Source organism: Halichoerus grypus, chromosome 13 (assembly GCF_964656455.1).
Source record: "Halichoerus grypus chromosome 13, mHalGry1.hap1.1, whole genome shotgun sequence".
Lineage (NCBI taxonomy): Eukaryota > Metazoa > Chordata > Mammalia > Carnivora > Phocidae > Halichoerus > Halichoerus grypus.
This window is the reverse complement of record NC_135724.1, coordinates 82104467-82158874: the sequence shown is the minus strand read 5'-3', so window position 1 is coordinate 82158874 and position 54408 is coordinate 82104467. Positions and strand designations below refer to the sequence as shown.

At 46.5% G+C, this 54408-nt stretch overlaps 1 protein-coding gene across 5 annotated transcripts; it reads right to left on the bottom strand.

The window, feature by feature from the left end:
• Window positions 1-4486: 4486 nt before the first annotated feature.
• On the bottom strand, window positions 4487-51272 carry FBXO21 (F-box protein 21). Of its 5 annotated transcripts, none has more exons than XM_036115847.2 (12): window positions 50991-51272; window positions 49979-50114; window positions 47062-47156; window positions 40428-40549; window positions 37820-37966; window positions 37400-37536; window positions 36318-36454; window positions 27149-27328; window positions 25909-26041; window positions 19107-19318; window positions 17438-17595; window positions 4487-8596 (listed from the first exon to the last, which is right to left on the bottom strand). In XM_036115847.2, the coding sequence occupies exons 1-12, from the start codon at window positions 51227-51229 to the stop codon at window positions 8409-8411; spliced, it is 1884 nt and encodes a 627-aa protein (XP_035971740.1). In that variant the 5' UTR covers window positions 51230-51272; the 3' UTR covers window positions 4487-8408. The 5 variants fall into 5 exon arrangements, with proteins under 5 accessions (XP_035971740.1, XP_035971741.1, XP_077917049.1 ...); XM_036115848.2 differs by having other exon boundaries at window positions 19107-19297; XM_078060923.1 differs by lacking the exon at window positions 50991-51272 and adding an exon at window positions 50423-50441.
• Window positions 51273-54408: the final 3136 nt, after the last annotated feature.

The following is a 54408-nucleotide window of genomic DNA, read 5'->3' as shown; positions in this document are numbered from 1 at the left end:
TCTCTATGCCCAACGTGGGGCTCGAACTCACCACCCCGAGATCAAGAGTCGCACGCTTTTCCGACTGAGCCAGCCAGGCCCCTACCCTCTTTCAACTTTGATGTTGCTTCTGCTTAGACTTCTGTTTAAACAAAACCGGTCAAATGGATTATTAAATTACAGTTACACAAGACGAGTAAGTTCCAGAGATCAACTACACCTCCATAAAGCTGGAGGGGGAAAAAAAAAGCAACCTCCTTTAAAAACTTCGAGAGGACAAATTGCCGAGATGGTGAGGGATAAAGAACACTTGCTCATTCTCCGTCAAAGTAAATGTATGAGATCAGAGAACGTTTGCAATTGGCCGGGGGGTTACCACAGCACAGTTGGCCGTGGAGAAATAACAAGGTTTTGAATGCCGAGTAATGAGGGCTGGTGTTATTAGCAAGACTCTCTGTAGGGCAGGAAAAACCCTCAGAGGAAGCAATTTGGGGGCGAGAGAAACACCAGTGCAGTCAAGTCCAAAGGCCCAGGCTTGAGTACCTGCTCTGAGCCACCTGCCAGATTGAGGTACCTAACCTCCATGGGCCTCATTATTTCTCTCTGTAAAATGTCGGGAACAAAGGTCTAGCACTAGCTGACTGTTCAGGAGGCCTTTAGCTTTCAAATGCTCTAATCCCACGGGAATAGTTTCATACAAAGGTAGCCATTACCCAGAAAATCTCGCAACTGCACTTTCTTCTATCCCATATTTGTAAGAGGCAAACCAGGGCAAAGACTGTGTAATATGGGGGTGCCTGGGTGGCTCAGTCGTTAAGCGTCTGCCTTCGGCTCAGGTCATGATTCCAGGTCCTGGGATCAGGCCCCGCATCGGGCTCCCTGCTCCACGGGAAGCCTGCTTCTCCCTCTCCCACTCCCCCTGCTTGTGTTCCCTCTCTCGCTGTGTCTCTGTCAAATAAATAAATAAAATCTTTAAAAAAAAAAAAAAAGACTGTGTAATATGTACCCAGAAAGGCCTTGAGAATATGCAGTTCAGCACTTACAGGGGACAGAAATGGACGTCCCCTGGCACAGCTCCTGGCACTAAGGGGGGAGCATTAAAAGACACTCAAGGGGGCCCCGGGGTGGCTCGGTGGGTTAAGCATCTGCCTTCGGCTCAGGTCATGATGCCGGGGTCCTGGGATCGAGCCCCGCATTGCATCGGGCTCCCTGCTCCATGGGGAGTCTGCTTCTGCCTCTGCCCCTGCCTCCTGCTCATGCTCTTTTTCTTAAATAAATAAAATCTTAAAAAACAAACACTCACGACACCAGCAGTCATCCAGTGAAATGAGACTGCATCTCTTCCCAGCGCCACCTCCCAGGTGGGGCTCACATTCTCCCCAGAGGAAAACCCCGGTTGCCTGGGAGAATGACAAATCACGACTCTCGTGATGCAGAGCACAGGTGTGCATACCACGCAGAAGCAGAGCTACCTGTGGTATTGAAAATCCCAGGCGGGGTTCAGAGCAGCTCTATTCACAACACCCAGAAGGTGGAAACAACCCGAAGGCCCATCAATAGCTGAGTGGATAAACAAAATGTGGCGTGTCCATGCGATGGAATAGTATTCCGCTGATTCGTGCTACAGAGCGGATGGGCCGGGCGGGGGGAGGGGGGAGGGATGCAGGAGAGCCTGGGGGCAAAGCCCTCTGCACAGGAACAGCAGGGGGAGGGTTCAAGGCAGGCCGCCCCCAAATCCGCCTCTGTGGTGTAGGTAGTGATTATTTTGAAACAAAGTGACTTAAGATGCATCCAGTGCATCCAAGGAGGACACTCTGACCCTGAGGGCGGGAAATAAATCTCCCTTGTGCAAGGTAACCCTCCCTGAAGCAGAAGAGAGGCGTCCTTATCACCAGAGGGAATTCAGGCCCCTGAAGGCTGTGGGAACAGCCCTTCTTGCTTCTTCACTAATTTGCTACCCCAAGCCCAAACCCCTTGCTCTTGTCAATTCTTCACAAATGTATCGTTTGTCTGGAAGGTATAAAAGCTGCCTGCTTCGGGCACTTCTCTGAGTCTATTTCTATGGGCTCCTGTAAGTAAGATACTAAATTTTTTTTTTTCACCTGTTAATCTGTCTTGTGTCAATTTAATTATCAGACCAGCCAAAGGACTCAGAAGGGAAGGAAGTCAGTCAATGTTTTCCTGTCCTGGGGCCAGGACTGAGGACATCACCATATAGGAAGTGGCAGGTTATTAGTGAGTTCTAAAACCTGGGTATGACAATGTTTTAGAGACAGGGAAAAGCAATTAACCTTCATTCAAAGTGTTCTCTGGGTTCCCCCGATTTCTGCGGCTTGAATATGAAAATTTCTATTAAGATTCCTGGCGTTCTTTTTTTTTTAAAGATTTTATTTATTTATGTGACAGAGAGAGACACAGCGAAGAGAAGGAACACAAGCATGGGGAATGGGAGAAGGAGAAGCAGGCTTCCCGCGGAGCTGGGAGCCCGATGCGGGGCTCGATCCCAGGACCCTGGGATCATGACCTGAGCCGAAGGCAGACGCTTAACGACTGAGCCACCCAGGCACCCCACGTTCTTTTTTTTTTAAGATTTCATTTTTTAAATAATCTCTACACCCAATGTGGGGCTCAAACTCAAAACCCCGAGATCGAGTTGCACACTCTATGGATCGAGCCAGCCGGGCGCCCCAAGATTTCTGTAATTCTAAGGGAAGTAGTTGGAAAATCTGACCATGCCAGGATTCTATAACGCATGCTGTTCCCACTGGTTCTCCCCCAAATTTCTTTCCTTTATTCTGTCAACTCCTTAAGTTCACTAAACAACTTGCTTTTAGCTGTCCTGTCCCCAGAAAACTTGCCATCATTGTCCTTAGTTTTTTTTTTTTTTTTTGCACAGCCGAACAAGGAAGAACTTCCTATGGAAACATTAGCCCACTTTAAACTTAACCACCGCCGCGCCCCCCCTCCCCACCTGACCAAAACAAAAACCCTTTAAAGGGGGACTGCCGTAACAAAAACCTATATTGTACGGTGTCCACTTGGCAGTCAGGTGGCAAGGCACACAGACAGCAGGCTGGGAGGTGGGAGGGCTGTGTTTGGGGTCGGAATCAGTAAAATCTGGGCTTATGGTTTGCAAGGTGGAGCCGCTGGTTCAGGAGCTGGTCTAGGGGAAGCAGGCGAAGAGAGAGAATATAGTGTGCTGGTTGCCCTTTGCAGCTTACAGCAAGGTATGACGACAAAGACGCTCAGGGGACAAGGCGCTGGTTTGAGAACCGTTAAGTCCAAAATCCTGGGCTCCCTATGTTAAAAAACCGTGGAGCCCCAGCAAGAGACGAGGACGAGAATCACTTTGAGCAACGCGGGCCCGTTAAACAGCCGGACTCAGCTTTGGCGAATATCAGACTAGAGTGGCCATCGTTAAGTCAGAGGGGGGCGGGGGGGCGGTGGTGGAGACAGGCACGGGGCAGAGCCGCAAGGAAATAAAGCAGACCCGTGAAGTTCTGGAAAAGAACTTTGGCTACGATCCTAGGCACAGATAGGTTAGTAGCCTGCTAAGTGTCTGAGGGAATTGTTGCCAGAGGATTCACAAGCTTGGGGCTGGCCCCCAAACCCTGCACCAGGCAGGAAGCACCCTCTGCAAGTTGCCCAGCTCCCAGGGACGATGCACCCCCAGCCCGTACTAGTGGGGTGACCAGGGAGGGCTGGGTCCAGAGGGGGGTGGGGAAGGGGAATGTCTTCCGGGTGCCTGCCCAGCAGGATCTCGTCCCTGGGAGCACAGCGGCTTGTGCGTGTGTCTCCTTCGTTTTGTTTCTTCCCAGTGGGAGTGCCTACTGCTGCTGCCTGGCCTCTGCATCCCCACTGAACGGGTACTGGGGGGAGGGGGTCAAAACTTCTAGTTCATGGGGCTGGTCCCCAAGGAGCCACGCTGGACTGACCCTGGGCAGGATGCAGGAAGTGGGTAGGGGAGGCTCGGGGTGAGAGGCACAGACCAGGCAGAGTCCCCAGACCTTCCCTTTCCCTCCTGGGCACACGGGAGGCCATTTCCCAACCTCCTCTGGAGTCAGGCTGTGGGTCTGTGCCTTGTCTGGTGACCGAGGCAGTGGGGACAGATGTGGCTTGGCCTGAGGCGTCCTCCCCTTCCCTCCCGTGGTCATCTGCTGCGGGGACTGCAAACAGTGTCGGCCATCAGACAGCCTGACCTCATCGAGGCTGTCTCCCTGGGGAGGGGGCACGTCCCGCTGCGGGGAGCACACACCCAGAGTGGACTGGCCACGTGTTTCCGTGTCTTCATTCCCAGCCTCCTTTGTGAAATGCGAGTGGCAGTGCCAAGGGCCGCCCCCTCAGCCTCTGCGCATCGAACCCTCCCAGACGTGCCCCTCCCTGCTCACTCCCCTTCAGGGCCACAAAGCTTCTAGCAGACAGACGGAACACCCCCCTCCCCCCCGCCAACCCATTCCCCTGCCCCGTGGTAGTGAGCAAGAAAGTTCTTTTGTGTTCGAGCCACAGGACATTTTTGGGTCTATTTATTACAGAACTAGCATTACCCTAATACAATCATCGCTAAATGGCCATAATACATTTATTCTATAATTGCACAGAATTTTATTCACCGAAGGAATGTCCTTTCCTCTCAAGATTCTAAGTTGTCAGAACTGAAACGTTTAGAAGTTAAAGTGGCTGCAAGGCAAGAGATCAAACCAGTGCGAGGTAGTTGCTAAAGTCGGCGGTAGTGTGGTTGTCCAGAGCTGGAGCTCGGAGGTCAGATACCTGGGCGTCCCGCCAGCTGTGCACTCCCGACTGCCCGGCTGGACGGGGGGATGCTGGCGGGCCTACACCTCGGCAGGGGTCGGCAAACTGTGGCCCACGGGCCAGACCCGGCCCACGGCCTGTTTCTTTACAGCCCTCGAGCTGAGAAGGTCTTCTACGTTCTTGAAAACAAAGAACATGTGACCTTACGAGGCCCACAAAAGTGTTGACTACCTGGCCCTGCTTTAGAGGGTTGCTGTGAAGATTCTAGTTTAGGCCAGGGCTGGCTCAAAGGAAGCTTGCAAGACAAAAGAACACATGCAGGACAACTGTTGACATCTCCAGAAATAAACCGTCACATAGCCAAATTCTGCATTTCGTCTAGGTGAACATTCTCTCCTTTCCTCCAAAAAAAAACAGAAAAACGGAAGAGCTACATCTTGATTATTATGGCCACAGGATACTTCTAAATTAAAAAGCTGCTGGTAATCCAATTTTATTTACTTGGAATATGGAGTAAGGGAAACAGCATCTCCCCTTCTGATGGTAGAAGAAAGCCTAGAACATGAACGCTTGACTCAATATGTTAAGAAAGACTGAGACATTTAAAAATTAGAACAAGACTTTAAGTAGATATTAGAAAATGTAAAACTGATTTAGCAACGGTATTAATGCTGGTTTTCACGATGAAACAATTTTGCTGTGTAAATGCACTTATAATGAGATCTGTCATGAGGTTCCGGCAGAGACAACATGAAGCCAGCCTTTCAAAATCCGATTAGATGAAGGTTTTCAAACAAGACGCTTGGCCAAACTAGTCTGAGGCGAACGGAGACTAGTTTTGGACATAACTGAGGACACAGTGTTTCCCAAATTCGTCTGCAAACACTGCACCTCAAGGCTGCTGTGTGTGTGTGTGTTGGGGAGGAAAGTCCTAGGGTCTGAGAAGTAGGGAAGACACGGCACGCTACATTCTCCCTCATAAAGTCACAATGCACAACAGTACGTTCGAGGTCTGAGACCCACCGCAGCACAGGACGCTGGGGACTGGCCCATGCCCGGTCCTCTGTGCACAGCACGCAGGGGCATCCCCCAGAGAACGGGCGCCCCGGGGGGCGCTGTGGACGTGCGGCACATCATGCAGCTATCACATCAATGTTAACGACGCACCGAGAACCTGCATTTCCCAAAGTGCCTGCCCTTCCCATTTCACAACACAGACCGTAACATCGGTGACAAGCCGCAACGTTCGCGTGACAACCAGGTGCCCTCGACCTTCCTAGCTGGCTTACAGAACTGATGTTTGGCAAGGAGCCCACGGAATAAAGGTACCCTGTGCACTCGCCAACGTTAGGAAAAATTCAGTAGAGCAAATGTTTGCATGTTTGGATCAGAAGAGAAGCCAGGGACATTCTGCCGTTGTCAAGGCCGGGTTTTCTGTTCCGAAACGAAACCGGGCAGGCCACTTGTGTGGTTTCTCTGGGTAAGTTCCATTTATTAATCATTATACAAAAAAATCTTGGCATTCATTTGAAGAGAAAAGAAGTTACTATATCCAAATATTTAATATTTTAACATCGTGAAAGTCCTACTTTGTCATAACAGGGCTTTTTAAAATGGAGAAACTTTTGGAAAAAATTTTAAAAAGAAACTTATGATTTATTAGAGTACAGGAGATCCAAAACACGTTTTTAGAAAAATATAAAGTGCCCAAATACCAACTTACACAGGTGACACAGGCTTCCTGGAGCCAAATGAAGCATTCATGAAGAAACACATTTAAAAACAGTCTAGATACATATTTACACTGGGTCAGTAAAGGTAAAACCATCCTTCTTGGCTTTGATGTTACTCTAAGAAAAAAAGGAAATCAATTATAACTCAGCATGCTCCACAGTTTCTTAGTAATGCGTCTGGTTAGTATTACCTCCGGATTAAACTAGTTCTCACCTTTAAACGAGAGTAGTGTAAGACCCCCAGCCTCAGCAGGCTGGGTGCTGTGAGTGGTCACATTTCCCAGGCAAATCTAACCCATCAGGCTCTGGATCAGACTGACGAGGGACGTGGACACTGGCGAGGCTAACTCAGGCTGGCAGGAGCCGGCCCGCCAGACCCTCATCTCTACAACTGCTTACCAGCCGCCAGGTACTACTAAGTGGTCTCAGCTGGCTTCCCCAAACCTCAGCCATCCCAGGGCTTCCACGGGCTAGACGAGAGGCAGTCCTCAAACACGGCGTGGGAAACAGCATGCAAATGCACAGGAGGGCGGCAAGGCAGGGCCGGATCCCAGCCCCTGAAGCCTCACTCACCAGAGCAACTGGGTTCTTTTCAACTCCGAGTAAAGTAACTAGGTCCTAACTCCAGGAGTTAGCTTCTACTGGTTAACTACGAATTAGCTAGCTCGCTTGAGAACAGGCAGGTGGAAAGCGGCAGGCGCCTGGAGCTGCGCAAGGACCCGGTGCCCTCACGCTCCGGGACTAAGGGCACAGGGCAGAAGCCAGGGGGTATCTGCAAGACAGCAGCGCTTCGAGAAAGCAGGACCCCCCGCCTCCTTCCCCACTGATCGAACACTCTTCAAATTAAAGACGTTCTCCTTGTTTCCCCCCACCACACTCAAAAGGGCCTTAGAGTGATTCTAAGGGATGACAGGGGCACAGAACCTCCTCTTTCCTCTTTAAAAAACGTATAAGGTTCATTATTTCTTTTTTCCAATTACAAAAGTGAAACCTTCTTTTCAGGTCTTTGGAGACCACTGTGTACGGTTTCTAAAAGCAAACATTTTAACACCAGATTATACTTCCTACTATAAAGAGACCCCATCACTGACTTAAGATCTATTCATGATACTGGAACAATTTTTAAAATTAAAAGAAAAAGAAAGTAGTTATGTTAAAGGGAGCAATAGTAGATGAATGTGGGAAAATCCATCCATAAAGGCCATTATGATGCACTTTCTCAAAAGATTTTATGTAATGAAACAGAAAACTAAGGATTCGCAGAGAGATGAGCATAAATCTCAGAGGAACACGAAGGAAAAGCTATGTTACTCTCCCAATTCAAATAGAGAAGATAAAACGCCTGAAATCTGTTTCAAATATTAGAAAAAATAAATGCGCAGGATTCTGATTACTGTTAGTCTGTTAATGTCCCCAGCTCTCAGATGCTGCCACGATCACTCACAGCCTCCCGCTCTGAATAAGCAACTCAATTGAGGGTAAACAAGCAGCCCCGACTCAGGACTGCACGTGTTCCGCAGAGAAATCAGAAAGAAGTTATTGCCAACATGGGACCCCCCCCCCCCCGTCTGGCAAATGAAATGTTCTGAGACAGGTGGAGACAGACGTACGGGAAGTGAGCAGGAAGAATGACTCTAAGAGTGTCGACTGTGAGACCTCATGAAGACAGAATGTCACGAACTGTCACCACGGGACAAGCACACAAGCCATGCCACTGAACACAGGGCCGTCAAATGAATCACTAGTGTAGGCGGAGAGCAACACTGTCTTTGCAGCCGGAGGAGAGCACACGTTATTTAAACTGGGTAGGAGGCAACCAGCACTACTGGTTAAGTGGCTTTCCTGGTGGTGTGAATCCAGAGGGATCCGTGGAGACGTCTTCTTCCGGAATCCTGTTCTCCTGGAGGACAGCGGCAGCGGCAAAGGTGCAGTGTCCTCTACCAGACGTTACTCTACGTCCTCCTTCTTTGCACTGTAAATATTCTGCACCGTTTCATACACAGACTCCAGATCCTCTGGATACCGGATCTCTAGCTCTGCGTTCGGGATGTAGTGTGTGCCGGTAAACTCTGAGAAATAGCGTCCGACATCAGGGTGCGAGATTTCCTGCGGCTCCACATTATATTCCAAGTTTTCTGTTGGTAAAGAGGCACATGGACAACTGCCGTTAAAACGGACATTTCTGCAGCATCTTCCTATCTCTCAGCCCTTTCGTGTGGCATTTTTGACATGGAGGGAAAGGAGAAACATGTTTATGGAATCTGGAGGAGGTAACAGGACAGTGACAGTGGGGGACGCTGGGGGACGGACAGATGGGCCCCCCCCCAGCTCCACACTGAACAGAATGTTCTCCTATTCTCTGAGCAAGAGGTCCTGGGAGGGGAGCGGGGCTGGCAAACTACAGACTCATCACGTTCCTCTGACTTGATCGCACCGACAGCCAAGCCTATGGGACCAGGGCGCCTGCGCATCATCTGCCAGAGGTTGGACCTGGGAAGCCTCCACACCGTGTGGCTCCAAGTCTCGCACCTGCCATCCTTCTTGTCTACTGATGGGAGTGCTCCCACACAGACCGCACTCCTCCCCCAGCTCCCTTCAATACTGGCCGCGTGCTTCCTCGGGAGCCCGTGGGAGGAGCCGACGAGCGGCTCGCACCTCCAACCTGTGCGGATGTGGGTTATCACTAGTTGTCCGGTCTCCTAGGAAACCATGCCACCTCCTCCCCCTGCTAGCCATTCTGCCACCAGAGAAACAGAAAGACTCCTTTAAAACAGAATGATTAAAACAAACAGATGACAATACAGGCAAGGTATTTAAAAGGCTGAAATCCTTGACATCACTTCCCCCCCTCCAAACACTTTGAAAAACGGCTCCCCTCAAGCCCAATGGAAGGATGGTGTCTTTCGCCCCCCACGCCCAGGAGACGCCGAGCCGTGCCCCCCACGACCTGGCACCAAGAGGCGCGGGGCCGGGCGGACCCTCCCGCTCTGACCGGGGACCACGGCAGTGTCACTTGTGACGTACACAGAACCACACCCTGCACAGCCCTGCACTCGGATTAATGCAAGCGAGTCTAACGCACGCAGTGCAGCCCTCGACACTTGGCTGAACATCCTGACATGCCCATTCAGGGCGCTCAGCCCCCTCCACCCAGAGGCCGTGCGTCCCCAGCCTCCCCAGGAGCATCTTTCGGAAGCAGTGACTTGACCTGGCGTTGGGAGAGGGGGAAGGAGTTGCAGGATTCAATCTGTTAACTTTCTTTTTTTACCGCAAGACGGGAAGGGATTTGAAGACATTCTGTGCTAACAGACTGCAGTTCGTAGAACACGCTCAGGTACACCGGGGGCTCCTGAGAAGACGCGTACAAACCAGGCGCAGAGATGAACGCTGCGCGGCCACCGAACCCTCACTTAGGAGCGCGCGCGTTAAGAGCGGCCGGACTGCGCAATGCAGTTCACTGCGCTCACAACGGCACATCCGCTCCTCAGAAGACGAGGCCGCCAGCAAGAGGAGAGCCCCGTTTCCCACGCGCTGCGAGGGAAGGGGCAGGAACACGCCGCCCTGCTGGACAGCGAGCCTGGAGGCCACGCACCAGCACAGCTACGGACTGCCCGTGGAGGCCCCCGTCGGCACTCCCGTCTGCAGCTGAGTGAACTGCGACACGGACCGAAAGCCCTGGCCCAGGAGCCGTCTGGGACTCGAACCCCGACAGCCCAGGTCCAGAGCTGAGGGCGTCAGAGTAGGAGACACACCACAGAGCAGGGGCAGGGGGGCAGGGACGCAGAACTGGGGCCTGCCTCGAGGGCTCGCAGCGGCCCTGGCAGGGAACGCGCTGGCTGACACAGGAGCCCGAGGTTCTTCAAAAGGGAGACCGAGTAGTCTGCAAACCCTGACAGCCACCGTTAACGAGATCTCTGCAGAGATCTCACCTTCTTTAGGTGCTACAGGTTCCTAACAGATGTTCACAAATGCCACTGCTGAGAGCACGCGCCTGCCGGCATCTGCCCCTGGTACCCCTCCTCCCGAAGGCAGCGCTGAGAGCACGCGCCTGCCGGCATCTGCCCCTGGTACCCCCTCCTCCCGAAGGCAGCGCTGCAGGTGGGCCCTCGTTGGGCAGGCCTACGGGGTGAACCACGGCCCGGCGCCTCAGCCAGGGCAGCGACCGAGGGCCTCAGGGTCCCCTGCAGAGGAACGCAGGAGTATGGGGGGGCGGCATCAAGACTCTGGAGCTACCACCAAGAGGCAAAAAAGCCCTTCTGCTTTGGAGGAACCATCATTACCTGTCATTAGCAGGCAGGATGGAAATATTTAAAAAGAATTCAAATCGGTAATTCAGAACGGCTCTGTTGCCTGTTTAAGAGCGATTTTGCCCCTGGCAGATCTGGCTGTCACCACGGGGCTGCCACTGACATCTGGTGGGAGGCAGCCAGGGCCACTGCTAAAGAAATACACAGGACTGTCCCCCCCCCCGAGAACTGTCTAGACCAACATGCTGACAGCAACCACTCGAAAGAATTCAGACATGTGTTTTAGCATTGTTTCTCCTTCCCCGTTTTTCTGTGTATTAAGTAGGAGCTCAATCCCAGGACCCTGGGATCATGACCTGGGCTGAAATCAAGAGTTGGATGCTTAAATTGACTGAGCCACCCAGGCGCCCTGATAAAAACATTTCTGAGGAGAAAAAATAATGAAGATGGCAACTATGCATTAGGAGAGGGAAATCCACTAAATAAAGTTAAAAAAAAATTTACCTGAGGAGGAATGAGAAATCTAAGCAATATAAAACAAGTGAACAAAATATCAAACAGGGCCTACTTAAAAGTCCTGGAAAAATCTTAAGTCTTTCCCAATCTCCTTGACATTTTTACAGAAATATGTCTGCTTATTTTATTTTAAATATTCAGCTACTCAGGGGCAGCTGGCTGGCTCAGTTGGTAGAGCATGCAACTCAACCTCAGGGTCATGAGTTCAAGCCCCACGTTGGGCATGGAGCCTACTTAGAAAAAAAAAAAAATTCACCCACTCAGATACATAAATATAGTTCTATAAAACTATGGCAATATCACGTAGAGTCCTCCCCTCCCGAGAGGAAACCACCCACTGTGAGTGTATCCTTCTAGCCCTTCTTCTGTGAAAACAAATAGAAGTAACTAAAAATAACTACATATAAAAAGAATTTGGTATTGTTTTAGGTGTGTTTATAGGAAGCATACTGTAAACATTTATCTGCAACTGGTTTAACTGCAGCTTAGCATTCCACAGTTTGGACAGACCCCAGTTTAGCAGGGGAGTCTTCATGAATGACACCTTTGTCCTACTGTAACAAGAACACAGACACCCGTGGGGGTGTGTCTCCAGTGGAGGGACCCAGGGGTGGGACTGCTGGGACACAGGAGAATGAGCATTTGAAATATTCACAGCTTAAAACAAACAGCCCTACCCCCCCTCTGTAATGGCTGAAAATGTATATTCCACCCTCACGTGGGGCCTCCTCACACACTCGCCAGCACGTGGAGATTGCCACGGACTGCTTGTGGGTGGAAACTTGTTCCAAAGTGTAAGACAAATGACGGGAAGGGGAGCTGACGCCTGGTGAGGCGTAGCACGGACCAAGCATCCTCTGAGGCGCTTGCTCCTTCTATACCAGACACCCGTAAGAACTGGATTTTCACACTGCAGTGAATTCCTGACCTTCCAATATGGGCAGCTGACTTCCATTCAGACCATCTGTGATGCTCACTTTCTGCAGTATCTAAGAAGTACAGAGGGAAGCTGAGATAGGAGGTGCTGCTCCTCCCTGGTGTCCAGAAAGTACTAAAGCATGCCCCCTAGTGGGAACAAAAGCTAAACACATGCAAGATGCTGTCTATCACCTCACTTGGATTTAGGTATAGTCTAACATACTGAGAGAAAAATTCTCTTAATTATGCAGACTAAAACTATTTGAGGATGTCACGCACGCAGGTGGCTTATAATTCACTCTTCAACTCTCTGTGGAGAGCTTATAATTAGGGAAGCATTCATCAGTGGGCTCCACCCAAGTTAATAGGATTACCTGAGCCATAGGCTGAAAATTTAAATCAAGAAAAAATTTAGAAACAAAATAACCTGATGCAAATAAATTAACCCAGAAATGTTCAAAAACATATTTAAGTTTTTTTTTTTAACATTTTATTTTTAAGTAATCTCTACACCGGACATGCGACTCGAACTCAGGACCCCGAGATCAAGAGTTGCATTACCAACTGAGCCGGCCAGGCACCCCAGTGTTTTTTTTTATTTTTATTTTTAAAGACTTTATTTATTTATTTATTAGAGAGCGAGCGAGACAGAAACAGCGTGAGAGGGGAGAGGGTCAGAGGGAGAAGCAGGCTCCCTGCTGAGCCGGGAGCCCGATGTGGGGCTCGATCCCAGGACTCCGGGATCATGATCTGAGCCGAAGGCAGTCGCTTAACCAGCTAAGCCACCCAGGCGCCCCCCCCCCAGTGTTTTTTAAATTTAAATTTAGCCTCTCAAGGTTTCCCACTGGCTAAACATGGGTTAATCTGAGCATAAATTGTCCCTAATGATTTTAACACACTGATTAAGTAAAAATCCAGGCATTTATGGGAGGAGAGGGGGTAGAAGTGAGAGAGACAGAAAGAGAGGGATAAGTGCGGAGGGAGAGAGGGGGAGGTGGGCAGGAAAGCTCTTGTTTACAGAAGCAGGGAGAACAACAGCAGTAGAAAATCACCATTCTGCAACTCTCATATAATAATTTAGGCAAGGAGATTCAACAGGTGCTAAAACAAAATGAGGGATCAGGGTTATCAGGGAACAGGATATTCACAGGATGTCACAGTGTTAGTTGCAACGGGAAAACTGTCCCTTACACAGATCTTAGCCAACTGACCAAACTCCACCTACCAACAGTGGGACATCACCAGGGGCTCTGGAGAAAATGCCTGGGACACACATGCATCCGACAAGAAGCATTCTAGCCCAAAATATTAACCTGATCTATTCCAGCCTCAGACCTGATCAGCTTCCAGTTTACAGACAATACAGGTAAGGAAACAGTGAGACAGATCCAGAGTGTTAGGCAATTTACAAGACAACCGGCCTGGACATTTCAAAAAGTGAAAGTCACATGAAAAGAGGAAGAAAACAAGGTGAGGAATAAGGAACTAACTGGTTTTACTAAGAGAGGACTGTCTTTAGACACACAATCACGTGTGGAATCACTTGTGTGAATCCTGCCTGGACCATGATGTGAAAACAAACCAACAGCTATCAAAGTTATGCTGTGACAACTGGGGAATGTAACCACCGACCCACTATAAGAGAGGAGATCACTGTTACTTGCTACATGTGGTGATGGAACCACAGTAACGCAGAGAAGTGTCTTATTCTTAGAAGATACATGATTCAGCATTTAAGTCCTGATGTCTGCAATAGTCTCAAATGGTTCAGCAAAAACCTGAAATCTCTATCTACAGATAAAAAAAAAATATGGTAAATGCTAGCTGTTTATTTTTTTTATTTTTTATTTTTAAAGATTTTATTTATTTATTTGACAGAGAGAGACACAGCGAGAGAGGGAACACAAGCAGGGGGAGGGGGAGAAGGAGAAGCAGGCTTCCCGCTGAGCAGGGAGCCCGATGCGGGGCTCGATCCCAGGACCCTGGGATCATGACCTGAGCCGAAGGCAGATGCTTGACGACTGAGCCACCCAGGTGCCCAATGCTAGCTGTTTAATCAAATGGAAGGTATATGGGGTATTCAATGTTTTAACTATATTTTAAGCATATTTGAAAAATGCTCTTAATCCAAAGTTGTAAAAAAAAGCTAGCATCTTATTAATGACTCATCTCATTTTTACACGCACTTCTGTTTGTAAGCTTGTCCGTCAGAGAGATGTGAACATCTGCTGGGACTCATCACCAGACAGGCAGACTGGGCTCTGGCTCTGCATTCACGGAGCTTACTGGACTGAGAGCCAGATGGTTCTATGGGAAACACTGCAACTCCCCCAAAAGTGTGAGGACTCAGAAGGGGCGGGGTGTTGGGGAGCTCAGAGCAGGGACAGATGACCCGATCTGAGCTCTGTGGGAGAGTGGCGGGGTGGGGGGTGGGGTGGGGGGAGAGAGCCCGTCCATAAGGGACAACCACTTGTGTGAGGACCCATGAGAAGGACGGTCTCACGGAACAACAAAGTTTGCTGGGCTGGAGTATGACGGCGGTGGGAACAGAGATGAGGCTGTGAGGAAGGCTCCAGGTCACCTCTGGGCCCTGCAGGGGAGTCTGGGGGATGCCAGTGAGAAAGATGGCACAGTGCAGGCAAGGAATACCTGTGGCCCTGGAGGAAGAGGCGCCAGGAATGGCCGTTAGTGGATGGAAACACGAGAGGCAGACATTCAGGAGATGGAGCTGGTGTCATCTGTGGACTAACTGGACCAAGGAGGAGGGGGAAGGACAGAGAAGTCAGAGATGGTGCCGCAAGAACCCTTGAGCCCTCTGAAGCACAGGGCCAGGGCCCTCCCCAGATCCGTGATACAGCACCGAGCCGGCATGCAGCAGACACCCGGGAAACTGAGATAGTGGGCCGACAGGGACCCCTGGCAGAAGATGGACAGCTTTCGTAGGGGAATGCCAGTTGCTCACGTCAAAGATTTTCTGAGAGTCTCAGAATTTAAAACTAAAAAAGGCAACTTGCTAATATTACCCACAATCACTTAGCTCAGCCTCAGTTTTAGAATGTAAAACTACAATCAGATATTAAGTGTAGTATATTTTTTTTTACAAAGTCATTACTATATCATAACTCTACACTTTACAGTGCATGTTTCCTTAGATCTGTTAGAGATGAACTGCTGAATCTTTAACACAGACACCAAATTCAGAACACCTAAAAGCAAATACCCAGTTTTATCGACTCTGAAAAGCCCATTTTAAAGTTAATATAAATTTTTCTAGAAACTCAAAACTGGATGTCTTAATATCAACCCTCACAAAGGGCAAAAAATGCACACACATGGCGGAGCCGTGGACACTGGAGTGCAGTGCTGAGGAAGGGACAGTCCCCTTTGTTCTTGGGATACGCTCTAGGACCTATGATGGGAAATGCTTACCAAACGATCAGCGGGGGTGCAAAGAGTCCACTAAGTCATTTGATAATTTTTAAACGATTTGTTGGTTTTTAGACATTGTTAGTATGATGGGGTTTTTTGTTTTGTTTTTTAATTTGAGAGAGCACAATTGAGTGGAGGGAGGGGCAGTGGGAGAGGGAGAGAGAATCCCAAGCTGCCTCCACGATGAGCAAGGAGCCTGACATGGGGCTCGATCTCATGATCCTGAGATCATGACCTGAGCCGAAGCCAAGAGGGGGACACTCAACCGACTGAGCCACCCAGGCGCCCCATGTGATTTTTTTTTTTTTATGGCACAACTTCAAAAGTCAGATAAAATCCGTGTTGGCCCCTTCTCACGGGCACACACAGACCCTCTTCTACAACTGCCCCATTATCTTGATGGAAGTGAAGTGACCTGCAGCCTCAGTGAACAGACTTTCTCTTGATTCTCTATACAACTCTCTCAGCTTCTGATGAATTGACACGAATAGGAAACTTTCTAGCCTTCTGATACTTCTGAGATTTTTACACATCCAGTATTTCTGTTACTGCCTTTACCAATACAATACGGACTTAGGTCAAACCTGCTGTTTGAGGTCAGACACAGAAAGGTGTGCTCTCTCTGCCAGAGTCCCGGCTTCCAAGTCATACTCTGTTAAGTGAAGTGTGAATGAGCCCACATGCCTCAGTTTCCTCACACATGAGTACGACGATGAGGATGGTTAAGTGTCGTTCTCAAATGCAATTAATACACATTAAGACACTGCCTGTCACAGAGCAGCACTACGTTAGCATTCATGTCCTTTTTTTTTTTTAAGTTTGGTTTTTTTTTTAAGTAATCTCTACACCCAACATGGGGCTTGAACTCACGACCTGAGATTAACTCTTCCAACTGAGCCAGCTGGGTGCCCTCATTTGTGTTCATTTTTATTAATAAAATGAAAGCTGTGAATGACTTGACGGGTAGCCATGCAAGAAACTCATCCCATTAAATGGAGAAACAGGGGCGCCTGGGTGGCTCAGTTGTTAAGTATCTGCCTTCGAAGGCTCAGGTCATGATCCCGGGGTCCTGGAATCGAGCCCTGCATCGGGCTCCCTGCTCCGTGGGAAGCCTGCTTCTCCCTCTCCCACTCCCCCTGCTTGTGTTCCCGCTCTGTGTCTCTGTCAAATAAATAAAATCTTTAAAACAAACAAACAAATAAATAAACAGAGGAAAAAAGAAAAGGGAGACCCACACTGGAGGCATCTGTCTCTAACCTGCCTCCGCAGCCCCATCTGTCCCCACCTCGGGAGTGCCCTGGACTAGCGCCTATCGGGGCTGGCAGTGGCCCCAAACACCACCAAGCACCTGCTGACCACCAGGAGCTCTGAGCCAGTGCTGTGGACTGCAGTTCCCATCATGGCCACTCGAGGGCTTCTCCAGGGGAGCACAGCTGGATGCCAGTCCCGTGTCCCCCAACAGTGTCCACTCATTGCCCTCCAGTTCCGACAGGCCATAGGGGCAGGGCACAGGCTGGCCCTCTTTGCGTGGAGGGAGCCAACTGCAAGGCCTGGCAAGCAAGACTTTTGGGAATTTGACTGGCAAAGGTAATGACCAATCAGAACAGAGGTTGGCAACAGCACTGGAACAGGGTCCTGGGTATGGTGGTGATGGAGGGGAGAATCTGGGGGCGGTGACTATTTAACCCATGGCATGGGCACACCTATCCACGGTTAGCAGAGTATCAGCCCTGATGAGGTTGGCCATGAAACAACTGTCATCTCTAAATAACACTGATGGCTGTGTCCACAATAGCAGGGTGCTCAAATGTGTGCTTAAGATGCACCTGCGTGTCATTACAGGTACACAAAGAACTAGCTACTTACCTTGGGCTGCATATCTACAAGAACCATCCTCCACCAGAACATTATAGAAAGGCTGATGATGGCCATGAGGCAGGCTGTGGACGTTCATGTTTCGGATCCACTCGTGTCCCATCATGCAGGTGGGGTCCCAACCATAGATCACACAGTTATAGCCATACCTAATTAACATAAGAGCAATGGCAAATCAGTTCCCTGGGACCCTGTCGTGGCGACTATGGGATATATAAATAATGGCTTGGTTCTCTTAAGCTCACGTCCTTAGAAACTTAACCGCGTTTACTAAGCATTTTTTAAGCATTTTTCAGGACACTCTTAGCCCCCTTTATAAACCCCTCTTATTATCAACATAGCATACCTCAGTTGGAAAAGAATAAACTTCAACCAACTGTCATGGGACAACTGGTTATCCAAATGGAGGGTATCAAGACTCAGGCCTGAGAGCAATGCACAATATTAGTGGGACAAAGGCCTAGATATAAAAGATAGCTTCATGACACAGGACAGGTTTAAGATTCCTTAAACCAGGTATGAAAAATTCAGCCCCTAAAGGCAAAGAGTACTCGATCAATTTAATAGTATTACAGGAGCCAGATCCAAGCAGACTGTTAAAAAACATACAAGGCAACCGGGGCAACAGGAACTCTGACAAGATTGACGTGACGAGACGAAGGAATTGTTTGTCTTTCTTTAGATACGACAAGAGGATGGTACATGTACTTGGGAACAACAGAACAAGCCTTTACCGTTTACGTACACGTACTACAACAGTCACAGAGGGAATAATGTCTCGTACGGGCCTGGGGAGGTGGGTGGGTGGGGGACAGCGAAGGCTAACCCTCACAACGGCCGAAGCTGGGTATGGGAGCATCTCTTGGTTCACTACACTCATCTCCACTGATGTATGTCTGAAATTTCCATAATGAAGTTGGAAAAAAAAAAAAAAAGAATGCAATAAAAGAATGAAAAACACTAGCCCCAAACTGGGAAAAGGTATTTGCAACGTATACGCATACAGACACTAGCGGCAGGACACAGGCCTACGAACCAACGAGAAAGACAAAGGACTCAGGTGAAAAATAAGAATACTTGAAGAGGTGCTTCCTAAAAGGAAACCTGAAGGAGCTTCTTTCTGTACATTTACTAGTCAATGTGCATAATCAGATTGCAATCTGGGAAATGCAAACGAAAACCACAATGAAATTCTATTTGTCATTTACCACGTAAGTCCATTCTCAAAGGTCTGGCGAGAACACAGGTCGGTGAGAACAGGAACCCTCCCCTCCTAGCCTGCTCCAGCCTGCCGGTGCGACATGCAGCACAGCTGCCGTGGAGACAGTTTAATTTCGCCGAGTAATCGACCACGCACATGCCTGACAACCCAGCAAACCCTACCCACAACTCAGATTCAAGGGGATTCAGATGAAAAGAAGCATCAATGAGGAAATGAGAAAAAAAAAAACTCGCTGCTTACAGATCGTCCGTTAGAAGACTCGCAGTTAGGAAAGCGAGTCCCTTCCGACAACAAAAAGCGTAGATCCAGTTCAGAACAGTTCGGCCTTCGGTGGTTTCTGCGGTGGACACTGGGACGCGGTGGCTCCTGAGAAGCGTGCTCGGGGGCACGCCGCGCGTCCTCTGCAGCCGCGTGGGGACAGACACCACAGGCACTCACCTCTTATGCTTCATAATGAGCCCAATGGAGTAGCAGACGTCTCTGTGCTTCTCGTGGGAGCGCAGCTTCACCTCCACGCCCACCTCCTCCTTCTTGCGCTCAATGTGCTCTAACGTGTGCTGCACCAGATAGCCCACCGCCCCGTGCTGCCCAGGGTCTAGGGTTTGAATGTGCTGGAGGATGTCAAGCACCTTCAAGACAAGACAGAAAGACTAGGAGATAATATTTTCATTTAGGCCTTTTCTTTTTCACGGCACAGGATTTAGACCTACATAACCTGGCAAAGGACGGCAAGGCGGGGCCGTGCTGATGGCCCACGTGTCTGTGAGTTGGTGGTCTCCCTTCTAAGGCTGGGCACTGGCCCCAGACCTTCAAGTCCAACCTGCGGGAACAGGGGAGTTACTCAGAAACACGGCATGCTGGAATAAGCATGGGGAAAGGAGGCCAGGCCTGCCACCCATGGGCACATCTGGATTAGAGAACTCTAAAAGGTTCTAACACTCTCGGTCAGCTTGGGGATTCCGTTTTTCATACACAGAAAGGAGACGATTTTAAACTGCCACTGGGCAACTGAGAGGTAAAAGAACTGCTAAGCTGCTTTGGTCCAGATCAAGGGGACATCTGACAGAGCGGCCTCTGTTGCACAAGGTGGAAGGGGCGACAGAGGAGCGACCCAAGTGATGCAAATCAGCTGAGCTGATGAAGAGGTGTCTCAGGTTCTGAAAGCGTCCTGATCGTTTCAATTACTGTAACTCCCAGTGGAACGCTGTACTCAAGTGGGCAAGGAGAGACGTCTCTGTGGAATGGAAATGACTAAGCGGCTAGCAGCAGAACGGTCTGACTCCAAGGTCACGGTTTTTCCTACTGTACACAGGGCCTCTAAGGTAAAATGCAAATTCAAATAAAGTTTTACACACACACACACACACACAATCATTCAGCGCCCATTCTATTACAGCATTCAGCAGAGGCTCTCGGACATGTTCCTCCTTGGGGAACAGGATCTCTTCCTCTTTACAGAGTCCTAAGACAGCATGCGAGCAGACAGAATGACCTGGATTCTAGTCCCAGATCCATCAAACTCGCTGGTTTTACCTTTAAATTAGTTTATTCACTTATCAAAAGATGATTAATAACTGTCCTATTTTCCTGATATATTTTGACCCAGTAAAAGTGTTGTGAAAACTAGTTTTTCGCAATGTAGGATGTTATTCCAAAACCTAATCTTGCCTTCCAGATTGAGTCTTGCAGGATCTCCATATTTACTGAACACTGCTTCTCCGCTGATCACTGTGCCCAGCCGGTCATGTCTCTTACTTCATTTATTCCTCCCAAGCTGAAAGGTTGGCAGTACCATCAGTGTGGACTTCCAGAAGAGGAATCAGACACTGTGAAGTTAAGGAACTTGCCTGAGGTCCCAAGGCTGTGAGGGGAGGGAGGATGTGGACCTGAGGCTGACTCTTCAATCTCAGGTCTCAACCACCATCTTACCAAAGCGAGAACAGGAGCATTTTAATTCACTGTCCGGAAAATAGACTGAATGGTATAACCCTAAGTGCCTCAAACCCAGCTTCAACCAGTAGCAACTGAGAGCTAATTTCCACACACATCCCACCTCTAGTAGTGTGCTTTCATTTGGGGGACACAAACAATATTTATCCTACAATTTGTAGCTAAAAGCATGGAATTTGAATGGTGAGCTTCTATTTCCTATGCTTGCATATGGCTTCCCATGTGTTCCCGTACGCAGTTCCAAGTACAACTGACCCTTGAACAACACGGGTCTGAACTGCGTGGGTCCACTTACACGAGGATTGTTTCTAGCACAAGGCTGTAAATCTATTTTCTCTTTGTGATTTTCTTAGTAATATTTTCTTTCCTCTAGCTTACTTTATTATAAAAATACAGTATGTTTTCCTATAACACATACAATATGTTCATCAACTATTTGCTATCAGTAAGGCTTCTGGTCAACAGCAAGGTGCTAGTTAAGTTCTGGGAGAGTCAAGTTATATGTGGATGTTTAACTGCATCGGGGGCCAGCATCCCAACCCCTGGGGTTGCACAAGGGTCGACCACAGTTACTTTTGACTGCACTTCCGAGACATTCTGCGGACACAGCTCCCCCTCCTGAACTAGCAGCCCCTCCCTGGCAGCTAAGTGTAACAGATATAACTCTTCTAAGCACAGAGGAAGTCTCCAACTCACTCCGAGTATCAGGAGGAGACAAGATTCAGGGGTAATTATGGCCTCCTTCTCCTGATGTGTGGATGACAGGGTGAAGGAAGAGGGCAGAAACAGAAAAGATACTGGGATGGGGCCCTGGTGTGCTCCTGAAGGACAGCACTGATGGTGGGGTGCCATGATGTCTCCAATCAAATGTCTAGGCCAGTAATCCCAGGAGCCCACAATTTTGGGGATAGAGATCTAAAAACCGGGGGGGGCGGGGGGGTCTATCACTCATGATTGGCAACCTTTACTGTAAAGAGCCAGAGAGCAAATACTTCAGGCTTTGTGGGCCGTATGGTCTCCAACCCAACCACTCTTCTCTGCCCCCTGCGGCTGGAAAGCAGAGTAAACAAATGGGCTTTATTCGAGATGTGCCTTTGATGAAACTGCACAAAGCCCGTGGCAGAGTCTGCCGGCCCTGTTCTGTCCTAACTACAGGTTGCCCCCGTGGCTCTCTACGATGTGCTTGGCTTCACACCTCAGACAGCCACTTGTCTGTGGTCTCTGCTGCTTCTGGGGCTTCAGCTACCGGGTGCTGATGTGGGGAGCCCCTGCCAAATGCCCTCAGGCAGCTGCCCTTGATGGCCCCAGGTTGTATCAAATCCAACATAACCCACACTGAGCACTCTCCCCTGCCCCTGAAACAAGTCTGTTCTCCACTCACTCACTCTTAATGTGGCCAGTCTTCCTTGTTGGAAAAGCTGGACATCCTCTGTCTCATTATCTAATGAAATTCTGACACTTCTTAATCCTACATTCCAACATCTTTTTGAGCACCTACCATGTCGTGGGAATGGTGTTAAGAGCAAGGGGAGTAGCTACGGTGAAGAACAAAGCAAATGTGGTCCTTGTCCTTGGAGAGCCTAGTCCATGGCGAAGGCACGGTGAACAAGCAGCCACGGTACGCTTACAGAAAGGTCTTCGAAAGGACGAGCACACGGCTGGTGGGCCGTGGGAAGCTGACTGCCGTGGAGGGACCAAGGAAGGGCTTTCAGAGGTGAAGCTGAAGCTGAAGCTCGGCAAAAGGTAGCCAGCAAATGGGACTGAGGGCTAAGGAAAGCGTTTTAGGCGGTGCTGCGGGCCGTGCCAAGGACCAAGGCAAGAGACCAGGGATGAGTGGAGGACATGGCCGGGCAGCGAAGCACCGAAGGGGCAACCGTGAGAGCCAAGGAAGCTCAGGCTGGGCCAGACCCCCGAGAACCTGCTAAGCCTTCCTGCAGAGAATGAGCTGGATCTGCAAGGCCCTGGGGTAGCCCCTCAGAGGGCTCTGAGCACTTTACGAAGGTGGCCCCGGCTGCACTGTGTAAAACGCGTCCAAAGCGTCTAAGAGGGAGGGGGAGCAGGCAGGCGGCCTCTGCAATAGCCCAGGAGACCAAGCCACGTGCAGATGTGCGGCGGACACGGGGGGTGTTGGTCTGGAGCCCAGGGTCCAGGCAGGACGTCAGTCAGGAGCTGTCAGCCTACAGATGGTAACCGAAGCAAGGAGGCCAGGCGGCATCACCTCGGGGGAAGGTGTAGAGTCAACAGAAGTCTAAGAAACGACCCCGCAGTGCGGAGCCTCTGGGGAACAAACACCGGATAAGGAACTAGCAAGAGCCTGAGAACCACGGGCCACAGAGTCAAAGGCACAGAGGGTTCTGAGTGGCGAGCGGTCCCAGTGATCGAGAGAGATAAGGAAAGACGAGTATCTATGGGTCTGGTGACAAGAATGGTTTCAGTAAAAAGGGGTCACTGGCTCCCTTGGCAAGAGCGGCGTGTGTGCAGGGGGAATGATCGCCATGTTCTGGGGCACGCGTGGGAGGCAAGGCAGGCGGCCATCACACAGCACGGTTGCACGGTCACACGGCCGGCCAGGGCCTGAGCCCTGCAGGGAGGAGAGAGATAAGGAGGCAGCCGCAGGGGATGCCTGCGGGGCTGTCACAGGCGTGCTTTTTATCTTCTCTCCCAAAGATGAGAGATACTGGAGTCAGCAGAATGCTGATGGCAGAGAGCAGAAACAGGGAGTTGTAGACAGAGGAAAACACAGTGGGATCCAGAGCACAGAGGGTTGCCTTGGAAAACTGGAAGGACATCTTTCCCAGCGAGATGTAGAGCAAGGAGGGAGGTCCAGCAGCAGGAAGCAGGACGTGCCCGGGCGCGGGCTTCACCGTCGCCCCGTAGCCTGCTGGCCCACAGGGGTGAGGCGTGAGGGTGGGCTCAGGTGCCAAACTGCCCTCCCACAACTCCGGAGCCATCAACGCCTGTGTGGGTGGCCTCAGCAGGTTACCCGACTTCTGCCGCCTCGGTTTCATTATTTACAGAATGGCAAAAACCCAGCACCCACCCTACGGGGTTGGAAGGAGGTATCTGCTAAGCGCCAGCGACCTTTTCAAAATCCAGCCATCCTACTCTCTCTCTCCAGCGCGGCCACAGCAGCCCTGGATTTCGGCCACCGTGACCCAGTGGACCTGTTTCTTAGCTCTTCCTGATTGATTTACTTCAATTGAAAACAAGGTGACTTTCCCGTCTTCCCAGTTTGGAAATGTTTCCCTTTTCCCTAATAAGGCCACACTAATTCCACACTATCCAGAAACTGATCCAAAAAATATTTTACACACACTCACACACTCTCATGTTTATACGCACATGTGTATGTACATAAACCCTTGTCCAGCGGGCCTGCAGCACCGAGCTGGCCCACCTCTGTGCCATGGACGGGTGGGAATAACCTACTCTTCTGTCCTCTGAAATGGTTTCCCACCCTCCAAGGTCCAACTCAAACCCTTGTTCTGGAGAGGAGCCTTTTCTCATTGCTTCAGTGTCCCCTGGATTCTGCCTCCTCAGGAGCCCTGGTTTTGCTGCTGTCTCCGGTGTCACTCCCCGAGCTCAAGGACACACTGACGAAAGGGAGTCACCGGAGCACTGGGAAAAGAGCCACTCTGCATTCCTCATTCCCAAATGAGGGGGCGTCTAGGTGCTCGATCCCAGAAGCAAATGAATGGTCGTCTTGAGGAAGAATGTTCTGTGCATAAGCAATGTGGAACTTGTTTTAGTGACATTTGCTTGGCAGGACAGCACTCCTGGAGGATACTACGGTACTTCCCCAGGGGGCATCGTGAGCACTAAACCGAGTCCGTCATCAAAGGTAAGGACGTGAGAGCTCCTGCAGACTTTCCCCCAGAGCAGAGGTTCACCTTACCCCTTCTAAGGCTGATGTGTCATTAAAGTACAGAATTTACTTATAAAAAGCCATCCTCTGAGAGGATCTCTGCATTCTACAAATTATCACAAAATTCCTTAATTAAAGAAAAAAGTGACAGGAATGAGTTGTGTAGACCCCAGGATCAAAAATAAAGTGTAAAAAATAAAGACAAACAATCGAGCTCTGGACAAGGGGGTCCTGGGAAATAGACGGTCGCTTCAGTCGAGAATCTAGTTCTACCAGCTCACAGGATGTTCTGGGAGGACATTTGCTACCTGGACGACACATGGCATCTTAAGATAGGTCCCTCAGGACTTTCCTACTGATGCACCCGCCCTTCCTTAGAACTATGTGAGATCTCTGAAGTGGGGAATAAATGAGCCAATTTAAATCTATGCAGTGTGGGGGCGCCTGGGTGGCTCAGTCATTAGGCGTCTGCCTTCGGCTCAGGTCGTGATCCTGGGGTCCTGGGGTTGAGCCCCGCATCGGGCTCCCTGCTCCGCGGGAAGCCTGCTTCTCCCTCTCCCACTCCCCCTGCTTGTGTTCCCTTTCTTGCTGTGTCTCTCTCTGTCAAATAAGTTAATAAAATATTAAAATAAATAAATAAATAAATCTATGCAATGTGGAGTCAGACTATTTACCACTCTCTAATAACAAAAGCAGATGATTTTATGGCGATGTCTCTGCAGGCTGCTCTAAACAGACAAAATGGATCACTAGCCTATTACACGGCAAAGCCAGGGCATGACGGAAACGCGCAGCTGCTTCCCACGCTGGGGCCGCTGGACGCACACCCCTGCCGCCTCCCCAGCTCCTGAGGAGCGTTTCTCCCCGCAGTCACCGCGGTCCTCTCAGAGTGCTTGCCGCCGGCCGCAGGGGCCGTCAGGAAACAGAAGCCCGAGTGCGACCGTATCAGAATTCAACAGCTTTCACAGCCGGACACAGTCCTTCAAGGCCAGCAGCCGGACCCGAAGAATCCAGCTAAGATCCATTTTCTCCTTGTCAAACAGGGGTGTTTATGCACGGTCCGCTTCCACGCTACCAGCACAGCTGGACCAGGAACATCTAAAGTTTTGGTTCCCTGTGCGGAGTTGGGATGACCTGGGGCAAACACGTGCTGGGCAGCAGCGGGTGAATCGCAGAGCTGAGGCCTTGTGGTTCTAGGGGTTTAAGGCACGGGCCACAAAGAGAACAGGCAACTCCTAGCAGTATAACCAACTTTTTTAGAATAAAGGAGACCAAAAACATTTAACTGATGGGTCAAGATCAGGAGAGCGAATCAATTTATGCTTATCCCCAAGGCTGACGCAAGGGTAAGCTTCCGAGAGCCGCCTTTCCAGCTAGAATTTCCCTCTCTCAGGCAGGAGCAAAGCACCAAAGGAAAATAATTACCTTCTCTGGCCAGATCCCCAGGTGGAAGTAGAGCCTGGCCTGAAGGAGGAGAAGCTGCACCTGGTCCGGGTACATGGCCAGATACAGATCCAGCGAGTCTCTCAGGAGCTGGTAGGACTGGTCGATGCCCTCCCTGGCAAGGGAAATAAATCACGGTCTGGCTCTGCTTGCTTCTGAGCGGAGACCCTCTTTTTCAAGGCCCAGGTTGTAAAAGTAATGGACACAAATGCCACACCTGTTCTAATTCTTCCTTTCTGCTCAGCAAGTAGTTACAATGATTTTAATAATAATGATAAATCCCAGAAAAAATAGAACTTTTGTACCTGCTTTGGTGATGAGCATTACATTAAAACTGTAAGCACTTTCATTACATAGTCACCTCAGTAACACTGTACATAACTAATAAATTCTGAATAGTGGAGAACAGAGGACGTTTAGGGCAGGAAAACTGTTCTATACGATACCACAATGGTGGATACCTGTCATTATGCATTTATCCAGACCCACAGAATGCACACCACCAAGAGTGAAGACGAATGTGAACCGTAGACTCTGTTAATGACCCGGCCGTGGAGGTTCATCGACCGTAACTAACGTCCCGCTCTGATGGGGGATGGCGATAGTGGGGGAGTCTGGGGGGCGGGGGAGGGCGGGGGCGATAGGAGAACTCTCTGTACTTTCTGCTCTGTTTTGTTATGAACCTAAAATTGCTCTAAAAAAATCTATTTAAAAAGAAACAAAGAATTCCACCCTGAGGCAGAAAACTATGACTCCAACATACAACCTTCTATTTTCCCTGTAAGACAAATTTCCTTGGACTCAGAAGCAAAATAGTTTCATACTTTTGTTTCTTATCTAAGTGATAGAAATGTATAAATCAAGAGATGACAAAGCACTTGGACCTGAGGACATCCTGCCCCTGAAAAATAACCTTTACCAATCTAAAATACTCTTGTTACTGAAGAATGCTTTCAGTATTACGGAGAGCTTGCGCAAGTGCGCTTCGAAGGTGTCCAAGAGGAGTCACTTAGCACATCTTAAACCGGGACAGCATCATGTCACGGGGATGAGTTTCTTCCCAGAGTGGGTCGACAGCTGTAGATAATCCCAACTGTGTCCCACAACATCCATGGCCTCGCTGAGTCCACCATTAGCACATCGAATAAAATCCTCTGTAAGGCCATAGTGCCTCCAAACACACGCACTCGGCACAAGCGCTGGAAAACCAAGAAAACCTTACCGCTTTCCCAGGCTTAAAAGGTTTCCCACCATTCGCTGTAACACCTTCTTCACGTTGACCACCCCATACAGCGCCGCTGCCACGTGCTGGCCGATCAAGTATTCACACTCCTTTACCGTCAGCTGCTTCCCCTTCCCGAAGGCATCTATGTAGATGTAGTCAAAGATGTCCAGGCTCGCCCTATGTGAACGGCACATGTAGTTATTAGCCGGATCTCGGCTCAGAGCTAAACAAGGCAATATCTAACCACCAACCCGACACCGGTAAGTAGCTCAAATTAGAGCCTGAATATGAACAAAGCAGCATTTCTACTTAAAATATTAAAGCCTTGTCTAAAGTTCAAAATCTGACCCTTTATACATGCCCTGCTGCGTTAAGACTGCAAGACACAGATGTTTAAGGAACAGCACTGATGTATGTCATCACACACAGCTTTGGGGGGAAGATTAAGCCAGATTGAACCAAGTTTGAGAACAAACTAGAATTTATTAACCTGGTCTACAAGATGCTCAATCTGATGTTCGGCCCGAGGCCTCTCTGCACTCTCCAGACTGGCACAGTTCGTGTCTGTGGGCCCTGGGTCCCTGGGGCTGTGAGGAAAGTTATGGAGCCCTGCCCAGTAGTGTTCTGCCCCCAACTCCGCAGACATGCTCAGGTGGTCAGCCAGGGCTCAGCCTGGGAGTGCGCGCCAGACCAGAGAGCAGAGCCCCTGCACTCGACCGTGCCGCCCCTCCCATGAACCGTGCTCTCGAACAAGGTGGTAGCCCTCGCTGGGTGGAGCGGTGGTAGGAGGTCACAAAAAGCAAGTCCTCACCACATTACCAAGAACATTCTATGAGGATTCCTGAGGGATTTAGTGGGTCTTTGTTTCAGGGATCGTTGTGTATTTTTTCTTGAGCGACTGTTCCACTTTGATCTTAGGCCCACTGCAAGCCACGTAAGAGATGTTCTCTTCGGCCGCTTTAAAAAGCCCAGGCAGATTCCTTCCTAGAGTCCTATCAATATCCTTTCTGTGGCAAGACAACTTTTTTTATGAGTCTAGGAGAACCACGCATATACACACAAATTTATAGGCAAAAATCCTAAATAAAACACGAGCAAATCCTACAACAATGTATTTTTAAAAATCCATATGACTAAGATAGATGTACCTCAAGAATGAAAGGAGAATTGAATGTTAAAAAATCTATTTCAGCACACACAGTCTAAAAGAGAAAACCATATGATTCTGTAAGTAGACACAGGAGATTCTGGGGGGAAAAAAATCTAATGCTGGGTGCCTGTGTGGCTCAGTGGGAGCATCTGTCTTTGGCTCAGATCATGATCCTGAGGTTCCTGGGATCGAGTCCCTCATCGGGCTCCTTGCTCAGCGGGGAGCCTGCTTCTCCCTCTGCCCCTCTCCCCTGCTCATGATCTCCCTAATAAATAAAATCTTTAAAAAAAATAAAAAATAAATCTAATGCCCGCTTTTTTTTTTTTTAAAGATTTTATTTATTTATTTGTCAGAGAGAGAGAGAAAGCGCACAAGGAGGAGAAGCGGCAGGCAGAGAGAGAAGCAGGCTCCCCGCTGAGAGACTCGATCCCTGGGCCCCGGGTTCATGACCTGAGTCGAAGGCAGACACTTACCCGACTGAGCCACCCAGGTGCCCCTAATGCCCACTTTTTAATAAAACTGAAGCAAACTAGAAATTTAGAAGGCAGCTCTGATAATCCCAATGAAAGGAAATACCCCAAACGTCATACTTGACAATGAAATTTTAAAAGCATTCCACGTAGGGGCGCTTGGGTGGCTCAGTTGGTTAAGCGTCTGCCTTTGGCTCAGGTCATGATCCCAGGGTCCTAGGATCAAGTTCCGCATCAGGCTCCCTGCTCAGCAGGGAGTCTGCTTCTCCTTCTCCCTCCACTGCTCCCCCTGCTTGTGCTCTCTCTCTCTCAAATGAATGGATAAAATCTATTTTTTTAAAGCTTTTATTTGTCAGAGAGCGAGCGAGCGAGCGAGCGCACGAGCAGGGAAAGTGGCAGGCAGAGAGGAAGCAGGCTCCATGCTGAGCAAGGACCCCGATGCAGGACTTGATCCCAGGACCCCGGGATCATGACCTGAGCCAAAGGCAGATGCTTAACCAACTGAGCCACCCAGGTGTCCCTGAATGGATAAAATCTTTAAAAATAAATAAATAAATAAATAAATAAAAGCATTCCACCTAAAGTCCTACCCTAAGACAAGGGTACCCGCTATCACTGTTTCCACTCAACTTTGTGCAAGAGGACCCAGTCTGCAGAATAAGTACAAGAAACAGAAACGTACAAGGGCTAGAAAGAAAAGAAACAAAACTGTCATGATTCACAGGCAATATGACGCTCTACACAGAAAACCCAAGAGTTGACAATGAGCTCTAATAATTTATTCCACAAAGGGATTATCAGATCTTTACCTAAATATCAATCTTATCCCTGTATCATCAACACTTAGCAAATGTAATTTTAAAAATTACCATTTACAATAGCTACAAAATTTTAAGGTTCTTAATGAATAAAACTAGCAAAAAGTCAAAGAACTCCATGAAGAAAACAATAAAATCTTTTTAAGGGGGCACCTGGGTGACTCATTGAGTTAAGCGTCTAACTCTTGATTTTGGCTCAGGTCATGATCTCAGGGTCATGAGATTGAGCCCCGAGTCGGGCTCTGAGCTGAGTGTGGAGCCTACTTAAGATTCTCTCTTTCTCTCCCTCTCCCCCTCCCTCTCTAAAAGTAAGTAAATAAATAAAAATCTTCTTAAGGACATCAAAGACAAATGTGGGGGGAAGTATCACATTCACAAACAGACTCAGTAGTGAAACACTGACAGTATTGCTCGTATTCATCTATGAATCCAATCCAAAGCAAGCTCTGGTGCCAATCAATATCCGTACGGGCTTTTGAAGAAGCCTGGTAAACGGATTCTAAATCTATAGAAGAGCAAGAGGCTAAGGACAGCCAAGGGAATTTTGAAGAACTCGATGGGGGTCTGACCAGTGGGTAGCGGTTAATGATAGAGTTACAGTAAGTAAGACAATATGGCCTTGGCGCAGGGACAGAGCCGCGACCAAAGGCACGAGGAACGTGGGTGGAAGTGAGGACGTGGAGGGCCCACAGCCCCGCTGACGCTTCACGAGCGGTGTATCCCCCACTATTCTCACCGGCTTCCCCCTTCCCGAGGACCCAGCCAGGGGGCGCAGTGCTTACTCCTGCCAGGTGCCCGGGGTGCTAACAAATTACTTCACTGCTCAGCTGCACTGCTGGGGTACATCCGCTGTAGCCGAAGGGAGAACGACAGTTACCACGCACAACTGTACCCAGCAATAGGTTACTACGGCAAATAACACGGTAATTGGAGTTTTAAATGCTTTATATCACGCAGAGATCCTTGGTGGATTATTACAGGGTCATTTAAGAATATTTTTGAGGTATTTGGGGAAATTGGTCGGGTTATTTAGGGAGAGAGAATGGGCTGAAAAAGCATATTTCCCATTTACAGTAACGGAAAATGGGTGTCTGCTATCCAAAAAAGAAGCCATGCAACACATTTTCAGAAATAGATATTTGGAAAAGAAGGGAAGCCCATACATACCATTTAAGGAAATATACATATGTAATGAACTATAAAAATTTGCATGGAAATAACAAAACTTTCAGATTAACTGGTGGATATCTCTGCAGAGGAGGAAGAAGGGGATGAGGAAGCATACCCAGGAGGTTCCAACGATAAGTGTTTTATTTCTTTTTTTTTTTTTTTTAAAGATTTTATTTATTTATGTGACGGAGAGAGACACAGCGAAAGAGGGGACACAAGCAGGGGGAGTGGGAGAGGGAGAAGCAGGCTTCCCGCGGAGCTGGGAGCCCGATGCGGGGCTCGATCCCAGGACCCTGGGATCATGACCTGAGCCGAAGGCAGACGCTTAACGACTGAGCCACCCAGGCGCCCCAAGTGTTTTATTTCTTAAACTAGGTGCAGAAGTACAGAGACGAGTGGGGCGCCTGGGTGGCTCAGCTGGTTGAGCGGATGTCTGACTCTTGATTTCGGCTCAGGTCATGATCTCAGGATCCTGGGATGGAGCCCCGAAGTCAGGCTCCACACTGAGTGTGGAGTCTGCTTGAGATTCTCTCTCTCCTTTGCCCTCTGCCCCTCCCCCACCTTATGTGTGCACGCTCTCTCTCAAATAAATAAATCTTTTTTTAAAAAAGATTTTATTTATTTGACAGCGAGAGACAAAGTGAGAGAGGGAACACAAGCAGAGGGAGTGGGAGAGGGAGAAGCAGGCTTCCCACGGAGCAGGGAGCCCGATGCAGGGCTCAATCAAGGACCCCAGGATCATGACCTGAGCCGAAGGCAGACGCTTAACGACTGAGCCACCCAGGCGCCCCTCAAATAAATAAATCTTAAAGAAAAAAAAACCAAAACGAAATACAGAGATGAGTTACACTTTTCTTCTAGGTATGCATAACAAATTCTACTAGATGTGTAAAGCACTGGGTCATCTCAATCCTCCAAACCACTTGAAAAACATGTGCTCCATTTTCACAGAGTAAAAAACAGGCTCAGAGGAAGCTGAGGTCTGAACTCTGCCCGACTTCAAAGCTCAGGTATTTTCTATTATTCCACTCACCAGAGGGTATCACGGTCATTCAAAGAACAGGATATAATTCAATAACGTTGTTTCTTTTTCCTCTAAATGGCACATTTAATGAGAAGACAGTTCTGCCTATTTGGTGAACTCAGAAAAGCTAATCTCCAGCTGATAAGAAATCGAGCATTTGCTTTGCACATGAGTGAGAACACAGCTACTCTGTCCTCTCCCCCACCTTCTTCTGTGCCCTCCCCCACTTCTCTCTCTGGTGAGGAGGGAGGGGGGGAGATTTAATGGAAGACTACAAAGTAAGACTTTCTTTAAGAACTCTTTGATCTAGATGGACTTCACAGATATATTCAGAACACTTCATCCTAAAATGGCAGAATACACATTCTTTTTAAGTACACATGAGACATTCTCCAGAACACATCACATACTGGGTCACAAATCAGGCCTCAACAAATACAAAAAGATTGAGACCATACCATGCATCTTTTCTGATCACAACACTATGAAACGTGAAGTCAACCACAAGAAAAAATTTGGAGAGACCACAAATATGTGGAGATAAATAACATGTTACTAAACAATGAATGGGTCAACCAGGAAATCAAGAAAGAAATTAAAAAAATACATGAAAATAAATGAAAATGAAAACACAACTGTCCAAAACCTCTGGGATGTAGCAAAGGTGGTCATAAGAGGAAAGTATATAGCAATAAAGCAATATAATACCTTAAGAAGCAAGAAAAATCTCAAATAAACAATCCAACCTTGGGAGATAGAAAAAGAACAAGAAATGAAACCTAAAGTCAGCAGAAGAAGGGAAATAAGAAAGATTAGAGGAGAAGTAAACGATACAGAAACAAACCAAAAAAACCCCTGGTAGAACAGATTAATGAAACCAGGTATTGGTTCTTTGAAAAAAATTAATAAAATTGATAAACCTCTAGCCAGACTTTTCAAAAGAGAAAGGACCCAAATAAATAAAATCACAAATGAGACAGGAGAAATAACAACCAACACCATAGAAATATATACAATTGTAAGAGAATATGAAAAATTATATGTCACCAAATCAGACAATCTGGAAGAAACGGATTAATTCCTAGAAACATGTAAACTACCAAAACAAACAGAAATAAATAGAAAACTTGAACAGAGCAATAACCAGCAAAGAAACTGAATCACTAATAAAAAAAAAAAATCTCCCAACAAAGTCCAAGGCCAGATGACTTCACAGGTAAATTCTACCACACATTTATTTTTTTTTATTTTTTAAAGATTTTATTCATTTATTTGACAGAGAGAGACAAAATGAGAGAAGGAACACAAGCAGGGGGAGTGGGAGAGGGAGAAGCAGGCTTCCCGCGGAGCAGGGAGCCCGATGCGAGGCTCGATCCCAGGACCCTGAGATCATGACCTGAGCCGAAGGCAGACGCTTAACGACTGAGCCACCCAGGCGCCCCTCTACCAAACATTTAAAGAAGAGTTACTACTTATTCTTCTTAAACTATTCCAAAAAATAGAAAAGGAAGGAAAACTTCCAAATTCCTTCTATGAGGCCAGCACTACCTTGATTCCAAAACCAGATAAAAACTCCACTAAAAAAGAGAACTAAAGGGGCGCCTGGGTGGCTCAGTCAGTTGAGCATCAGACTCGATTTCGGCTGGGGTCATGATCACGGGGTCATGATCACTGGGTCATGAGACTGAGCCCTGAGTCACGCTCCACGCTCGGCACGGAGTTAGTTCTCCCTCCTCTTCTGTCCCTCCCCACATTGGTGCACACGTGTGCACGCGTGTGGGCACACACTCTTTCTCTCAAATAAAATCTTAAAACAAAAACAGAACTAAAGGCCAATATCCTTGAAGAACATGGATGCAAAAATTCTCGACAAAATACTAGCAAACCGAATCTAACAATACATTAAAAGAATCATTCACTACATTCAAGTGGGATTTATTCCTGGGTTGCAAGGGTGGTTCCATAGTCACAAATCAATCAATGTGATACACCACATTAATAAAAGAACCAGATGATCATTTCAATAGATGCAGAAAAAGCACTTGACAAAATACAACATCCACTCATGATAAAAACACTCAACAAAGTAGGTTTAGAGAAAACATACCTCAACATAATATAAAGACCATATATGAAAAACCCACAGCTAATATCATCCTCAATGGGGAAAAACAGAGAGCTTTTCCTCTACGGTCAGGAACAAGACAAGGATGTCCACTCTCACCACTGTCACTTAACATAGTACTGGAAGTCCTAGCCACAGCTATGGGACACAAAAAGAAATGAAAGGCATCCAAACGGGCAAGGAAGAAGTCAAACTTTCACTATTTGCAGATGACACAATACTCTATATAGAAAACCCAAAAGATTCCACCAAAGTAACTGCTAGAACTGATACACGAATTCAGTGAAGTCACAGGATACAAAATCCACCTACAGAAATCTGTTGCATTTCTATACACCAAAAATGAAGCAGCAGAAAGAGAAAATAAGGAATCAATTCCATTTACAATTGCACCCAAACCAGTAAGATACTTAGGAATAAACCTAACCAAAGAAGTGAAAGACCTGTACTCTGAAAACTATAAAACACTGATGAAAGAAATCAAAGATGACACAAAGAAAAGGCATCCCATGTTCATGCGTTGGAAGAACAAATATTGTTAAAATGTCTATACTACCCAAAGCAATCTACACATTTAATACAATCCCTATCAAAATACCACTAGCATTTTTCACAGAGCTAGAACAATCTTAAAATTTGTATGGAACTACAAAAGACCCCAAATAGCCAAAGCAACCTCGAAAAGGCAAAGCAAAGCTGGAGGCATCACAATTCCAGACTTCCAGCATATTACAAAGCTGTGTATTACAAGTATATTACAAATGGCACTGGCACAAAAACAGACACATAGATCAATAGAACAGAACAGAAAACCCAGAAATAAACCCTCTATTATATGGTCAATTAAACTTTGACAAAGCAGGAAAGAACATCCAGTGGGAAAAAGACAGTCTCTTCAACAAATGGTGTTGGGAAAACTGGACAGCAATATGCAAAAGAGTCAAATACAAAAAATTCAAAATGGATGAAAGACTTAAATGTGAAATATGAAACCATTAAAATCCTAGAGAACACAGGCAGTAACCTCTCTGACGTCAGCCATAGCAACTTCTTTTTAGATACGTCTCCTGAGGCAAGGGAAACAAAAGCAAAAATACACTACTGGGATTTCATCAAAATAAAAAGCTTCTGTACAGTGAAGGAAATAATCAACAAAACCAAAAGGCAACCTACGGAATGGGAGAAGATATTTGCAAATGACATTTCTGATAAAGGGTTAGTATCCAAAACCTATAAAGAACTTATATTGGGGTGCCTGGCTGGCTCAGTCAGTGAAGTGTGCGACTCTTGATCTCGGGGTTGTGAGTTTGAGCCCTGCGTTGGGTGTAGAGATTATCAAAAAATATAAACAACAAACCCTTACAAAACTCAGCACCCAAAAAAACGAATGATCCAGTTAAACACTGGGCAGAAGACATGAATAGACATTTTCTCAAAGAAGACATCCAGATAGCCAACAGACACATGACAAGATGTTCAATATCACTCATTATTAGAGAAATGCAAATCAAATCTATAAGGAGCCATCACCTCACACCTGTCAGAATGGCTAAACTCAGTAACACAGGAAACAACATGCGTTGCTGTGGATGTGTTTATAGCAGCATTCTCTACAATAGCCAAACTGTGGAAACAGCCCAAGTGTCCATCAACAGATAAGTGGAGAAAGAAGTGGTATACTTATACACAATGGAATATTACTCAGCCATAAAAAAGAATGAAATCTTGCCATTTGCAACAACATGGATGGATGTAAAGCTAAGCAAAATAAGTCAGTCAGAAAAAGACAAATACCATATGATTTCACTCATATGTGGAATTTAACAAAGAGAAGAGCAAAGGGGAAAAAAAAAGAGAGACAAATCAAGAAACAGACTATTAACTACAGAGAACAAGCTGATGGTTACCAGAGGGGAGGTGGGTGGGGCGTGGTGGGAAGGATGAAATAGGTGATGGGGATTAGAGCATGCACTTGTGATGAGCACTGGATAGTCTAAAGAAGTGCTAAATCACCTGAAACTAATATTACACTGTATGTTAACTACCTGGAATTTAAATAAACACTTTAAAAAAAAAAAAAAGCAGAATTCCTTAAAACAAAAAACCTCTTTGATCTGATCTGCTTTGCAACAAGGGACTTAAGAGACCCACCCAAAACCCTGAGCTCCTAGTCCTACTCTTTATAGAGAGAGAGAATTGTAAATTCACATGCAGCTTTAAGAAAGAATACACAGAAATCCAGAGTGCCCTTCTCCCAGAACCAGACTCTCGACACTGATGGCCAAGGAACCAGACAGCTGGCCCACCCCCAGTGCTCTGGTGAACCTCTCTGTTCAGTTCCTGCTCTTCCTCTCAGCACCGTGGGAGTGAATCCTGAGGCCCAATCACAATGTGGCATAGGTGGCTCACCCTTCTGCACCCTGGCACCACCTTAACAAGAAGTGACTGGGGAAGTTGACAGGTTCCAGTGGGACCCCCAACTGCCGGGCAATTGTCAAGTAGAGCAGAGACATGCTGATCGGGATTCCTGTTCTGCGAATCAAAACCTAAAGGAGAAAAAAATCCTTTAGCTTCATGGAAAGGAACCAGACCTTGTCATTCCTGCAACGCAGAGTTCTTACAGGGCCCCCACGTGCATCGGGAATGACGCTAGGTTTCTGTGGAGCAATATTTGATTTATTTAGATCGGGGGTCTGCAAACTGCAGTCTGTGGGCCAAAATCTAGTCCATCGCCTGTTTTTGTATGGCCTGCATAAGAAGAGTTTTAACATTTTTTAGTGTTTTAGAAAAATCGTCAAAAGAATACTATTTCGTGACACATAAAAATTACATGAAATTCACATTTCCATGTCCGTATAGAAGGTTTCATGGGAACACAGCCACACTCATTGTTTTTGCAATGTCCATGTCTCCTTTCAACTCCAGTGGCAGACTGAGCACTGAGGACACAAAGCATATGGCCTGCAGAGCCAAAACGTCTGGCCCTTGACAGAGAAAGTTTGCAGATCTGTGATTTAAGGTGTGCTTCTTCCAAAAAGAATGAAAGGCCATTTCAAGGAAAGTGTGTAAAATATGACAGAAAAAATTTAAGGTACATATGGGGCAACAGAATAGATTTGAAAACGGTGCTAAGGACGAAGCACATTAAAACTAAAAGTATCAATGATATGGCCGGCCAAATTTCCTCTGGCCATTCTAGAGGCCAGTGCAGAAAACAGACCTGATTAGTTTCACGGTTTTGTGTTCGTAAGATACAAACTGACCAAACAAAGTAAGAGAAATACCTATTTCTAGACAGGAAATGATCTCAAGGGTTTTCACACAGAGAAAAATAAAAACCCATAGCAAGAACCTGATGGTAGAGGCAAAAATGCGTTTCACCGGGCATTGAGAGATGAAAAGACAATATATTTGCCCTCAAAAATGATACAATTTGTCAGAAATTAGCTTAAAAAATACATATTATTCTGTTTTAATTCACCCGCATTTACCTGGTGCATGTACAAGTTGAGGGCATTATAGTAATCCATCCGGTTCCCCTTAAACTTGAGTTGGTCGTAAAGGACATAGTTCATGGCATCCAGCACCTGGCTCTGGAGTTCTATCTCCATTATCATGGAGGATTCACCTGAAACACAGAGATCTACTCTGAGGACACAAGCACTCCCCACGTTGTGACCAGTGTCCCAAACCCGTACCAGTCTCCCAAAAGGACCCAGCAGGTGCCGCCAGTCCAGGGTGGAGAAACGAATATGAACTTAAAGTCTTTCGCATTTCCAGGTGAACATGGTGGTGTCATTAACTGCTTTTCTGGTGGCGTAACAGAAACATCCTGCAGAGTTTCTCATATCCACAAATCCTCTGCAAGGTTTTCTTTTGCAAATACAGTTGGATCCAAAGCAATTCCACACCTGCCTTGAAGGCCAAGCTGGGGTGTCGAGTGTTGATGCCCCGGAGGGTTTTGCAAACAAGCTCCACGATGCTGTCAATCTGGGCCTGGATGTCTTTGAGGCTGATGTCAGAGAGAGGATTGCAGTACTGGTCAATATATACAGCACCTGCAAACGAACAGGAATTACTGAGGAAGGTCCTATTTTTACCCTTTTCCTCTCGGTTGCTCATTTAGCTCAGACACCTGGGGCCATAGTTCTTTGCACCATCCTAGCAGATAAGCTTTGTTCGTGGATGACAGACCTTGCTGCTAATACATGGAGAAGGAGCCACATTCTCAAAACAAAGGAGTTTAAACACTTTATTTTTAAAAAATAAACCAAATCCTCTCTCAAAGGTTATGGACTCAAAAAAGGGCATGATACACAACATATTTCCATATTCTATTACAAAGAGAAATAAATGCTATAAAGGAGCTCTTTCCAGTAACTCTGAAAACATAATGGCATAAGATAGTCCCTTTACTTTAAAAAAAAAAAAAGTTGAAAGCCCTCAATGAGGGATTTCTACAAACTGTACCCCTCAAAGGTGAAACAGTAAATGAACTTCAGAGAGAACTGTACTTTCGAATTAGAGAAACAGTAACACTCAGGGAACCTGCAGCTAAAGACCTGTACAAAGTACACTGGAGACACTGTCTCTGGAATCCAGCTCGGCTCTTTACTGCCTGAGGCCATTTTCTAACCAGATGCCAAAGGGCTGACTTGATCTTTTGGTTATAAGACATTTTCACTTGGGAAGCTGCAGTTATGACTTGTTTTTGGAGTCATTTTAAATTCAAGAGGTCAGGTTCTTGACCCCCTACTCACACTGCAAGGAGCTGCAAGCAGGCATCAAGAGACTCGGACCCTAGTCCCAGTTTTGCCCCTTAGCTAGGGATTGGTTCCTGGGCTTTCTTGGGATGGTTTCCTCACCTGCTGGCTGAAGTCCATTCCATCCTAATGCTATGATTCCTAGACTCTATTAATGCTATCAGATTATTCTTGTTAGTCACCAAGGATCAAAACCCTGGAGCTGACTTCCACCTGCTCAACTACTTGCTCAAAAACCTTCAATGGCTATCCAGTGCCTATACCACTGATTTGGATGAGTTACTTTATATTTGGAAGATGAAAAAGAAAGTCATCGTCTTCTTAAGTAAGCTACAGAAAACAAAGCCTGTCAAATTATGTGGAATAAACAGAAGATGGGGGACTCTGCACTCCAGGATGCACAGAAGATTCCAGGGTGGTGAGGATGTTTGAGTTTAATCAATGCAAAGAGATTTTTCACTTCCTTCTAGATGATGAGACTTTTACACAAGAATCTGCACTAGGCACTGTGGAGTACGCAGTGATTGTAATAATGTAAGGTCAAGAGACACAAGAAACTTAACGATCAGTTGGAGAACAAAATGCACACACCTGGACAGACACTACACTGTGGTTTACTAGTCAACGCTACTGCACGTATGGCTTCTGGGGCAGGTAAAATCTGCAAGCGCTGCAGGAGTCAGCAGAAACTCAATGGAAGTTAAATTTGAACTGAATTTCTGTGGGCGCGCAGAATTTAAGAGGGAATTCTAAGAAAAACGGGTAACACTAACGAAGATACGAAGCCGGGAGGAAGACAATGACCTGGCTGGAGCAAAGGGGGGTGTTTTGAGAGTAACAGGCAAAGGTCTGGGCTTCGGGGAGGTCCAGATTATGGCAGGCACTGAAAAGCAGGCAGTTAATTTAAAAAAAAAAAAAAAAAAAAAAAGGAAATCAGCCAGCCACACGGGAGTGGTGAAAAGGCCAGGTTTCAGGCTGGACTGGCGCTAGGTGTCAGCGGCCTTGAGGCTCAGGAAAGCAAGTGCCACCTAGAAAGCGGCTGCCGGGAGAGGTGGTGACAATCGGCACAACCACGCAAATAGAATGGGGACACAACCATGCCAACACTGGAAAGAAAAAAAATGGATGAACTGGGTAAGTCACAGGGAGCAGGGAATGAAAGTGAATGAACAGTCGTATCTGCACTTCATAACCATAATTTATGGCAGTGCTTATGCAATATGCTAGGAATTTAAATTAGTTTAAAAAAATGAAGTCACATTTTGTTCTTGTCTGACTTAGCAGGAACAAAGTTATTCCCTTCATCGTGTCTGTCCACTCGACTTCTTTCTCCTCACTTCTCATTATGGACAAGCAGACTCACTGATGCACAAGAATACTTCGTCCTCATTAAACTCCAACCAGGGAGGTGAAGGGATTTGCTTGAGGTCACACGGAGACAAAACTGGACAAATTTATTTCTGATTTGGACATGATGCTTCAAAGCTTAGAAAAAGGGAATTTAACCTCATTAGCTAAATTACCAGCCTCATGCTTTGAACTGACGGTGCATCTTGAGAAAACACTGTCTCTTCAGCGAACAGCCAAACATTCTGGCAAAATCTTAGCTTCAAGTTTGGCAGTTTTGCCTGTCTAACCTCCACAAGCCCATGCAGCACAGTTCACTTTTCCGCTGTGCCACCCTCAGGGACAGTCTCCACTACTGTTCTGAGCGACAGCTTAGCTGCCTATCGGAAGATCACTGTCAGAGCCTCACCTTCAAGATACGATTCATAGTCATCAGGCTGCTGAAGAAATGCCTTCAAGTTATTTAAAATTTTCTGTTGGCGTAGGTAGTAGAGAATTTTTTTAGCATAGTATTTCCAGGTCAAAGCTTTTCTGGAAAACAAACAGACAAGTCAATGAGAATCAAGGTACTAAAGCCTTCGATTACGTTATTTTTTACTTCACACTAATCACAGGATGTAAAAAGCCTACTTAATAAGAAAAATATAACTGGTTCGTGATCACATAGCACTTGTTATCATGGAACAGATAGCACAATTTACGACTTTGCCTTTGTAACTAACACTAGATCATTCGTGCTGAAATCCAAGAAAACACTGACCTGTTTGGCTTCAGATTTACTAAAAGGAAATCCAAGAGAGAGCTGAAAAGCCGGGGCAACTGGCTGAAGCTCAGGAACCAGGGGTGAGGTGTCTGTAATCCGCTGGCCCCTGGGGACCTGCCTTAGGAAATTCACGCCTTGGGCTAATGCTTTCTCTTTCTACGCTCACTCCATGGTGATCTCATCCCATCTCACGGTTTCAAATATTATCTCCACTGACATCCCTCAGTTTATTTTCCAGTACGCATTTCTCCTCTAAACTCCAGACCTGTATATCCCACTGCTCCTCCACAACCCCACCTGGTTATCTGGCGAACTCCTTACCCATGCTTCCCCTCCCAGTTATCCCCCTCTCAGGTAAAGGCAACTCTGCCATTGCAATTAGGCCGAAAACCTTGGAGTTCTCCTGGCCTCCTTGCTTGCTTGCTCTGAGGCCACATTCAACCCATCCACCTGTGCTATTCGTTCTATCTCAAAGTCTACCAGACATGTGAACACTTCCCACTCACTCATCTAAGTCCCCATCATCTTTCGTCTGTATTGTACCAGTCCCCGAACTGAGCCCCCAGCTTCAAACCTGCCCCTCTACAGTCTCCCCTCCACACAGCAGCCTGAGTGCTTCAGTTAGCTAAGTCACAGCACAAAAACCCTCTGCCCCAAATTCTCCACGGGTTTTCCACCTCGCTCAAAGTATAAGCCCAAGTCCTAACGATGACCTAAGAGGTCCTTTAAACTCTCCCCCCATTACCCCTCTGACCTCAATTCCTGCTCTTCCCTGCCTCCACCAGGCCTCCGGTCACACTGGCTTCCCTGCTGTTCCTTCATCACGCCTGGTGGTGCTCACCTGGGGCCTCAGCACTCTCAGCTCCTTGACTGGAACATTCCTTTCCTGGAGATCTGCAATCTGCGCCCTCGCCTCCTTTCAGGTTTTCATTCAAATGTCATCTTGAGTATGGCCTTCTCCCCTCACCCCCAAATACCCCTCCCTGATTAGTATTTGTTTACAGCAATTTGCATCTTCTAATGTAATAAATCATCTGACTTGGTTAGTAACTATCTCCCCCACTAGAATGTAAGCATTTCTGTGTTGTTAACTAGTGTATTCTCAGTGCCTGGGACAGTGTCTGGCACACAGCAGATGCTCAATAAATACTTGCTAAGTGAATGAAATGCTTCACCAGATATTCCAAATGTACACAGGGATCATGGGAAATAGGAGGGACACTGATTAGTTTATCTGTGTGGTTTCAGAAATAAAGAACTCTCTGGGGTGCCTGGGTGGCTCAGTCTGTGAAGTGACTGCCTTCAGCTCGGGTCATGATCTCCAGGTCCTGGGACTGAGACCCACATTGGGCTCCCTGCTCAGTGGGGAGCCTGCTTCTCCCTCTCCCTCTGTCTCTGCCTCCCCCACCCTGCTTGTGCTTTCTCTCTGGCTCGTTCTCAAAAAAATAAATGAAATCTTAAAAAGAAAAAAAAAAGGGACTCTCATTCTTCAGTTAGTAAATGAAAATCGGCAGAGCTAGATTCTACCAGTCTTTTAACCTTTGAGTTGTAAAGTATGTCAATCTAGAAAACTGCATGAAACAAATAAGCAGCTTCATGAATTAAGCTTAATGCATGACTATAAGACAAACATCCTCGTACCTACCAATCAGGCTGAGAAACTACTTCACAGACACCCCAGAGCCCTCCAGGGCCCTCTCTCTCCCATCTACAGCCATCACAACCCACACCTCCATGCTCATCACTGCCTCACCAAATGTACATCCCCGAACACTCTAGTCTAGCCCATTTTGAGGTCATTCAAGTCTCTTAACACACAGGCTCCCCCTCCATCTTTCCTTTCCCCTGCACTTTATTTGTTGAAGAAACCTGGTTGTGTGACCTGCAGTTTCCCACAGTCTGGAATTTGTTGATTGCATCCACAAGGTATGGTTTCACATGTTCTTCTGTCTTCTGAATTTCCTGTAAATTGGATGTAGACCCTTGATCAGATTCAGATTCCATTTATTTGGCAAGACTACTTCACAGGTGGTAGGGAAGTCCTTCCATCAGGAGGCAATCATGCCTTGGCTGTCCCTTTCGGTGATGTAAGCAGCCACTGCTCCTCAATGCCCAGGTCCATTAATTCATTAGAGGTTGCAAAGTGGTAACATTCTAATTCCACCATCCTTTCTTCATTTATTAGCTGGAGCATTTCTATAAGGAATAATTTCCCCTCATCCACTATTTGATTCCCCCAACGGCACAATATATAGGAAAGGCAGGACAAATGCTTGTGTCTTTCCTTTTGTTTTTCAAAATAGTAATAATTTGAATTCTTATTATCCTCCAAAGGTGAACAATTAGTTGTTCCTGAGTATTATGATGAACTAACAGAGCTACACACGGTTGGTGTGTTTCAACCCATCCCAGTGATTATCCACACTGCTGCTCAAATCACATCTCTGGCCAATGGAAGCCTCTCCATGTTGGCTCCTGAACACTCACAACATGAAATATTGGTACTTCTCCTGATATCTGGTTCCAGACTTCCAAGATGCTCCAGGACTTATCTTTTTACAATTCCTGTATCAGACCTAGAATCAGCCCTTTCCCCACAATCGTGGCTTCTTTTGATGGGAAAGGGTATATCAAGACCACCATCTGGGTACTAGGGATCATCATTTCTACTAGATTGGTTATTGTTTCTAGACCTTTTCAACGGACAGAAATAGTAAGCCTAGTGTATCTATGTGTATATCCACACACACCCCCCTACATATTTTTAAATATATCTCAGGAATTCATACTGACACTTCTAAATCAAATTCAGAACTAAACAGTTTTTACCATCTTCTATTTTGTATCTCTAACTTTTCTTCTTCCGAGAATACCCCACTTCTCTAGAATACCAGAGATGAATTAGATCACCTAGGTACTCGTCTGCTTTATTCCACATCTTGGAAACACACAAATGCCCAGCCTCAGAATAACAAGACCAATATTTTCATCACCTTGATGAGTACTGAAAACAGCTAAATATTTGTTTCCATTCTCCCCTATTCTCTGCTCATTTCTTTAAACAACTGTACTAGATCTATGTTGAAAAGGCTTATGGCCATTACATACAATACTTTTTACCCTATTAACTGTCACTTGGATTTAATTCTACAAGTAAATACGTATTTAATGCTCACCATTGTCCTGTGTCAGTGTCTCTCTGGTTGTTTTGGTTGTTTGAAGCTCATTTTCTAGCACATTTCTCACGAAGGGCTCAAAAGTCCCGGAGTCCTCGCAAGTTGGTAAGTTTGTCTGCAGCCTTTATACTTGGAAGTCAGTTTGGCTGGATATAGAAATCCTTGGCTGACATTTCTGATCCTTGAGCATCTTAAATATATTACTCTTTTTCCCTCTGACATAGAGCAATTGTTGAAAAGTCTGATGATATTCTGATTCTCTTAACCTTATAAGTGACTTCATCTTTTTTGGTTGGATGCCCAAAAGACTTTTCTGTCTTTAAAATCCAGTAGGTTTACTGAAATATGTCTCAGTGATGGTCACTCTGGGTCATTTTCTCAGGTACAGCGTATGCCATTTTTAATATCTTGTTTCAAATCTTTACTGTAGATGTACTCTTTTTAAAGATCACACAGAACACCATAAATGCAATCTGTTTTCAAATATCCAGAGATTGGTGCTTCAGCATTTATGGAAAACTATCCTTCCTTCCTATGCTTTCCATATTTGCACAATAAGCATTTGCCAGGAATGAATACAAACAGGGTCCTTCAAGAACACCAGCATCCCAAACTATTTACAAATATAAGTATTCCCTCTCATTTAAAAATAACCCTGTCTTAGGCTCAAAATGTGTGTCAGGCGAAGAGGTGACATATCTGTGACACTCATTTTTAAAAAGACTATAACTATGCTTTTTTTTAACTGGCTGTGCATATTGTCATGTTTGCCAATCTAAGTAAAAAAAAAATCAGTATTTCGTTGTTATTTAACATTTCTTTGCAGAGTGAATTTAAAGATCTATAGGATTCTCAGCCCTTTGGATCTGCTCTTCTGTGAATGTCCTCCTCTTTTGCATCTTTTTCAATTTCTTCTTAGAAATTTTAAGAATTCTATTAACGTTCTTTATAGTTTCTTTGGTCAAAAGGAAGTTTATTTTTTATTGCAAAACTCCGTCTATATTCTTGTATTGCTTCGGTCTCATTAATCTTAGTTAAGTAGGTCTCCCTAGATAAGACACAAAGTCTGCTATTTTATTAATGGATTTTCATTGTGGTAATTTTAAAATTTAGGTTATTTAATCTTTTGGAACTTAATTTTTGTACATCATGTCAGTTTTACTTTCTTCCAGATGAACATTCAGCTATTTCCAATAACAACCATTAAATAGGCCACCTTTTTCCCTCTGACTTTAAATATATTAAATTATCTTTTATGCTGGGACACGTTTCTGAATTATTCTTTGTCACTGATGTAGCTCTCAACTCCTATTTAAACATTGTTTCAGTTACAGCTAGCTTCATCTATGTCCTATTACCTAGTGATGCAAGTTTTACAATGTGATCATTTAAAAATTGTTTTTTTCTGGCTCATCTAGTGAATTTATTCTTCTTGACATATTTTATGACAATATTATCCAATTAAAGCAAAAAAACTCCTGTCCCAAAACTCTTTTTGGATCCTAATTGGAATGGCACTAGGGTTATGTGTTAATTTTAGAAGAATGACATTTTTGTAACAGTAAGTCTCCCCAGTCAAGGACATGCTATCTTTTATGTTTTTCGATAACATTCTATAGTCTGACCTCAGACGCTCATTCCCAGGAACCTATTACTTAGAAATGAGACCACAAAAAACATCACCCTCCACAATAACATAAGATGGAGAAGAAAGTGGTTACTCAGCAACAGTGGGATAGTTAAATAAATTACAGTATGTACTGTAAAAGAGTATACAGCCATTAATAAAATGAATTTGACTTTTTATCAGTTGATTAGATTTCCACAAGGTAATGCTAAATGAAAAAAAAAAAAGATACAGAAAAGCACCTATTTTATGATCACAATTCTGTGAAATAAATGATCTCCCTCCACCCCCATATATATCGATGTGTATCAGCACGTTAGAACATAGGCTAAGCGGTCTTCATTAATTACAGGGGTGGGGCAGGGAAAGCCAATGCAAATGGAGGGAGTGGGGAGGAATGGAGAAACAGCATAAGCAAGAAAAAATAAAGTCTGCACTCAATATCAAATCAAAACTAAAACAACCAATAAACTTAGTATATATGACATTATGTTTAGTATTTGAAAGTATACTCACACATATGTAAAAAAAACAGGTCAGCTTTTATTTTTAAGGCTGCACAATACTGACTATTAGATCATACTTCAATTCATTTATAGATAAACCAAAATAGAAACAGAAAAATGACCTCTGCATCTGAACTCATCCAAGGCCTAGAATAGTGGCACATCTTACCTCTCCCCTACAGTTGTTCCTGATAGATAGTTCTCTCTCCTAAACCCCTTTAAAAACAAGAAAAATATCCTATGCCTTGTTCGTGAGCTATCGCACAATAAGCTCTAAGGAAGATGCTAAGCTAGCCTTCTTATCTTCTATCACTAATAGTTTCCAGAACTTTTAGGGCAGAAAATCTTTTTCATAGGTATGTTAAACTGGAAGCCAAGTCATCTTTTAGGTAAACTGGAAATTAACCTTCACAGCAGAACATATGAGGCATAAAAAATTTTAAACAACAAACAAGAGACGATGGATTCTTCTTGATCAGGAGAGATAAAGGAAAGGTTCAATCAGATACCAATAATGTTCATGGCCAAAGTAAGATCATTTCTTAACAAAATTCAGAAATCATAAGAAAATCCTCCATTAAATTAAAACATGCCTAAGAAATTAAGAAAAAAATTCAATCCATAACAGACAAATTTGGTGATGGTAGGTGGAAAGGTCATAAAGGAAGGGTAGTTTATATTACTAAATGACGTAACAGATACGAGTGCCGAGCACAGTGTTTGACCCATACCAGGAATAAATACTAATTCTCTTTTCCTTCCAAAAGGATTTTTGCAAGGTTTCTTTAAATATCAATTGTCTCAGTGTATTTACATTACTTACACAGAATTTTTCAAAAATATATCGATGGCAAGACATGAAATATTTGGAAAACAGATCCCAGGGTTGAGCCCCATACAAATTACAGCAGTTAATTCTGGGCATTATTAGAATGAACAAAAAACAATCCCTGCTAAAACGTATGACTTACCTTCCTTCCATATTTAGGATACACACCAATTCATCCTCAAAAAATATCTCTGGTCCCTCAAGATTCTCAATGTCACTAAAACCGTTACAAGGGACCTATGAAGAAGACATATACAAACAGGCCTCAATAACAGGCAATAATCTGTCACTCTCACACACAAATCTGAGTTGCAAACAAAGATGCTCATGTGCATGGAAGTGGTAACAGCTGTCCTACACTATCCTGCACCACCCACCATGGGTGGAAAGTAACATGTGGAGTAACAATAATTTGTTCAGATCCTACAGCCCCAGTTGTAAATTAATTATATTTTCATAGTCTGGAATTTCTGAAATTACTCAGAGTTCTAATGTGAAGAAAAATAGCTCTGAAACAAGGATTAGAAATACAAAATATCGTAATTTACAACAGTGATTTCATGCAATTTATGCTGTACTCAGGTAGGAGCAGAGGACCAGAGAGAAGCCTAGTACTTTGGGCAACTCACTTAACCCACTGGGCCTATTTTCTCCTCTGTAAATTGAGGTGGTGGTACCAATAAGCTTTAAAATTCTATTACTTCTCCCATTTTGTTTTGAAAGTAGCCAGGAAATTTCATGTCAACCTGTGTGCATGCAGAGAACACACGAATATAAGGGTCCTGAGCCAAAGTAATCATCCGCCCACAGATCAATCTTAAGTCTATTCCTGCTATATTCAAAGTCCTTGACATATTTCTAATTAGGCAGTGGTACAGGGAAAGAGGGAGCTAAGGAAAAAATACCATAATTCATCATTATTAGACAAACACACAGGCTGTTAAAAATGCACACAAAACCAGCTGGACTAGAAACAGGATGCAAATTAGTAGCCCATGACCAAGTGCATCAAATACATCTAGCACCCAAACATATGTGTGCACAATCACATCTGCACCAGTTTTAAAACTTGATATGAATGCTTTTGGCCAGGGCATGGCTTATCCAGAATAGAACATAAATTCTGTCCATCTTAGTATCAACAAAAATTTATTTATAGAAATGAATTACACTAGGGGCTCCTCAGTCAGTTAAGCGTCCCACTCTTGATTTCGGCTCAGGTCATGATCTCAGGGTCCTGAGATCAAGACCCGCGTCCGGGTCTGCGCTTAGTCCGGAATTAGCTTGTGTCATCCCTGCTCCCGCCAACCGCCTGCTTGCTCTCTTTGCTGGCTCCTGCTCTCTCTTTCTCTCTTAAATAAATAAATAAAATCTGAAAGAAAAAAAGAAAGAAAGAGAGAGAGGGAGAAAGAGAGAGAGAAAGAAAGAGAAAGACAGACAGACTGGAAGGAAGAAATGAATTACATGGGGTATATCTAGTTTTATTCCCCACAGGGGAGTAAGTTCAAATTTGTCCAAAGTTCAAATTTTCCCTTTCAAAACTTGAAAAGTCTTGAAAACAATTCACATGTATGAACTCCATTTAGTAATATTAATTAAAATTAGAAAATAGGAATTAATCAGGGTGCCTTGCTAGCCCAGTCAGGAGAGCATACAACTCTTGATCTTATGGTTGTAAGTTCAAGCCCCACATTGAGTGTAGAAATTACTTAAAAATAAAATCTTGGGGCGCCTGGGTGGCTCAGTCGTTAAGCGTCTGCCTTCGGCTCAGGTTATGATCCCGGGGTCCTGGGATCAAGCCCCTCATCAGGCACCCTGCTCCAAGGAAGCCTGCTTCTCCCTCTCTCACTCCTTGTTTGTGTTCCCTCTCTCGCTGTGTCTCTGTCAAATAAATAAATAAAATCTAAAAAAAAAAAAAAAATCTTAAGGAAGAAAGTAAGAAAAGAGGAATTAATCTTCAGTAAACCAGGATAGTAAAATAAATCAGAGGCACCTGGCTGGCTCACTCAGTAGAGCATGCGACTCTTGATCTCACAGGGTCCTAAGTTCAGGCTCCACACTGGGCATACAGTTTACTTAAAACAAACAAAAAACCCCAAACCCAATCAGACTGGCTCTATTTCTAGGCCCTCAATCAGAAGTAAATTTAAGGGGTGCCTAGGTGGCTCAGTCAGTTAAGCATCTGCCTTCGGCTCAGGTCATGATCCCAGGGTCCTGGGATGGAGCCCCGCATCGCATCGGGCTCCCTGCTCAGTAGGGAGCCTGCTTCTCCCTCTCCCTCTGCCATTCACTCGTTTGTGCTCTCTGGCTCTATCTCTCTGTCAAATAAATGATATCTTAAAAAAAAAGAGAGAAAGAAAAATTTAAAATATTAGTGTGAACTACTTCCCGGAATTACAAAAAGTTAAGAATCATGACCTAATATAGAAACTTCTGAGACGCTTTGTGGGGAAACAAAACTACTACAAAAACCCACGCATTTCAGCAACATTAAAAAAAAAAACTTTTCAGGGATAATGAATGCAAGATAATTTAACTGAGGTAGTAATACTTCTGATTTGCAGATAGCTTCCAATCCTCTGTTACCTTAAGAAACAATGCTATCACTAGTGGTTAGTTAGAACTTGCAAAGCCAGAGAAGAAAAACCGTATTAATTTTGTCAACCCTTCTGGGAAAACAACTGGGCAAACGAAATCTGTAGTGTTCGATCACTGATGATCCCCTAACTCAAGCGGGGGCTGTGAAAAATATGTTTAGCCTCCTCCAGGAAAAATAATGCTGATCTGGATTCCCTCTACATTGTGCTGCGGGTCCCTCCCTCCCTCTCCACCCCCATCCTCTCTCTGGCTTTAGAAAAGTAAAGCTGGCAGGGACAAATGGCTTCGTGTTGTTGGATGGGAGGAAAAGGACACAATGACTCTTGCGGCCATCTAAGTGAGTCAGGGATTGTGAGAGAACTGAAAAAGGAGTATCAGAAAGCTGGATGAGCTAATGCCTACAGACCCAGACACACACCACTAGCAGGCAAAAGCGGGGAGCTACATCAACGGATCCTTACGTGCTCTGAAAAGAACCTCTTTGAGAATGAGGCTACAATCTTCCGGGCTTCTAACCCAGCTTTTTGCCGAACTTTATACTCCTCCAACCAATTGACGTAGTCGGTGGGGCTGTAGTGTTTCATAAGGGAAGGCCACCTACAAGGAGAGAAACACCCTCTCAGCTTAACGGAGACTCAAAGGCAGACACACGAATCGAAGGCAGCCTTGAGAAATAGGGAAAGCAGTTAGTGGCACCAGGGGCCCTGGCGGTGACCCTAGTTCAAATCTCCACCCGGCACGCAGCTCGCGGCGTGACCTTGGCGTAGCAGTAGGAATGCTCCGTCTCCACTCCCCATCTATAAAATGGGGACAGTTGCAACAACAATAATAGTGACGACAAGGGCTGCTAACATTGATCGCGCGCCTCCCAAGGGCCGGGCCCTGTGTAAATAAATGCTCCTTACACATCATCTCATTTAATAACCACAGTAAAAGGTAGGTCTGATTATCACCGTGTAAACTCGACGAATGAGGCTCAAAAGAAAGGGAAGTCGCTACCCCCCCAAGGTCATACGGCAAGTGTGCCGCGGCCAGATTCATCCGGGGTCCCACACCGAAATCTGTGCTCTCCGCCCGCAACCGGGCAATGCTGCGTCCGCTTCCTCCAAGGGCTGTTAGGATCACTGCATCGCCGGACCCATGTAAACATTTTAGCTCCGAGTCGGGCACAAAGAAGCGCGCAGGATGGATCAGCAGCGATCCTACCGTCGTCACCCTCTACGGCGGGCCCCCGGCTGCCGGGCGCTTCCCGATGCGCAATTTGGGCAGCGGCGGGTCCGCGCGGCGTGGACCCCAGGGGCCCGGGGAGCCGGCGGCCTGGAGGCCTTTGTCTGTCGGTCCGCGGGCAGGGGTCCGGGGGTGGCCTCCGGGGAGAGGGTCCGCGCGCGGGCAGGGAGGCGGCGGCGTGGGCCGGCCAGGCCCGGGCCCGGGGGGCGCGGGGCGGGGGCGCGGGCGGCGGGGCGGCGGGCTCACCTCACCCGGAACTGCTCCTTCCACACCTTCCCGCTACTCTGGCACAGCTCGCGCAGCCGCCGGCAGGTGCTGGAGACGCGGCCGATGTCGGCGGCCGTCAGCGAGCCGCTGCACAGGATGTACTCCAGCACCTCGCCGGGCAGGTTGACGAGGCAGCTGAGGCCCGCCGCCTCGGGCGCGGCCTCCTCCGCCAGCGCCGGCACCACCTCCATCGCGCTGTCGACCGCTGCCGCCGCCATCTTGTCCGCGTACCTGGGCCCGCCGCGCGCGCGCGCCAGGGCGCCCCGCTTCGCCCCGCCCACTCGCCTTGAGGGGCGGGCGCACGGATCGCCCCGCCCGCGCTCTTGGCCACACCCTCTCGGCCCGGGCTGCGGCCGGCTGAGGGAACCCGGTTCTTGCCAACTGCGCGGTGGGTCCGAGAGCTGCGAGCCCGCGGTAATAGCAGCATCCGACTTTCTTGTGTGTCCGGAGCGCTTCCTGTGCATGAGCTCAGCGGTCCTTCCCAATAACCCTATCACCTCTTATCTCCCCGAGTTACAGATGGGGAAACTGAGGATCAGGGAGCTAAACGGACTTGCTCACGATCCCGTGTACTAAAGAGCCGCTTGACTTCTGCTTGACTGCGCTCTAAATATTCTTGAGTTGGGGCTGTGCCAAGCATTTTACATTTCTTTCTCCTCTATTAGAGCCCTCTATGATGGGTGCTGTAATTATACCCATTCTAGGAATACGGAAAGCAAGGCTCATAAAGGTGGGAGTCACTGGTTCAAAGTCACAGACACAAAAAGTGGTAGAGCCTGGCTTTGAACCCTTAAAGCAGGAATTACCATCCGGGTAATTCAGTGCCTACACCAATAATAATAATAATAATTTTATTATTAATAAATATCAAATAAATAAATATTATTATTTTCAACCCGGGGCCCTGTGCTGTGTGCCCTGGGATACAGATGTGAGTAATATGGTGTCCTTGCCTCACAAGAGCTCAAAGTCCAGTTGGGGGGACACATAGGTATAGAACGATCCGTCTACTGTCAGTACATGGAGGCTCAATAAGGCCCCCACCCCAATTTGGAAATCAGAATGCCCTGAAAGTATCGAAGTTGTAAAGTTAACTCTCAATGGATGGTGTTAAGCCATCCATGGCTCCCTATTGCCCTTCGAAATGAATCCGAAATCCCCAACATTGTTGCAAAGGGATAGTCCCCTGTTTACCTCTCCTTAGCTATCTGAAGCCATTCTTTCCTTCACTAGTCACTCCCCAGCCAGCCTGGTCTCTTTCCTTCCACTTCTGGCCTTCACAGGTATGCTGGTCCCACTGCCTGGAATATATTTTGTGTTAGAATGTCCTCCTTCTAGCTACTCCTCCTCTTCCTCCAGGCCTTAGTTTAACCTCTCCAGATGACCTCCCTTCCCTCACCTCAGCCCCACTGTCCCACATAGGATTCCTTCCCAGCATTTTTCAGTCTTGTCGTTACTTACTGAATTAATTTATAACTGTCCAACCTTCGTCTTTCCTGCTAGATCAGAAGCAATTTCAGCATCAGGACTGTATTTGATTCACGGGTGGGTGCCCCGTGACTTGGCTCAGGCCCCATACATAGCAGATCCTCAATAATTGTCTTTTATTTGCATTATCCAACCAGCTGTTTAGCTAGAGCAGGTCAGATTTTCTGAGGGACAGTTTCTCATCTGTAAAATGGGGATAATAATAAGAACGCTGGCCTCCTGGGATTGTCATGAGAATTCAGTGAGTACATGGAGATAAAGTGCATAGAACAGAGCCGGACACAGGGAAGGTGCTGGATAAAAGTGTGTCGTGGGGGGATGGGGAAATACTGCTTCATGGGTACAGGTTTTATTTTGGAGAGATGGCAATATTTTGGAACTAGATGGAGGTGGTAGTTGCACAACATTGTGAATGTACTAAATGCCACTGAATAGTTCATCTTAAAATGTTTAATTTTAGGAGCACCTGGTGTGCTTAGTCAGGAGAGCATGGGACTCTTCTTGATCTCTGGGTTGATGCCCACAACTCTCTCTGCAGCCCAGTTCGCTCCTCTGAGACCTAGACTCGCTTAGCTAACTGCTCACCTGACATTCCCTTTGGGTCCCTAAAACTCAACGTGTCCAGGAGAAAACACACATCCTCCAGCAACTTCACCTTGCCCTCCCCCAGTGGTTCCTGCCTTAGGAAAGGCCACCCATCCATCCCTTTCTGCAAAACTAGAAGTTGTGGCCATCCTTGGCACCTCTTTCTCCCTCACCATCTCCATCTGAATGCCCAATAGAGGTTAATTCCTCTGTGCCTTGGTTTCCTCCTCTATAAAACGGGGATAACAACAGATCTTCCTATTAAATGAAACAATGCATATATGTCAGTTACTATGGCCGCATGACAAACCCAATACTTAGTGGGTGTAAAACAACCTTGTTTTTGTGCTCTTGATTTTGTGGACCAGGAAGTGGGGAAGGTCTCAGCTGGGCAGCTCTGAATTGGAATGAGGTGGTGGCTCCAGATTCCATGCTCTCAAACACAGCACGTACTTAACTCTGTCAGATCCTACAGGGCCTGGAAAGAGGGTTGGGATCTTATCTTAAGTGTGCTGGGAAGCACTGTCCATACTCGAATGCCCAAACAGAGGTTATGTTCTCTCTGCTTCAGTTTCTTTGAGAAAACTCTTTTTTTGGGGGCGGGGGGGATAAGGAAACAATTTTCTTCTCTAAAAGGTCTCTCTTAATAGTTATCAATCTGTCTCTGTCTCTGTTTCCTTAGCCATGGTCCCAGTCCATGTCCCAGCATGGCCCCTAAATATTCCCCTGGCTTTCACCCTGGCCCAGAGAATGTGAAAATCAGCCCCAATGACACTCAGACTTTGGTAACCAAAGTTTTCAGCCCATTAGGTAGAAGGCAGACCCCACAGCTGCACAACTGATTGGCAAGCTGTTCTCATGAACAACTATTGTTTTCTTATCAATGCCACCCAGGCCCTCCTTCTCACCCCCACCCCTTTTTTTTAAGTATTATCCCCAGCCAGCACAGAGCCCGATGCAGGGCTCAATCCCACCACCCTGAGATCAAGACCTGAGCTGAGATCAAGAGCAGGTTGCTTAACCAACTGAGCCACCCACGTGCCCCTCCTTTCTCCCATTTCTGATCAAAGATGACCAAGATACCGTCAGGAGAAAAAAATTAAAATCTCCTGCCAATCCAGAAAAGCCTCTCCACAATTCTAGAAAAGAATGGTTTTAATAGTGAATAAGCAGGGGCGCCTGGGTGGCTCAGTCGTTAAGCGTCTGCCTTCGGCTCGGGTCATGATCCCAGGGTCCTGGGATCGAGCCCCGCATCGGGCTCCCTGCTCAGCGGGGAGTCTGCTTCTCCCTCTCCCTCTCCCCCTGCTTGTGTTCCCTCTTTCGC

What these genes read in the sequence shown, in the direction of transcription:
- FBXO21 (XM_036115847.2), bottom strand. Translation starts at nt 51,229, where the DNA reads ATGGCGGCGGCAGCGGTCGACAGCGCGATGGAGGTGGTGCCGGCGCTG. An exon ending in AGAGGTTCTTTTCAGAGCAC is followed by an intron (nt 47,157 to 49,978) that starts GTAAGGATCCGT and finishes TCTTCTTCATAG; the next exon opens with GTCCCTTGTAACGGTTTTAG. An exon ending in CTTTTAAGCCTGGGAAAGCG is followed by an intron (nt 26,042 to 27,148) that starts GTAAGGTTTTCT and finishes TTCCCTTGCCAG; the next exon opens with GGAGGGCATCGACCAGTCCT.